The sequence below is a fragment of the Phoenix dactylifera genome, unplaced genomic scaffold (assembly GCF_009389715.1).
Source record: "Phoenix dactylifera cultivar Barhee BC4 unplaced genomic scaffold, palm_55x_up_171113_PBpolish2nd_filt_p 000566F, whole genome shotgun sequence".
Classification (NCBI taxonomy): domain Eukaryota; kingdom Viridiplantae; phylum Streptophyta; class Magnoliopsida; order Arecales; family Arecaceae; genus Phoenix; species Phoenix dactylifera.
Genome location: NW_024067971.1, coordinates 205142 through 276330, shown reverse-complemented (window position 1 = coordinate 276330; position 71189 = coordinate 205142). Strand labels below are relative to the sequence as shown.

The window sequence follows — 71189 nt, the reverse complement described above, 5'->3', positions numbered from 1 at the left end:
AATATATGGTAATATGGCCCATAGAGAAGTAAGGCCAAAGGCCCAAAATGTTGTAGAATATATATATATATATATATATATATATATATATATATATATATATATATATATATATATATATATATATATATATATATATATTCGGTCCCCCTCTATGTTGTAGAATATTATATGGGTCGGGTAGGGCACAATCGGCTGCCTGCGGCGCTCCCATTAGTTGTGCTCAGTTCATCAACCCAACTTCTCTATCCCCATTATCAGCGGAAACGAAACCCTTAGAGAGAGAGAGCGAGAAGCTAGATTGGTTGTTAATGGCGGGAGGCTTGGTGGCGTCGTCGGGGGGAGTGAGCCCTGGCTTGGTGAGGGTCGTCCTCTTGTTGATGGGGCTGGGAGCCTGGGACTCGCCGGATACATAGTCGGACCCCCTCTATATTGGCACCTCGTCGAAGCCCTCGGCCGCTCCTCCGCCTGCTCCCCTTGCATATGCGACTGCTCCTCCCAGCCTCTCCTCTCCATCCCCAAAGGTATTCTTCTTTTTATTCTTCTCCGATTCGCTGCTTTCCTTCATATTCTTACTCGGATCGGAGATCTGATCCCCTCTTGCTGCGGATCTCAAGCATGCTCGTGAATAAAGATCTTATCTCCGCTGTTGTCGATCTCGACCTCACCCTCTCCGCTGAGATCCAAGGATCCCGCCCCCGACCTCGTCGCTGGTACTTCAGAGGTGCCTTCTCAATCGATATGCTTCACTCCCTCTATCCTCCCCCCACCCCACAAACCTCACCACTAAACCCTCCTCCGGCGCCACCACCACCAGTCCATCCCCCTCAAGCCCTAAGCCCTGAGTTAGGCCTGATCTATCGAAGCTAGGGTTTCTCTTTCTCTCCCGGAGCTCGATTCCCCCCTCGAAACGATTCCAGTTCGATTCATCCAAATCTCGCTCTGATCTCTACTGCACATTTTTGTTGGAATATTGGAATAATCTTGTGCATTTATTCCTTAATCTTTTCAAATCTTTTAGGGTTTTTTTTTTGATGGGTTGGGCTAAACAGATTAAACGGGTCGGATTGGGCTGGGCAAACAGGTTAAATAGGTCAGATCAGATTGGGCAAACAAATTACTTGTTTATTAAACAGGTTAAACAGGTCGGGTCGGATTACCTGTTTATTAAACATGACAGGTTCAGGTTGTAATTCCTGACCTGTTTAATAAACAGGTCGGGTTCAAGCTTATAATTTACTGATCCGGTCTGTATTTGATCCGATCCGTTTATGTCTGACCCGATCCGATTGCCACCCCTAGGAGGTAGTGATAGGTTTTGGAGGATATGTCATTTGCTTTGACACACACCTTTCAATAGACAACTCATATATAATATATATAGCAATACACATATGCCTTTCTTTGCGTAAATCTTTTTGTTTCATCCGCCATCCATCTATCAATAAACTGATACACGTACCTGTTGCATTGTTTAAAGTTAGGAAGGGAAGGAGGGAAGGTGGACAAGATGGTGGGCAAGGACGAGGAGAGTAGATGTTATGATTGGCGAAGAGGGCATTGATGATGTTTTTGTGAGGGAGCACCATGAAGCATCGGATGGTTTTCTCATAGTCAGAATCTTCTTTCCAGCATCTTGCTTTTTGTCGGATATATTCGAAACTGATTCTTTTGTTGATGTTAGAGGAGGAGGATTTCAAGGACTCCTTATTGGTGCATCATCCTTAGCCTCGACATGGAAACCATACTTGGATTTTAGAGAGATTGCTAGTTTGGCCTTCACCATTGAACCTTGCCTAGGAATATGAGGTGATACTACACTAGCGGCGATAAATAATAATATTCCACATACAATAGCTGTATATCGTGATATATATCTGTAACTGTGTGCATTTTATTTAAAGTGTAATTGGAAGACTAGACAGTAAACATAATTATGTATCAAAAAAAATATAATACATGTATCCAGTAAAAATTAAGTGTGCACCAAGGATCAGACTTAGTGTGACCAAAAATGCAGGTCTTGGTCATGTAGTATTATATCGGATATCGAGTAAATGTGCATCAGAGTATCATATCTAATCTACGACAAATAAATTATATATTGACAAATATTATTAGCATGCCAAATTGGGTAATATATCTATTGCCCAAAAACTAAGCGACAGGTGCTTGCATTGGTTTCTTGATAGGGGGAGGATGAGTGAAACTTAATGACACACCCATAGAAAGACGGGTGCGCATCACTATATGTCATTTGCATGCTGTCTGTTAAAAGGTGTCTCGATTTAGATGATATTGGTATATCGGTTAACATATCTATACTAGTGAAAATGACGTATCCTCGAGAACTCACCGCCACCTCTATATTCTCTTAACCAAGACTGGCCAAATCTTTTTCTATTTGTTTGCGTTTATTCTTTATTATTTTGCTATTAGTGTTTATCCTGGATGGGGAGAGAGAGAGGAGGAGAGAGGGCATGAGCGAGGTGTGTCCCAAGAAATGGGCGTTGAGCCACCAAGGTGGTAGCCTGGTGGTAAGGGGACGATAATTCCGTCCAAGTTGCCCAGATTCGAAATGCGCGGGCGTCGATTAAATTAGGGAACCGATGCCCCACGTTCGGATAGTTTGTTGGCAGTTATGCTTTCCTTCCACTTATACTAAAGTGGCGCTGGGGTGACGTACCCATACGTGAGGCAGTGAGCCCAGTAGCATGAGCCCATGGGTTGGGGAAGGCATGTGAAACCTGCGACCTGATGGAAGGAGGCCAGTGGGGGCTGCTACGCGACTAGGCCCCCCTTGTATCGTTTCACCAAAAAAAAAAAAGAAAAGAATTGGGCATTGGCATATACGGCACGTTCCATCCCAGTAATTCATTCTTCTCTCTCCCCCCTTTTGATGTAATGGACTTGGCTTGGTTGTTAATGGCTATGGAGAATGCCTCAAGATGCACGCCGATCAAATTACGACAAAGGCAACTAGATCTAAGCTTGGCTACATATGAGTGTAGCCTAGTTCAACTCTCTCTCTCTCTCTCTCTCTCTTTATATATATATATATATATATTATGTAACATATTTTTTATTTCAAAATTTAAAAGAGGAAAAAAGAAAGGGGAATATTGGGATAATCCTAATCCTTACCCCTAGTTCGGAGGTGCAAACCCGCTCTTCGTTCCTCTCTCATGGGCTTGGGCACTATTTAGGATTGTCGTTGGTAGTAGAGCTTTTGCAAAAAGCTGTTTATTGTTTGGTAATTACAATTTTAAAGCGCGGTAGAACTTTAACTTGTGTTTGCATGGTATGACAAGATGGCAATAAAATATATTGCATGGTATTGTACAGTAAAATATAATACAATATAAAATTACATTATATTACATATTAAAATATAATTACATAGCATATAATATGATATAATATTTTAATATAATATTCTTATAATATAGTGTAATATGATATTGTATACTATAGCATAAAAATATAACAAAACATAATATAGTATAATATAATATATTAATGATTGTTACATAGTATAATATTGTTATAATAAAGCATAATGTAATATAATATTGTAATAAATGTAATATTATAATATGATATAATATAATAATGCATTATTACATATTAAAACATTATTAATTAGTATAATATTATTATAATGTAACATAATGTAATATATTATTGTAATATAATGTAGTATAATATAATATATTTTCTTTAAGTATAATAATATGATATGATAATAGATGTACTAACAATATTTTTCATTCGGAGGTATTTTGGTTGTTACGAAATTTTATTAAAGCCAAAATAACTTCTAGATTTTTTACCAAATACTATTACATTATTTAAAAGCGTTTTTAGAATGTCAAAAAATATTTTCTTGCCCCTCAAACACTTTGCCAAATGAGGCCTAACCGCTTGGGACTGGCTCGGGCCATCAGGTTGGGCCCGGGTCTATCGGGCCGGCCTGGGGCTTTGGATAAGAGTAGTCCTCTCTTTAGCCCAAAAGTTGGTAGGCGCTGGTCCGGTTTTTTAAATGAACCGATTCGGTTTGAACCACTGTGGACGACGACGAGGAGAAGCGGCCTAACCCTAAATATCAACAAAACCCTCAGATTATGATCCAACGGCTCTAAAAGTTATAACGCCATTTTATAAATCCGGCTCCCGTGCTACATTTAAGTAGGCAAATCCATCGCAGCGCTCCCGCCTCGCCCTGCCCTTTTGCTTCTTCCGATCTTCGTAGGTATCCGCCCTCCCAGATTTCTCTTCTGGCATTGCAATTCCGTAATGGTTTTTGTGGATCGACTGATCTTTTCTTGTATCATCTTAGCATGATCACATCTTTAAGGCTTTGGATCTCGGAGTGCTTTTAGTTATTGTTCTATCGAATACTTTTTCGATCTTCTTATTATGTATGCTTTAATGCCGATTAACTATTTGTCTTTTGGTTTTCAATTGCTCTCGGAATTAACAGCATGCGATATGTTGTTTTATGCGACCCCCGATTTGATATTCTGGCATTATAAGTCATCGAAACTTAAGAAGAGAATGATTTTTTTTAGGAGAAAACTTTGTCACTCATTTCCTTTAGATGAGACTTTGTTTCAAATCCATGGAGCATGATCAAAGATTTCTTGGTCTAAGACGGCTGAGATTTTAATAGATGGTTGGTTGTAATAAGACTTGGCTCTAACTCAAATAGTCCACTTTTTGTTTCTTGGGTTATTTGGATTCCTATCAGCATTGCTTATTAATGGCTACGCTTCTGTGACTGGGAAAGTTATGATTCTTGATTGTGGAATAATTTTACCCTAAGGTTTTGCTATATTATACTTTCAGGAGATTAGTAATTTGTTTATAAGCAATCATGATCTTACACTAAGATTTTGCCATATTATACTTTCAGGAGTTTAGTGATTTGTTTATAAGCAATGGCTGCAACTTTCTATAATCTCAACTTGGAGTCTGGCCTCAAAAAGCTTGATGATTACCTTCTTGCTCGTAGTTATATAACGGGGTAAATGTTATGTTGCTTCTTGAGCACTTGTGTGTATTCACTATAACCATGAAATTCTCAAGACCCTTGTATGCAAATTTGTTTCAGTTACCAAGCTTCCAAGGATGACCTTGCTGTTTATGCTGCACTTTCTGTGGCTCCGTCATTGGAGTATGTTAATGTAGCTAGGTGGTATAACCACATTGATGCTCTTCTGAAGATGTGGTATGTGCTTAAGCTTAAATTTTGTACATTTCAGTTTTTGCCAGCTTGGTAGTATAAATTATACTTAATTGACTGGTGTGCTTTGATGTTCAGTGGTGTCACTGAGGAAGGTGCTGGTGTGAACATTGGATCATCTGCTTCTGCGGCCGAGGAGGCCCCATCCTCTCCTCCTGTTTCTGACCAAAAGGTCTGCTTCTTTATGATTCCTTTTGAAGTGCTTTATGCATTTTTTCAATGAGTGGGCTCTTGAACACCATTTACTGTCTTGTTAGTTGTGTATTCTTGGTTGGAGTTGCAAAGGCCATTCTGTTCTTTTTGAAAACTATAAGCAATCATTGAAATTTGTAATCTTCTAAAAAAAATCATATAAGGAAAAACATATAGTATAGGTTGTTATTATAGAACATGGACTAATTTATGTTGCTTCATTTTCTGGTTTAAAGCTTAGTGTTTGTTGCTCAGTCACACACTTGTGCCAACTCCGCAACTGTTTGAGGCCTCATTTTATGGATCATTTATTTCTTTTTCATTTAGTTTCTATTTTGTTATGCAGCATGGGCGATCATTAGAGTTTCAGTTATTCTCATTATTACTTGTTTTTTTTTTCAGGCCCCTGCTGCTGATGACGACGATGATGATGTGGATCTATTTGGTGAAGAGACAGAAGAAGAAAAGAAGGCTGCTGAAGAACGTGCAGCAGCTGTTAAAGCATCTGGAAAAAAGAAAGAGTGTAAGTCTTATCTATGTGTTTTTTCTTCAGTTTGTCTACTTTTTCTTGTAGAATCAATGATTAATATGCAAACTGTTTTTATGTTATTAACTTTAAGGAAAATATATGTTCTTGTTATGGCAGTATTTCATACTTATCATTGTTAATTCTTGATTTGGATGTTGTTTAATGTCAGCTGGAAAGTCTTCAGTACTACTAGATGTAAAGCCGTGGGATGATGAAACAGACATGCAAAAGCTTGAAGAAACTGTAAGGAGCCTCCAGATGGAGGGTTTGTTCTGGGGAGCCTGTATGTAACACCTCTTTCTCTCTTATTATATAAGTACACCAATACTTGGATGCTTATGTCAGTCATTTCTGAATTTGATGAAATGCTATATACTGTTATGCAGCAAAACTTGTTCCAGTTGGGTATGGCATCAAAAAGTTGCAAATTATGATGACCATTGTAGATGACTTGGTTTCTGTTGATAACCTTATTGAAGATCATTTCTTGGTTGAACCAGCAAATGAGTACATTCAGAGCTGTGACATTGTGGCATTTAACAAAATCTGTGAGTATACTTGATTTAGATTTTTTTGGGGGGGAGAGTAATTATTTATGTTTACTCTGATCGTTACTTCAGTTGTTCATTGACATTCTATTAGTAAGCATACAATTTACAGTTCTTAAATGGGGTATTTAGTTCTAGAAACTTATGCAAAAAAAGGTGGTACCATATAGACCCTTATTCTTTCTATTAGATTTCTTAAGCTACCCCAAAAAATACCATATCAACTAGTCTAAGCAAGCAGGAGATGGCCCCAAAAAAATTAATAACAAAGAAACCAGTAGGCCTTGCTATTGGATCAGCATGAGACAAGCTGAACCTGCCAATGGCTTTTGCAAGTTCATGTTTGCATTCTCCTACAGTCAGGATCAACCGTTCTGAGTGTCCATTTAGAAAAATCAGATCATACATCATTTTGTCACCCATCTTTAGTGTACAGTTACAATGTTTAACAGGCTAGAAGTCAAATTTTCTCTCTTTTTTTTCTTTGCATTGACTTGTTACCTTAGGAACCTCAGCATTAATTTATCAATTCTTGCACGATATCTCATTTCCAGCTAAGGAGAACAAATCTCTCAAATTACTGGACATCTTGTGAATAAAGGCACACTTTTGTTTTCCTTTAGCAGAATTCTTGAATTCTTGTAGCTTAATGTTTACCTGGCGACCAATGTTTTCTCCTAGTTGAAAACAAGCGCACAAACATCTTGCACATATAGTTTTTTTTTCTTTTCATGTACGTTTGGTTATATTTCCTTAAGAAGGCAAAATGCAGAAAGACATCTTTGCCTCCATTTGCCCATTTTGTGATCATATATCACAATAGCCATTCTGCCATCATTGCTGGTAAATTCATTTTGTTTTTTATAAGTATTTTTCTTTTTCTATACTTATATTATTTCCTTCTATAAAAGTTTAAAGCCTAATATTGTTTTATTTGACTTCATTTTTCATGCTAGAGATTAGACATCTAAAGATCGATTCTTTTCCTCCAAGATCCTTTTCATCTTATATGCAAAGGAGCTCACAGTGGTCATTCACCATGTTATATCTTGCCATTTCAATCATCTCAACACATATCTCAAAAATACTCTTTTCTTTTCTTCAGGTTCTTAAACATAGATTAGTTTTAAACTTTTTAATCATGCATAGAAATTTTTATCCACCCACATAGATTATGGCCATATGTATGGCAGATGCTGCAGATCATATGCATGCAGAGTAACAACTGACTGCATGTCTTGAAGAGAATCTAGTGTTGATTAATACCACCCATCTTGTGGTTTGTGTTCACATAATGCCTACCAGCCTACAAACATGTGACCAGAATTTCTTGAATATTTTTCCCTTTTAATACTTCTTGAAGAGAATCTTACTTTTCCTTCAAGGGAAGTTAACATACATATTACCTATTTCTATCTCCAACTCTGTTCCCTTCTAAATTCTTTCTTCATTTTATCCCTTGTTCATCTATGTTTTACCATATCAAGCAAATTTCCTTATATCAGATTTAAATTTTCATGCATTGCATTTTCTGTTTTGATTTTCATATAACTTTTATGCATATGAAATCTACATTTTTTCCTGTTCTCTTCTTCTCTTTTTCATAAGAAAGACGCAGACAATAATTGCCAGCGCAAATACTGTTTGTTTTTTGCAGTCCACTCATCATTTCTAGTTTTGCAGTGCACGTGTCGTTCCCACCACTTTTCTGACACTTTTTGCATTATATTAGTAACACCTGCATGCATATTGAAGCTTATAGCTGTCAATAATGTCCTGGCTGTTTCTTTTTTTGGACTTTCCTTCTAAGTATTGCATCCATTCGGATGGCACGTAAATGTTGGTCTTTTTGGAACAAGTTCCTCTAGTAGTTCTACATTTATTCTGATGTGGAGATTTTGTTTTGTTTCTGGAATTGGATACTGTGAAGGGTATTCCTATCTACTGTTGCGACATTAATGTGGTTCGGTTTGGTTCAAAAGAAAAAAAGGGTTAGAGTTGGTTCTAGTGTAGTTTTGCTAGTTATTAGCAGAATTTGATGTTATTATGTACTTTGAGAACATCAATTATATGGTGATGTTCCTTTTTTTTGGAAATTGGCGTACGTGGAAGATGGTCCATGGCTACAGTTATTAATATGTAACTATAGATTATGCTACCTCTGAAGTTGACAACTTTAAGCTCAACCCAGAGCTTCCTATTCACACACACATAAGGTCCTGTTTACTGAAGCCGATCAACTTTGATTTGGTTTTTAAAAATCCACAATTCAATATAGTCAGGAATGACTTCTGCCTTTTTCATTGGACTTTATAATTTTTTGAACATTATTAATTTAAATAATTTTGGCTACTTTTAGCATTCAATTTTATCTATTACAAGCATGTAGTTTTCCCATGCCTGCATGTTAGTTAACTGACTTGCTTCTCATGGGTTTTCTGCAGAGGACAATTTTGTGGCTGGGAAATGACTGCAAACCGGATGTTCATCATCATGTTTGGTATATTTTAGTGTGTTTTAGTCATTCAGAGAGCTCTTCGAACTTGTTCCCTGGAGAGAACCTGCTTTATATGATATATTTTTAATTTGAGCTTGAAATTATCTGGTGATATTGCATGGCATTTTTCATGTGATTGCGTTGCTTGTGACATTTGGGTATGTTGGGATCTAATATTTATTCTAGAACGAGTCTATCAAAATTTGCATATACTAAAGAGGCCGCTTAACAGCATATGGTTTAGTGTCAACGTATCTTCAGCTTTATGTTCTGACAGTGAAAAAAAAAATCATCGAAGAGCATAATTTCTTTTCTATTCGTTTCCCTTGAGATATGATAAAATTAGCAATGACTGTCAACTAATAATTATTATACAATGATTTTATAAAATTTTTCATATACAAGAACTGGCCACCTGACAAGTTTACAAGGTTACAACAAACAAATTGTCACCGGTCATGGACCAACCTCATGCTGCATGCCTGACAATGTCATATCATATATGGTTTAGTGTCAAACCGATCTTAAGCTTTATGTTGTGACTTGAGAATTTTCAATTGCTCGTTACAACCACCCAAAAATGCGTCACCTCTTCTCATCTCTGCGATATTGTGGTGGTGTCACAGCAAATCTTTCAGCATGGGCTAATGCCCACTGATTGAATTCAGGAGAAGATATTAACTCTCTCAAAGCTTTGTTCGTGTGTTCTTTAGTAATTAGATCCCATTCTTCCTCTCAGGGGTGTTGTGAAAGGTCAGAATAATAACCATCCTTAAATGGCCTCTGTGGTTGTCGATTTGTTGAGCCTGTAAAAAGCAACAAAAATCAAGATTTGCTTCATCCTGATAATTGCAGGAAGCCAGTTTTGAGTTTTGGACTCTGAACCTGAGAGTATTCAACATAAGAGTTTTTGGAGGGTGGAGTTTGAACTCGAGTTCTATTGATGCTTTTGATCATCAGCCTGCAAATCATCAGAACATGTTAATTTCTCTCATCAACTAAAGATTGAATCCATTAGAATATAGAAAACATAATAAATGCAGAACAGGCCGTCAGAAAGTACAAAAAACTAAAATGAATTATTCTTTTATCAATTTATGCGACTAAAATAAATGAAAGTATGCATCATCTAGTTTTGGGAACTGATAGTATTTCTCTTACATTCAAAATAATCTCATTATCGATTTTTCCCTGCAAAAACATCTTATGAATGCAACTTTTTAGCGTAGAACCAAGTCCAAGTACAATTAATACATTTTAAATGGTCATATTTACATCTAACAGTCCATGACATGATGTACATGCATGTTAATCACCCTCACTATGACAGGGCTATAATCTCTATTCATGGGATCTCAACCCTCAGGGATGCATCTCCACCCTCGAGCATGACTCCATTGCCTCAGCTGCATATATGTAAAGCCATTCTCCTTTCTCCCGGTCTAAATCAGAGCACCCCATTGCCTCCTATCTCTATCATGAGCCCACCATCCTCTGCTGCCAAAACAGCAATATATGAACTTATTGCAAGAAAAGAATTTGATCGACAGCAGTAATTCCATCAACACCAAAGCCATCCATAAGTGATTAGAGGTTCTCTTTCTACCATTCATGTTAGCCACATGCTATAACAAACATATACATATATATATATGCATGCATCTATGTCCGTAGGTATTTATGTGTGCACATATGCAGAGTTATAATGGCTCCGGAGATGCACATAATAGGTCTTTAAATAAGGACCATTTTTAGATGGCATCCCAATCAAATCCTCAAAAATCAAGCCTAGGACTGGACTGGGCAATAACAGCAAGCTGGACTGTGCTGCGTTTGAATCTTGGTGGTGTTTTCTATCCAAGTATTTGATCCATGTAGTGTGCTCCCAACCTTTATTATAAAAAAAAAGGGAAAAGAAAAAGGAAACAGTGATCATGTAGGGATATGTTGTATGTGGATATCAGCATTGTCTAAACCATTGTGGCCATCATGCATTGGCAGCAAGATCATTTTATCGCAAGAAACCTTAAACATTTCAATTGTTGGACCCAGACCATACTAGCTCTAGTTTTCTTGCTAACCTAGGATTCTTTGCATGTGTTAACCAACCAAAAGGGTCAACAATGTATATCAAGCTTAACATCCACCGCATTATGTGCGGCCCAGACCACAGGGACACTAGAGTTGAGACACACCAGAATCAGAATCATAGATAACCAAGGATAATTAAATAACGAGACACACCAGAATCAGAATCATAGATAACCAAGGATATTAAATAACTGAACTTGAGGGGATTCTAACTCATGACCAGCACTAAACCTGAACTCTTATATATGTTAACTAACCAATCAACGCCAATAGCTCAAGGTAATAGGGAAAGGCTCAACAATGAATATCATGCTTAACCACAAGAAATGTATCTTCATTGTGTTTATTTCCATGTGCTTGCGAGATTAGCAAAAGACATTCATTGCTCAAGTTTACAGGTATCTTACAGGTTACTTGAGAGTATTTCACTGCCAATAAAACAAGTTTTGCTAGAAATAATGTCTGATTCAGTGATTTCTACAACCAAATTGAGCCCATGCCAACATGCCTTTGTTAATGATTATTGAAGGAAGAATTATACTACACTCCACACAACCACAGTACAAAAAGTTAACTACTAAACATCTCTGAAATGTTAAAGCATGGAGACCTTGCATGGTGAACCATATTAAGATGTATACAACATAGTAAGATGGATATGCAAACATAATTATTGTCAAAAAAGAATTATAGAACTAATAAACCTACAACACCAAGGAGGTAGATCTCAAGTTTGACGCTTGATCCTAGGGGAATTCATGATAAGAGAATGGAAAAACCAAGATACTAGCTCATAGACTAAAATTGTCATGTCATGACTATTTGTTTAATATCCACAAGTATAAGAACATTATTTTTCAGATCAACTGGAGAACTAATCGATGGTTTTGCAGAAAAGATATCGCATAATATTCTTAAAGTGCTTAGACTTGAAAAACTTGCAGCATCGTCACCTGAACAAACGGCATACGAATCTTGACTTCCCATATGTCCATGTTATTGCTGAAATTATGATAACCAAGCTCCAGCTAGTATTAGGCATACCAAAGGAAGTATAGCCAGCTGCAGCTGACAAAATTTAAAGAAGGGAGACATTTATCAGTAACTTGTAACACATTCAAGATAAGAAGGGGCATCAGCATGACAGTAAATAAAGTATTGGTTGTCAACAAATCAACATAGCTTATAGTACTGGGCGCCAAATACATATGCAACTTTTTCTTTTTCAATGATACTGGAGCTACAGATTAGGTTATATGCATCAAGTGAAGAAGATAAGATTTTGGTACATGTTGAACAAAGTTTAAACACCTGGTCCGAATGCAGGTACCGATTGGGGACCGGCCAATACAGCACTAAGATCCCTGTGCATCTAACACTGTACACTGCAGCATCATCCTGGACTATAATTTTTTTTTTTTCTATCTATATCCGTATTTTTTTTTTTTGATAGATATGGATACTGTTACGGGGGAACTAAGCCGCCATGCTCCACGTGACCGGCACGCGCGCCCATGAAGACTACGGCTGTCCTTTGATCCAGCAATCTGACCCCGAGTCGGACATCTTCGGCTCCACAGCCCGACCTCGAGTCGGCTGCCCTTCGATCCAGCAGTCCGGCCCCGAGTCGGACATCTTCGGCTTCGCAGCCCGACCCTGAGTCGGCTGCCCCTTAATCTAGCAATCCGACCCCAAGTCGGATATCCTCAGCAACGCAGCCCGACCCCGAGTCGGCTGCCCCTTAATCTAGCAATCCGACCCCAAGTCGGATATCCTCAGCAACGCAGCCCGACCCCGAGTCAGCTGCCCCCTGATCCAGCACTCCGACCCCGAGTCGGAGATCTCTTGATAACGACAGGCTGCTTCCCAGAGGCACGCCGAGGCCTCCTGCTCCACTACTCCCTGCAACGGCTGTATCCGATGCTGTTCCACGATCTCCTGTATCAGCCGTACAAAGCGGAACTCCACTACGCCCTGTCATGGCCGTACCCAGCGCTGCTCCACGACGCCCTGTAACGGCCATGTTAGTGGCCACTCCATCGCGCCCCACGATGACAAACCTCCCTGAGAGACCCCCCAGCCAGGTATATATGCGGCTGGGGGGAGAAGGGGGGGTAAGCAATATCTTCCAGAGCACTCTCTTGCTTGCTATTATCATCTCTCCTCCTCCTCCAATCTCCTCTGACTTGATCGTCGGAGGGCCCCCACTACCCCAGTGGTGGTACGAGGCTTGCTTGCAGGTTTCCCGGTGGAAGGTGGAGCACAATCAACATCAACCAAGGCAGCTCAGACGGAATCCCGTTCACACCGCTGTGCCAATCGTTCTCGGTTTGGACCACCAGCAACAGTTGACGCTAGAGGAAGGGCCCGAATCTTAGAGCGATCGTAATGGCACGGCGAGGTGGTCGTGGAGCTTCCAATGCCTCCGGTCGCGGGGCCTCTCGCGCCTCCGGCCGGGAGGCCGCTGCGTCTCCAACACATTCTCAGCAACACTCTACCGTTCCACCCCCGATTCAGATGGTCGAAGCCGCTCAGTTCGACCAGTTAGCCCAGCAGGTCCGCACCCTCGCGGAGGCGGTGCAGAACCTGCAGGGTGTGATGTCTCGGGCGCCGCAGCGGGCCCAGGAGCCGCTGCTCCCTGAGCGCTCACCTGTCCTCCTTAACCCGCGCTCCTTCCTCTTCCATGGGGAGGAGCGCCGGCGCGAGGAAGATTCTCGAGCACGGTCCATTCTGCCGGGACCGTCCCATCGAAGCTGCGCGGGGTACAAGAGGCGGGCCCGGGCGCATTCCCAGACCCCCCAGTCCTCAAGGAACCCGCGCTCCAGTCGGTCCCCCTCTCGGTGCTCCTTGTCTCCCACCCATCGGTCGCGCTCCCTGGACCGGCGGGTGGACGATCTCCACCGACAACTCCAGGTCCTGAAGGGCCACTCTAAAGATCCCTTCGCCGACTTAGAGATCTCCTCCCAACCGGCGCTCGCCTCGAGGATCCTGCGGACCCCGAATCCGCCGGGGTTTAAAATGCCGGCGATCGAGCCCTATGACGGGGCGGCGGACCCGCGGGATCACGTGGAGAGCTTCAGAACTCTTATGCTCCTCCATGGAGCATCAGATCCCCTTCTCTGCAAGGCCTTCCCGACGACCCTCCGTGGCCCAGCCAGGGCGTGGTTCGCCGGCCTGGAGGCTGACTCTATCCAGTCCTTTGACCAGTTCACTCGCCTCTTCATCAGCCATTTCGCCGTCAGTAGCCGGCGGCGATTGGTTTCCGACTCCCTCTTTGATGTCCGGCAAAACGAGGGAGAAAGCCTGCGGGATTACCTTACCTGCTTCAACAAGGCTACATTGGAGGTCCGGAACCTGAGCCAGGAGGTGGCTCTCTCAGCCCTGAAGCGTGGCTTCCGGAAGGGCAGACTCACCTTCTCCCTGGACAAACGCCTGCCGCAGAGCTTCCAGAAGTTGTTGTCTCGGGCGAACCAGTATGCAGACGCCGAGGAGGCAGCCGCCCACTGGAACAAGGAGGCCGCCGAGGCCCCTCTAAAGCTCGGGAAGAAAAGGCGAAAAGAGGCACCCCAGAGGAGGAGCCCGACGCCTCAACATCGGCGCAGAAGCCCGTCACCGGCGAGGAACCACGGCGCCCCACGCCCTCGTTCTCCGCACCGACGCTTCAACCGGTACACCCCACTCCTGGCCCCCCGGGCCCAGATCCTTATGGAGGTCAAGGGGCGGGAGAACCTCCCGGTCCCGAGGCAGATGAAGAAAATCCCTGGGAGGAGGCCCTCTCGGGCGTACTGTGAGTACCACCGAGACCACGGCCACGACACCGAAGACTGCTTCCAGCTTCGGGACGAGATCGAGGCTCTCATCCGCCGAGGGCGTCTCGGTCGATATGTAAACGACCGACGTCCCCCCGCAGACCCGCGTCCGGCCGACCCGGCCCCTCAGGAGCCTCGGGAGCAGAATCGACCCGTCGCGGGCGTAATCCACACCGTCACTGGGGGCTGCTCTCGGCCCGTGAGAAACGCAGGGGGCTCGGTGGAAGCATCAAGGGCAGCCGTCGCAAAGAGGCAGAGGATCGGTAATGTAATCACTTTTTGTGATGAAGATGTAAAGGGGGTTCAGACCCCCCATGATGATGCCATGGTGATCTCCCTCACTATGGCGAACTATGATGTAAGGCGTGTTCTTGTGGATAGTGGAAGCTCAGCTGATATTTTGTTTTACGAGGCCTTCCAAAAGATGAGCTTGTCCCGACAAGTGTTGCACAAAACATCCACCCCCTCATAGGATTCACTGGAGACGCTATCTCGGCCGAAGGTGTCATTGAGCTGCCTGTGACTGCGGGCGTTGCACCCGCAGAAGCCACGGTGCGGCTCGGGTTCTTGGTCGTCCGTGTTCCCTCGGCCTACAACGCTATCCTCGGACGACCCGGACTGAACGCCCTTCGCGCGGTAGTCTCTACATACCATTTGCTAATGCGGTTCCCCACGGCGGCCGGGATTGGAGAGGTCCGAGGTGACCAACCGACCACACGGCAATGTTTCCTAGCAACTCTCAAAGGGAAGAAGCCCGTGGAGGCCCTAAGCGTCGAGTCTCTTGACGCCAGAGACGAGGTGGCTTTGCGGCACGGGGAGCCGGCCGAGGGTGTGATCGAAGTTCCCCTTGAAGAGGGTCGCCCGGACCGTACGGTCCGGGTCGGTGCCAACCTCGACTCGGAAGCTCGGCTCAGGTTAGTGGAATTCCTCCGAGCCAATGCTGATGTATTTGCCTGGTCGACGGCCGATGTACCTGGGATCGACCCGGAGGTCATTTCTCACGCCCTCAACGTCGACCCGACCCACCGACCAGTAAAGCAGAAGAAGAGACACTGTGCCCCGGATCGGATCCGAGTGGTCGACCAGGAGGTAGACAAGCTCTTGGAGGCAGGATTCATAAGGGAGGTCAGCTACCCCGAATGGCTGGCAAATGTCGTACTTGTCCGGAAGGCGAGCGGAAAGTGGAGGATGTGCGTCGACTATACCGACCTGAACAAGGCATGCCCCAAGGATAGCTTTCCGCTTCCGCGGATAGACCAACTGGTCGACGCGACTTCCGGATATCAGCTGCTGTCTTTCATGGACGCCTTCTCCGGCTACAACCAGGTAATGATGGCTCCACAGGACGAGGAGAAAACTGCCTTTATAACAGACCGGGGGCTGTACTGTTACAAGGTAATGCCCTTTGGTCTGAAGAATGCTGGCGCCACTTACCAGCGCCTCGTCAATAAAATTTTCAAGGAGCAGATTGGCCGGAACATGGAGGTGTACGTGGACGATATGCTGGTGAAGAGTCGCCATGCAGACTAGCACATTGCGGATCTGGAGGAGACTTTCGCCACCTTGCGGAAGTTTCGCGTGAAGCTGAACCCAGCGAAGTGCGCCTTTGGTGCTTCGGCCGGGAGGTTCCTCGGTTTCATTGTCAACCAGCGGGGGATCGAGGCCAACCCGGACAAAATCAAGGCCATCCAAGATATGTCCCCTCCGACCAAAGTGAAGGAGGTTCAGGAACTCGCTGGAAGGGTCGCCGCGCTCGGACGATTTGTGGCAAAATCGGCCGAACGCTGCCAACCGTTCTTCAAGGTGTTGAAGCGCCCGAAAGACTTCCTTTGGACGGCCGAATGTCAAGTGGCATTCGACCAACTCAAGGAGTACTTGGCGTCTCCTCCCCTGCTGTCCAAGCCGCAAGAGGGGGAGATGCTCTACCTCTATCTGGCGGTCTCCCCAACCGCAGTCAGCGCAGTACTGGTTCGGGAAGAGGCAAAGCTCCAGAAGCCTGTGTACTACATCAGCCGGGTCCTACGGGATGCCGAGACGCGGTATACGAAGGCGGAAAAGATCGCCTTCGCGCTGCTCACCGCGGCCAGGAGGCTTCGCCCCTATTTCCAGGCTCATCCTGTCACCCTCTTGACCGATCAACCACTGCGGCAGATCCTCAGCAATCCTGAGAATGCGGGACGGCTGGTGAAGTGGGCAGTAGAACTTGGTGAGTTCGACATCCGCTACCAGCCCCGACCCGCCATCAAGGCCCAGGTGCTCGCGGACTTCCTCGCTGAGTGCACTGTGCAGGAGGCGGAACCTAGGCTGCCGGAAACACCCAGCCTCGACCTCCCAATCTGGACGCTTCACATTGATGGGTCGTCGAACCCCGAAGGTGGAGGGGCCGGGCTGGTCCTTACCAGTCCCGATGGAGTGATAGCCGAGTATGCCTTGAGGTTCGGATTTCCAGTGACCAACAACGAGGCGGAATACGAGGCCCTAGTCACAGGACTCAAACTCACCAAGGAGCTCGGCATCCGGCGTTTGAAGGTCTTCACCGACTCCCAGCTGGTGGTCGGGCAGGTCCGAGGGGAGTTCGAGGCTCGGAGCCCGACCATGCAGAGCTATGTCTGGAAGGTGCAAGCACTCATTCCCGACCTCGGCAGTGTTGACATTCAGCAGGTCCCAAGAAGCGAAAATGCCAGGGCCGACAGGCTGTCCCGCTTGGTGGGCGCAGACGCGCACAACTTATCGAGGGCGATCTACCTGGAGACCCTGGATGCCCCGAGCATCGGCGAGGCCGGAGCGGTGATGGCGATTGATCCGGAGCCATCTTGGATGGACCCGCTCGTCGCCTACCTCGCCGAAGGGATCCTCCCAGAGGACGAAGATCAAGCTCGGCGACTCGTCATGAAGTCCGCCCACTACGTACTCTATGAAGGGAGGCTGTATCGGACTTCGTTCACCGCCCCCCTCTTAAGGTGCCTCCGCCCCTCGGAAGCGGCCTACGCCCTCAGCGAAGTCCACGAAGGCATCTGCGGATCGCACCTGGGGGCTAGGTCCTTGGCGCATAAGATCATGAGGCAAGGCTATTATTGGCCTACCTTGTTGGAGGACTCAAAGGATCATGTGCGGAAATGCGACGCCTGCCAGCGCCACGCCAACGTCCAGAGAGTCCCTTCTGTCCCCTTGGCACCAATCACTGCGCCCTGGCCCTTCGCCCAGTGGGGAATGGATATCCTCGGACCATTCCCCGTCGCTTCAGCTCAGCGGAAATTTTTGATTGTTGCAATCGACTACTTCACCAAGTGGGTGGAGGCAGAGCCGCTGGCCACTATCACGGAGGTGCAAGTCCGGAAGTTCGTGAAGAAGAACATCATTGTCCGATTTGGGGTACCTCGGGTCCTCATCTCGGATAATGGGCGACAGTTCGACAACAAGCATTTCCGTGACTTCTGCGAGGAGTTCGGGATCGAGCATCGGTTCACATCTGTGTCGCATCCCCAAACCAACGGCGAGGCCGAGGTCACAAATCGGACAATCCTCCAAGGAATCAAAGCGCGAATCGGTCGGACGGGGCAAGCTTGGGTCGAAGAACTCGAGAATGTCCTTTGGGCGTATCGGACCACCTATCGGACCCCTACCGGGGAGACGCCTTTCAGCCTAACCTATGGCACGGAAGCCGTTGTCCCCGTGGAGCTCGGACTCCCCTCACCTCGGGTGGCCGCGCACCGACCCGAGGCCAATTCGGAACAACTCCGAGGGAACCTGGATCTCTTGGAAGAAGCGAGGGAAATGGCGCAGGTTCGTATGGCGATGTATCAGCGGAGGGTGGCCCGATATTACAACTCCAAGGTCCGACCGAAGCTTTTCAGAATCGGAGATCTGGTGCTAAGGCGAGCTAAAGCATCTCGACCTGCGGAAGGTGGGAAGCTAGCGCCAAATTGGGAAGGCCCATATAAGGTTCGCTGGGTAAACCGACCTGGCTCCTACCAGTTGGAGGCCCTAGATGGTCGAGAAATTCTAAGGAGCTGGAATTCCGCTAACCTGCGGATGTATTACCAGTAGAATGACGATGCCAGAAAGACAGTTCAAAAATGTATAACATTTTGCATTTCAATAATTTCTGGTTACAACGGCGTGCTCGTGTGATTACAAGGAATTCCCAGAGGGGAATTAGGGTGTAAAGAAAGTAAAGAAGGGGTGGAGACTCCGAGGAGCTGAAGATCTGGGATCCCGAAACCTCCATCTGAAGCGGTTGCAATCCCGTCGGAAGTGGGTGCTTCCAACCGGAGGCGCCATCGGCGTCTCACGAAAGAGACGAAGAGCCGGCGCGGATGAAGAAGAAATGGACGAAGGGGAAGTCCACACTGCCTCCAACCGGAGGCGCCATCCACGCCCCACGAAGAGGATGAGGAGCCGCCGCCGACGAAGCTCCCGCTGCCTCCAGGGGAACGCCGCCTCCAAGGGATATTCCGGTCCTCCCCAGTGTTAGGGGAGAGAAGGAATACACGGGGGAAGAGCATATGGAGGCGCGGTCCCGGATCAGGCACCTGGTGCGGAGCTCAATCGGGAGGCTGAACTTCAAGGAGGGGAGATGTGATCCCGGATGAAACGCCTAGAGCGGAGTTCCGCCGGAGAGACCCTCCTTGCTGATCCCAGATGAAACGGCTAGTTGGCTGAAGTCGCGAGGGGCGCGCCTCCCGTTCCTTCGGCAGGAGTCTCTCAGCCATGCGCCAGAGAGAAGGTCCACGATCCATGGCAACTTGAACAGCTCCGGCTTGGCAAACTCCATCGCACCTGCACCTGTATTTATAGCCAAACTGCAGCCCCCCGGTCGTTCCGATGCGGGTGGCTCCCATAAATGCGGACGCATTGAATCCGAAGCCGTTCTGGCTCTCGAGGCGTATCTTCCCGCGATTTCCTAAGCGTCATTCTCCTTAATCGCATTCTTTGTGCAGGACACTCCGGGTTGCACGTACCCCTAGGTCCACATATCTCCGCTCGCGCCCAGGCCGCATCCGCCTCGAAGAACGCGCGCATCGCGGCCGCTTAACTGACACTCCTCGCAAGCAGCAACTGGCGATCCGATTTCCCAGGTAACCCCTTAATTAGCACTTAATGCCCATCTGGTGTTCCCCAGGCGACGCTTGGAGAGGAGGAGAAATACAATCGCAGCTGGCCATGAAAAATCCCGTGGGGCGGCGAGCGACAGGCGCACGACCAGCGGGCGGAATTTTCCGAGGCTCGGCCCTTGGATGCCAGGCTAACCCGATGATCATCCCGGGAGCAGACTAGCCTGAAGCCCCGACCGGTCGCCTCGGCTTGCGCCAGCCTTGGCCGACCAACGAGCGGAATTTTCCGAGGCTCGGCCCTTGGATGCCAGGCTAACCCGATGATCATCCCGGGAGCAGACTAGCCTGAAGCCCCGACCGGTCGCCTCGGCTTGCGCCAGCCTTGGCCGACCAACGAGCGGAATTTCCCGAGGCTCGGCCCTTGGATGCCAGGCTAACCCGATGATTATCCCGGGAGCAGACTAGCCTGAAGCCCCGACCGGTCGCCTTGGCTTGCACCAGCCTTGGCCGACCAACGAGCGGAATCTCCCGAGGCCCGGCCCTCGGATGCCAGGCTAACCCGATGATCATCCCGGGAGCAGACTAGCCTGAAGCCCCGACCGGTCGCCTTGGCTTGCGCCAGCCTTGGCCGACCAACGAGCGGAATCTCCCGAGGCCCGGCCCTCGGATGCCAGGCTAACCCGATGACCATCCCGGGACCAGACTAGCCTGAAGCCCCGACCGGTCGCCTCGGCTTGCGCCAGCCTTGGCCGACCAACGAGCGGAATTTTCTGAGGCCTAACCCTCGGATGCCTGGCTTAGCACCGGAAGAATTTCCTGAGGCCTAACCCTCGGATGCCTGGCTTAGTGCCGGAAGAATTTCCTGAGGCCTAACCCTCGGATGCCTGGCTTAGTGCCGGAAGAATTTCCTGAGGCCTAACCCTCGGATGCCTGGCTTAGCGCCGGAAGAATTTCCTGAGGCCTAACCCTCGGACGCCTGGCTTAGTGCCGGAAGAATTTTCTGAGGCCTAACCCTCGGATGCCTGGCTTAGTGCCGGAAGAATTTCCTGAGGCCTAACCCTCGGATGCCTGGCTTAGCGCCGGAAAAATTTCCTGAGGCCTAACCCTCGGACGCCTGGCTTAGTGCCGGAAGAATTTCCTGAGGCCTAACCCTCGGATGCCTGGCTTAGGGCCGGAAGAACTTCGAGAGTCAGGAGTCGGCAAGACGCTGCCAAGAGTTAAAAAGAAAAAAAAGAGGACGCCTGGCCGCCGAAGGGTCGCTCGCGCCCCAAAGGCGAATCGACACCATTAAGGAAGGATGTCCGCCGAAATCCTCAGACTGCCAGGTCAGCAACAACCGCCATACGCCATAAAGAAGGCGGGGAGCTCGAAGCACGCGCGCCTCTCCGAGGGATGGCGGCAATCTCGAAGCATCACTCCCTTCACCCGTTCCCCTTCTGGTTCCAGGCTCGGAAGTGGGGGGCTACTGTTACGGGGGAACTAAGCCGCCATGCTCCACGTGACCGGCACGCGCGCCCATGAAGACTACGGCTGTCCTTTGATCCAGCAATCCGACCCCGAGTCGGACATCTTCGGCTCCACAGCCCGACCTCGAGTCGGCTGCCCTTCGATCCAGCAGTCCGGCCCCGAGTCGGACATCTTCGGCTTCGCAGCCCGACCCTGAGTCGGCTGCCCCTTAATCTAGCAATCCGACCCCAAGTCGGATATCCTCAGCAACGCAGCCCGACCCCGAGTCGGCTGCCCCTTAATCTAGCAATCCGACCCCAAGTCGGATATCCTCAGCAACGCAGCCCGACCCCGAGTCAGCTGCCCCCTGATCCAGCACTCCGACCCCGAGTCGGAGATCTCTTGATAACGACAGGCTGCTTCCCAGAGGCACGCCGAGGCCTCCTGCTCCACTACTCCCTGCAACGGCTGTATCCGATGCTGTTCCACGATCTCCTGTATCAGCCGTACAAAGCGGAACTCCACTACGCCCTGTCATGGCCGTACCCAGCGCTGCTCCACGACGCCCTGTAACGGCCATGTCAGTGGCCACTCCATCGCGCCCCACGATGACAAACCCCCCTGAGAGACCCTCCAGCCAGGTATATATGCGGCTGGGGGGAGAAGGGGGGGTAAGCAATATCTTCCAGAGCACTCTCTTGCTTGCTATTATCATCTCTCCTCCTCCTCCAATCTCCTCTGACTTGATCGTCGGAGGGCCCCCACTACCCCAGTGGTGGTGCGAGGCTTGCTTGCAGGTTTTCCGGTGGAAGGTGGAGCACAATCAACATCAACCAAGGCAGCTCAGACGGAATCCCGTTCACACCGCTGTGCCAATCGTTCTCGGTTTGGACCACCAGCAACAGATACGAATATGAATATTAGTTGTATGCTCAAATTTCTATTTATATTCGAATATATTCGGATATGAAAATAGATCCGAACAGGTATTATCTATTCTACTTTTACGTCTACTTTAGTTAGAAATAACTGAGAGTCAAATGATCTCACTAAGTGGCTGGGTCTAGACTGGATCTAGATCATAAGATCAAACCGCTTTGGGACAGATATGGGTCAAGCTGGACTCGGAACCGAGCCGACCCATTCGTGCTCTCATCGCCAATGCTAATTTTCGAATAAAAATTCTCTGGGAGATCCCCTAAAGTGCGTGATATTGAGGCTTTTCATCTGTACCTCACGTCAGGGAATACTGTGAATCTCAAAGCAGTGGCCAAGCAAACTAGATCGGACTCAGGGAACACCCGTAAATTTCCTCAACGCCTCGTCATTTATTCCCATCCTTTGATCCCCTTCCCATCGCTTCTCTTCTTTCTTCTGCATAGTTATTTCTTTTCTCGTTCTAGTACGCCGTAGGCCGCTATGAACCGGGTGGTGAGGCAGTTGTCGTCGTCCCTGCCGTTTCTCCGGCGGGCGGAGCCGGCGGTCGGTGTGGGGTCGGCGGCGGGGGCAGCGGCGCACGAGAAGCAGTGGAGCAGGGGCATAAGGGTGAGGGTGAAGGACGGGAATCTGGAGCAAGCGTTGGCCATCATGCAGCGGAAGATGGCGGCCAGCGGGATGGAGCGGCTTATCCGGCGGCAGGTTGATTACCACCTCAAGGACTCGGAGAAGCGCGTCCTCGCCCGCAAGAACCTCCAGTACCGCGTCCGCTCCCAGGAGCTCGCCCGCAAGCTCCGCACCATTCTCATAAAAAAGATCAGGTCTGCCCTTCCCTAACCTTTTAAACCCTAAGAAAAACCCTAATCTCCGGGATTTTTTTTACTTTTTATTTATTTTTGAAATATTTTTGTTGAGTTACTTGGAGTTTTACTTTAATATTGCAGTATCTGTCTTTTTTGAGGAACAATATTTCAATTTGTCATTTTGCATGGCATAAGCGCAAATTTAGGTTCAGTGAGAAAGGGAAAACAAGATAAAAAAGTTGAAAAGGAATTTTTTATCCTTTCTCTCCATAAAAGAATAATTGCGTATTTATTTTCTTACAACAAAGCCTATTAGAACAACATGCGAACAGTTTGCATATATGTTCCATTAGAGGACAGGGTTAGTGTCATATTTGATGTTTGGCACACTTAGATCGTTAGAATAATTATAGCTTTGACAACACTTGGATCTTTAAAATCAAACCAACGAGCACATAGATTAAAAAAAAAATGACAACCAACAAATTCATCAAACTGTAAAGAAGCATGGATTTTCTCCAGACAACAAAAGATTGATATCTAATCATGAATCAAAGGTCATGTTACAATATGAACATATTTCTACTAGACAAAAGCATGGACTTACGTCCTAGAAAGGACTGCTTTATTTGTAGCCTTATGAAATAAGAGTCAGCCTCAATGTAGCCATAAAGACAGGGAGGATGTGGGTATCTTTGGCACAATAACATTGAATAGGATAACACCATGTCCTTTCTATGTTTTAGACTTCATTTTAACGTGGATATGAAGTTGATCCAGTTAAAATTTGCAGTCTGTCATGACCAGTAAAAATTACAATGCTTTGAAACATATCACATGCGCGTATGCCAACACTTAAAACTTGCATAATTCTACTTCTTTTTGGCTGCACAATGAGGGGTAACCCTCCCCCTTAAGTTAAGCATTTTTGTTCAAGTCACTACTCAACTAGAAAGAAAACCAAGAGAGGATTTCAGGGACCATTTCTTAAAACCCCAATGTTCCAACAGCCTGCTTAAGTTTAAAGTGAAGCCATATGATTTATAAGATCAGGCCTAGAATCCTGAATAGTTGAAGCAACCAGCTTAAGTTTGGATTGATGGCTCATGAATTGAGAAGAAAGCCACTTGAGTACAAATGGACTTTCATTAGACAACCTTGAATGCTTGAGTGACGATGGGGCCTTACAGGTTGGTGAAAGCTTGGCCTTTTTCTGAATGATTTCTTGGGCCATTTTTGGATAGGGATTGACTGACTGTCCAACAAATTTTTGGATAAGCATAATAAGATTGAAGTAGGGGTAATTGGTGGGCTACTCATGAACTCATCAAGGTTGGTTGCCGTTCGGACAAGCTCTTAACATGTAGAGAACAACGTTGGACGCAGTTGATAATATGTCGTAGTAAGTAGGACAAAGGAAATCATGTGCCATAGATTGTCAAGCAAAAGGAACAGAAGCAGATATTGTTGAGGATGAAGGACCAAACACTTCTAGGGTGAGCTAGACTTGCTTGATCCCGTATGTAGCCATGTGCTCTTGGTACAAAGAGTGTGGCACTCATCCTAAAGTGGGAGGTTTTAACCTTTTTTCTTCTTACTTTAAGTCTGGTTTATTCTTTGCTATTTACAAAACTAAACAAGGAAAAAACTTAAAAATAGGAGAATACTTGTAGCGAGGAGAGCGAGGGGTTACCACTGCCTTTATCCTAGCTGTGTGCCATCATCAAATCACTTCAACAACATTCAATGAGCATATCCAAAGATGAGGAGTCAGAAAAAAGAGTTGATGGTGATGGAGTCCAATCTTCCGCTAAAACCTTGCTTTGGTGTTTTCTTAGGAAATTTTTGAAATTGATTGATTGCCCACCCGAGCCTTGGCATGCCTGAGAACTACAAGGAAATCAATAGAGGAGTTGTTGCTTCACAATTGTAGTAAGAGGTAGGCGGTAGAGTAGATCTCTCATTCAGGTGGGATGGTGGGGGAAATGGATTTATATGATCTTTGTTGAATAACCATCAACAAAGATGGGGAGTTAAGAGTGTTGAATTTGGTCAAAAATAATAGTCAATGAGGAGAAAGGAGGTTCCCCATTCTTCTCCAACTCCAGGCATTTTTTGCTATTTATTATTTAATCTTGTTTAAAAAAAAGTTGCAGCACTGCACCCTAGATGTGTATGTCCAAAAGAAGAAGCGCATGGACATGGATACTGGGAGAGAGTGAACTGCAGGTTATGTTTTATCAAATAGACTAGACTTAAACACCACAACTAGTTATGACTAAATCAACACATTTTGAACTGCTAAGATGATTTAAGTTAAACTTAATGGCCATGATGGCTTGTGGAAGAAATACTATTCGTGCTTTATTTATGTATATATATTTGATTACAACTGAAGAAAATCTTGGTAGGGTCTTCCAAAATTTTAATGTAAGGGTTTTAAATATATGGAAGAGACCAAAGGAAGACCTATGTAAAATTGATTGGAATACATCTGTGAAGCAGTCCGCATTTGAAGATGGGAAGTCTGATTTGGATAGCTAGCAAGACATGGTTGAGAGTTGACTTGTATGCCATGGCAATGCTGATCCACTATTAGTTTAGGTCTTATACTCCCTTCTTATGGTGATTTGATTAGTTATTTAAATATATATAATTGCATTTTCTGTAAACAAGTATGTTTATTGTGTTTGTTTGAAGCTCTGGAAGAGGAAGATGTTACCAATGTCCTAGAAATATTTTCTTCAAATAATCTATCTATTGTTGTGAAAGACTTAACTTCGTGAAGGTTACATTTTCAAAATTATAGTGAATATTGTTATTGCCTGGATTACTATCTGATCCGGGACGATCTCTAGTACTTACGAGCGTCTTGGTTGTCTCAGCCCCACGCCAGAGGAACCACACGATGCGCGGGAGGAAGCGCGTTCCGAGTTCCATGCGAGGAGAACCATACCCGACGTGTGTTTTGAGTTCCATGCGAGGAGGAGAACCATCCCGACGTGAAGATGATGGTGAGTCCCATGCATTCGCCAAGCAGGAGGAAGCTCGAGCCGAGCCATCCCGCATCATGCACGGTAACCATTGCATGGACGTGGGAGTGAGGAGCGTGGGATGCGTGTTCCAAGCCTACTCCCGAGCCATCACGCATCCGCGCCTGGGTCCCACCTCAAGAACTATGCACAACGGATGGGGGAAGTTTTCCGAACTAACCCGCGTGACGCACGAGTTTTGTTGCATGGCATAATCTCATGCAACGTGGGACCCGGGAGGCTTTGAAGTACCTCTAAGCCATGCATGGCTATTGGGGAGAACGTGGGATGTGGGGGAGTAGCATGGGAAGCCAGTTCTTTGTTCCATGCAGTTGCACCACATAACCACTCCACATCTTGCTCACTCCAGAGGAAGTGGTCCACGTCGGGTTCGTGGGATTATGGGAGAAAGAAGGAGCTTTTGTAACAGGGAGAGAAAGAGAGAGCTGGAGAGAGAAGCTTGGGAGTTCAAAGGAAGAGATAGCCTCTGTAGTAGGGAGTAGACCTTGTAACAGAGAGAGTCACATCAGTGTATGAGAGCTCTTCCCAATATAACCCCTTGGTCCCAAAACATTTCTCTCTCCTATTTTGACGATCAGAACGAAGGCTTTGCGATTCTATCTCCCTCGTTCGGATCAAGTTTTGGTATCAGAGCACTAGATTCTTGCCTGTGCATGGTTCTAACCAAATCTGGCTACCAGGCCACCGGCGAACCCTTCTCCGTCTTGGAAGTTCATCGTCGGCCAATAAAGAAGACTGAACCTTCATCAGCGATGTCCGCCGACAATGAGCAGGAACCGGACCAGCTCGACCTTACTGCAAAGGTTGATCGGCTGTCCAGTCAGCTGGAATCCGTCATCGCGTGGATCCACACCCGGACATCTTCTTTACCACCAGCAAGGGCCAAAGAGGATGACGGTGATTTTCCTTCCCCAAGGGTGCGCGTAATGGCTGCCAAAAACAAGACTGAGGGCACCTCGGTTTTGAAGGAGGATGACGACTACGATCCTGATGGTGCAAGCATCGCGACGCTGGTAGAAGAGAGGTCTCGGCCTTTTAAAGTCGAGGCTAGAATTGACATCCCGACGTTCGATGGCACCGTCGACGCGGAGAAGTTAGATTCCTGGATCGATCAACTGGAGACTTACTTCACCCTTTACGGGTTTAGTAGCCACGAGAAAGTCGCATTTGCACGACTTAAACTATCAAGCCATGCATTGGCTTGGTGGAACTCGTACCTGAAGGACAACAGTGACAAGGAGGTGACATGGGGAGAATTCTCTCGTCTCCTTCGCCAGGAATTCTACCCAATGGGATACTCACAAGATCGATGGTTCCGCTGGCACAACCTTAAACAGCGCCACAACCAGACCGTGCAAGAATACACCACCGAGTTCCGGCGTCTAGCGGTGACGCTGGGCATCTCCCTCGACAATGAAGATGTCTTCACCAAATATGTGGCTGGTCTGCATCGACAAATTCAGAACGAGATACGACTGTACAATGCGACCGGCGTCTCGAGTGCTAGTGGTATTGCCATGGCTATCGAGTTAAAAAACAAACCCGGCGAACAGAAGGCCTCCGAAGGCGTCCAGAAAGGAACTTCTAACCATTTCCGTGACAAGAAGCACACTCGGAAAGGTAAACCTTCCTCTTCGTCGAATGTTGACAAGTTCTGTGAACATTGCAAAATTTCAGGACATGAGAAGGGGAAGTGCTGGAAACTCCATCCGGAACTATTCCCAAAAAAGTGGAAGAAGGATGACAAGAGCAAGCGCGCAGTGGTAACGACGGTTTTCACCGAAGCTGTCGAACTCGGGCGGGTCGAAGGTGTGGATAAGAGTCTGTCTCTGATGGTCGGGCCGAAGGAGACAGTCTCGAATCCGCCGACCGTACCCGATGAGAAGGAAGAGCTGTTCACCCTACGGATCCAAGTGAAACAAGAGGTGATAGAAGCCATTGTCGACACCGGCAGCCAGAAGAACCTGATCTCGGCCAGCTTAGTTCAAAAACTGGGATTGGAAACAACACCACATCCACGATCGTATCCACTTGGATGGATACAAAAGGATGTGGAACTTCGGATCAACCGCCAGTGCAAGTTCCGTTTCGCCATTACCAACCAGTACATCGATGAGGTAACATGTGAAGTAGTTCCTCTCGACATATGCCAGGTGATTTTTGGTAGCCCATATCTTTGGGAGCGTGATGCCATCTACTTCCGGCGAGCACAGAAATACCAGTTTGAAAAGGATGGGAAGAAGTACATCATTAACAAGGATAATGCCAGCCATGCTATTGATCTGGTGTCTGCCTGTCAGGCAAGAAGGATGGTGAATGCTTGCCAAAAGTTTGTGCTAGTAATGATCCGCCCGATAGAGTTTGAAAACAAGGTATCAGCACTAACCATGTCTTGTAGGGAATTGGAGAGCCAGATGGGGAAGCTACTCGGCGAGCATGCGGGCCTTTTTAAAGAGGCTTGCGGATTACCACCAAAGAGAGCAGTGGAACATGAAATCCAGCTTATTTCTGACTCAACGCTTCCTAACCTTGGCATGTACCGCAACTCGGTGTTGGAAAATGAGGAGATCAAGCGGCAGGTGAATGAACTGCTCGAAGGTGGTGTCATCAAACCGAGCAGCTCCCCCTGCGGCTCGCCGGTAGTGCTTGTGCCGAAGAAAGATGGAGGGTGGAGAATGTGTATTGACTACCGCGCTCTCAACAAGATTACTATTAAGAATCGGTACCCTCTTCCACGCATTGATGACTTGCTGGACCAGTTGAAGCACGCCACTGTCTTCACCAAGCTGGGCCTGAAATCCGGATATTATCAAGTCCGGATCCGCGACGACGATACCTGGAAGACCGCATTCAAAACGCGGCAGGGGCTATTCGAATGGCTAGTAATGCCATTCGGACTCTGTAATGCTCCCGCCACCTTCATGCGGCTGATGAACGACGCTCTCCGGCCGTACATCGACGACTTCGTCATTGTATACCTTGACGACATCCTGATCTACAGCCGGTCATGGGAGGAGCACTTGACGCATGTGCGTAAGGTGTTCGAATTGCTGGAGAAATATCAGTTGCGCCTGAACCAAAAAAAATGCGAGTTCGGGAAGCGGACCTTGGTGTATCTTGGGTTCGTGGTGGGCGAAGGGGAGTTACGAGTCGACCCGGACAAAGTGAAGGCAATCAGAGATTGGCCCAGGCCCCGGTCTATAACTGAGGTCCGGAGCTTCATGGGTGCTTGTCAATACCTAAGAAAATTCATCCGGAACTTCTCTATTCTGGCCTCCTCGCTGCATGCGTTAACGAAAGCCAATCAAAAGTTTGAATGGACTTCGAAACATGAGGATACCTTCCTTCTATTAAAGAGGAAGATCAGTGAAGCGCCTGTTCTCGCTTTGCCCAATCTTCAGAGACCATTCGAGCTTGAAGCAGATGCGTCAGGGTACGCCATGGGAGCTGTGCTACTGCAAGAAGGGCGGCCCGTGGCATACCATTCTGAGATGTTCCAAGGGGCTCAGAAAAACTACCCAACGTACGACAAGGAGTTGCTTGCCCTACATCAAGCGGTAAAACACTGGCGAGTCTATCTCTTGGGCAAGGAAACAGTGGTGCACACCGACCACCGGCCGCTCCAATATCTGCAAACTCAGTCCAGGTTGCAGCAGGCGCGTCATATGAAATGGATGACGTACCTCCAACAGTTCAACCTGGTGATCAAATACAAGAAACGCATACACAACAAAATGGCTGACATGCTCTCGAGACCGCCAGCCGCAACCCTTTGCTTATCAGCGGTTATGCAAGTGCAGCCAACCACCCATGAGGAGTACGCCGGCTGGTATTCAGAAGACCTTGATTTTCAAGGCGCACTAGCAGATGTTGAAGCAAGGAGGCCAACCGAGTTTGTCCTACGGGATAAACTCCTCTACAAAGGAGAGCTGCTATGCGTACCACGAGCGGCCGAACGTGTGTGCTGGATACGGGAGGCGCACACCTCAAAAGTAGCAGGTCACTTTGGAGTTACAAAGACTCTGCAGAATCTCCATCGATATGTCTTCTGGCCGCGGATACAGCAGGACGTGGTCCGATTTGTGAAGGGCTGCGTGTTGTGCAGCACATCCAAACCCGCCAATCGGAAGGTCGGGTTATACACTCCACTGCCTGTTCCGACACGCCCATGGGAAAGTGTCTCAATGGACTTCTTGGGTGGCCTTCCAAAGACACGGCGGGGACATGACTACCTATTTGTTGTAGTCGATAGGTTCTCAAAAATGGTGGTGCTCATGCCTTGCAAGAAGAGTATCACAGGTGAAGAGGCGGCACGGCTTTTTTTTGAGAATGTGTGGAAAATCTTCGGGCTTCCCAGCTCAATTGTTTCCGACCGTGACAGTCGTTTCCTAAGCAAATTCTGGTGTTCTCTGTGGGCCAAGATGGACACAAAGCTTAAACGGAGCACGGCCTTCCATCCACAAACGGATGGCCAGACCGAGGTTGTCAACCGGACCATTGTCCATCTTCTCCGGGGCTACAATGCTCGGCATCCTAAAACTTGGGACGATAGCATTGCTTTCCTACAATTTGCCATCAATCACACGGTGCACAGCTCGACGAACAAAGCTCTAGCCGAAGTTTGCTTGGGTTTTCTACCACAAAGCCCTTTTGACTTGGAGTTCACGATCGGGCCTAGAGATGGGCACTGGGCCGGGCCGCCCACGGCCCGGCACGGCACGGCACGAAGCGGGCCGTGCCTGGCACGGCCCGCCAGCTACAGTGCCGGGCCGTGCCTGGCACGGCCCCTTTGATAGGGCCGTGCTGGGCTAGAGGTTTCTGGCCAGCGGGCCGTGCCAGGCACGGCCCGCTTCGGGCCTGGGCCGGCACGGCCCGGTCTAGGTCCGCGGGCCAAGCACGGCACGGCCCGCGGGCCAAGCACGGCACGGCCCGCGGGCCAGCACGGCACGGCCCATAAGGGCCTGGGCCGGGCTGGCACGCGAGCCTGGCACGGTCCGGGCCTGGGCCCGGCTCGGCCCGATAAATTTTTTTTAATAAATTAATAAATATTGAACACTAAGAAATCTTGATTTATGAATATAAAGCCACCTTAATGGTGGGGGGTTTGGCATAGACCCCTACCAGTTTATTAATTTAAATCAAAATGGTACATGAAGGGAGGTTTGGACCTTGGTCTGACCTCTAGATTCTAGAATACAATAAGAAACTAAGAAAGGGCCGAGGTTTGGACCTTGGTCTGACCTCCAGAATACAATAAAAATGTACAATTATAAAAAATTAAGAAATCTTACTAATCATCAGTGATTCAGTGAATCAGTATTCACTCTTCAGTCTTCAGTCTTCAGTCTTCAGTCTTCAGTCTTCAGTCTTCAGTCTTCAGTAGTGTTTGTATCATCATCATCAGAGGATGTTGTATTATGTCCACCTTTATCTTGAAGTCTTGCCTCAGCATCCAGCCAATCCTTGAAGCAGAGAAGCATCTCCACTGTTTCGCCCGTCATCCTACTTCTCTTTTCGTCAAGAACACGCCGACCTGCACTAAAAGCGGATTCCGATGCTACCGTGGACATCGGCACAGCTAAAATATCGCGTGCAATTGCAGACATAACAGGATATTGATTTCTAACACTCTTCCACCAAGATAATACATCTAGATTCTCTATTTGATTTTCATCATATGCAGACTGAAGATCATTTCGTAAATAAAATTCTAGTTCACTACTTAAAGATGAAGAAGATGAAGAGGAACTTGAAGCATGTGTGTGTCTTCTCTGTGCAATGAATGAAAAAATAGATGACGAACGAGAACTACTAGGAGGAATAGAGGTTTGTATTTGTGTTCTAGATCCACGAATTTTTTCATCATATATAGCATAAATATCATAAAGAAGTTGTCTTACCTCATCTTTAGCAGATTCAGCATCTTGATTCATATTTTCAGCGTATGCATCAAGTAAAATTAGCACGCCATTTAATTTAACTCTAGGATCAAATACAGCAGCTAAGTTATGCATAGGACATATTCTGTCCCAATATTCATTCCATTTAGATTCCATTAGGTGAATAATAGGCATTAAAACATCATCATATCTATGTTCTGCAAATTTTTGACTAATTATATATGCTTGTTGTAAAAATGAACATGAAGTAGGGTAATAAATACCAGAAAGAATATTGGTAGCATTATAAAAACTAAGCAAAAAATCTTCCAAAATTTTTTCTTTATTCCAATCAGTTTCAGTCAATGTAAATCCTAATCCACGATCATTAATATATGCACTTAATAAATTTTTATATGGGTATGCATCATGTATCATGCTATATGTGGAGTTCCAACGAGTAATTACATCAAGTTTAAATTTTTTAAAACGTTTACCATGATTTATGCATAATTTCTTAAATTCTTGAAGTCTTGATCTAGAAGCATGAATAAAAGAAACTGCATTTCTAATTTTTGAAATCACATCTTGAATCATGCCCATGCCAGCTTGAACAGAAAGATTTAAGATATGACATGCACATCTAATATGCAGTAAATTTCCATCTAATATGGGATGCAATGAGTCTTTTAATAATACAACAGCAAAATTATTATTAGATGCATTATCAAAAGTAATAGACATAATTTTATCATTAATATTATATGAACATGCAGTTTGATAAATTATATTTGAAATTTGTTGTCCAGAATGTAGAAAATCAAAAGCACGAAAAGCAAGAATACGTTTATTTAATTGCCAATCATTATCAATATAATGAGCAGTAATGGCAATAAAACAATTACTACCTACAGATGCTGACCAAATATCAGAAGTTAATGAAATTTTTACATTTAAAGTAGAAAGTGTTTCAATTAAATTTTGTTTCATTGCTAAAAAATTGGTCATAGCTACTCTTCTAAATGTACGCCTACTAGTTCTTTTGTAAGCAGGTTGTAGGTTTAATTGAACATATTCTTCAAAATTAAAAGATTTACATAAACTAAAAGGTAATTCATCCTTAACTATCCATTTTACAAGTGCTTTTCTTTGATTTTCATGATTATATGCAAAATTACCTACAAGTAATCCCCCTTGTATATTAAGGCTACTTTGAGTTTGAGCATGAGAATCATGCATCCTATGACTCTCTTGATGTCTTTTTAAATGCCCTGTTCCCCCACTACTACTACAACTATAAAGTTTGGCACATTTTTTACATTTAGCTTTCCAGACTCCCTCAACCATAACTCTATCAAATTCATTCCATACAGTACTAGTCCTCTTACGAGAAGAGGTTTGACCTTCACTCGGTTCACCAGTTCTAGAGGAACTAGGAACAGGGGGTTGGGGATTAGTTTCTTCTCCCTCAGAAACAGGAATGCCAAACTGACTTTCCTCAAAAGATGACATATCTATGATTAATTCAAAAAATAAAAACTAACCGCAAGGAGGAATTGAGTAGAGGGTCGGAGGGCAGAGGCAGAGCCGAGATTCCGAGCTTCCTCTTGTGCTCTCAACAGAAGCGACCTTCTCTTCTCAACAGGAACCTCCTCTTGTGTAGCACTTGAACAAACTAAAAATTAAATTGCTAGAAGAGCACTTTAGAGGAGAGAAATAATAGCAGTAGAGAAGGAGAGAATGAGAGGTTTGGTGTGGTGAGAATGAGGGAGGAATGGGCTATTTATAGAAGCCCCAAAATTTTTTTCCCCAAAATACCCCTCCATTCAGCCGTTATTGGACTGTTGGGAGGGGTAAAATCGACTTTTTCCCGAAAATAGCCGTTGGAAACGGCTATTTTCCCTCCCCCTCTCCAGACGGGCCGTGCCAGGCACGGCCCGTCTGGAGCCGTTACGGGCCGTGCCAGGCACGGCCCGTTTAGAGACGTTGCGGGCCGTGCCTGGCACGGCCCGTTTGCGCCCGTTACGGGCCGTGCCTGGCACGGCCCGTGCCGTGCCTGGCACGGCCCGTGCCGTGCCGTGCCCGTCCCGGCCCACCAATAGAGGGGCCGGGGGCCGGGCCGGGCTGGCCTTCCGTGCCTCACGGGCCGTGCTAGGCACGGCCAGCTTAGAATTTGGGCCCGGGGGGCCTGGGCCGGGCCGGCCCGGCACGGCCCGTTGCCCAACTCTAATCGGGCCTACACCACGAACAACCAGAGAAGGAAGTGATATGACAAGGGCACAAAAGTTCTTGGAAAACATCAGAAAGGTACACCAAGAGGTAGAACAACAGTTACAAAGGGCCCAGCGGAAATACAAAGAACGTCATGATCGGCACCGAGTCAGTGGTAATTTTCAGGTGGGTGATCTTGTTTGGTTACATCTGGGAAAGCAACAACTGAAAGGTGAAGGGAAAAAGCTTAAACCCATCCGTTATGGACCTTTTAAGATTCTTCGAAAGATCGACGACAATGCCTACCAACTAGAGCTGCCAGTATATATGGAAATGTACTCGGTTGTTAACATTGAAAAATTGAAGCCCTTTGAGCCGTCAATGCTGGACGACGAGCCGGGTGAGACATTACCGACTGTAGAGGACTTGGTTACCGCACAAGAAACTGTGTTGGCAGAAGATGCTATCTTGGAACGGAAGACAACCACAACCCGGCGCGGCACTAGGGAGTCCTTCCGAGTTGGACGAAAGGGCCAACGACCCAGTGCGGCAAAATGGTTCTCAAAGGAGACTGGGCAATCCCAGTTTCCCCACCTTCGGTTCTAGAACCAGCAGGAGCTGGCTCCTCCTAAGGAAGGGGAGCCGAAAACTTGATCCGAACGAGGGAGATAGAATCGCAAAGCCTTCGTTCTGATCGTCAAAATAGGAGAGAGAAATGTTTTGGGACCAAGGGGTTATATTGGGAAGAGCTCTCATACACTGATGTGACTCTCTCTGTTACAAGGTCTACTCCCTACTACAGAGGCTATCTCTTCCTTTGAACTCCCAAGCTTCTCTCTCCAGCTCTCTCTTTCTCTCCCTGTTACAAAAGCTCCTTCTTTCTCCCATAATCCCACGAACCCGACGTGGACCACTTCCTCTGGAGTGAGCAAGATGTGGAGTGGTTATGTGGTGCAACTGCATGGAACAAAGAACTGGCTTCCCATGCTACTCCCCCACATCCCACGTTCTCCCCAATAGCCATGCATGGCTTAGAGGTACTTCAAAGCCTCCCGGGTCCCACGTTGCATGAGATTATGCCATGCAACAAAACTCGTGCGTCACGCGGGTTAGTTCGGAAAACTTTCCCCATCCGTTGTGCATAGTTCTTGAGGTGGGACCCAGGCGCGGATGCGTGATGGCTCGGGAGTAGGCTTGGAACACGCATCCCACGCTCCTCACTCCCACGTCCATGCAATGGTTACCGTGCATGATGCGGGATGGCTCGGCTCGAGCTTCCTCCTGCTTGGCGAATGCATGGGACTCACCATCATCTTCACGTCGGGATGGTTCTCCTCCTCGCATGGAACTCAAAACACACGTCGGGTATGGTTCTCCTCGCATGGAACTCGGAACGCGCTTCCTCCCGCGCATCGTGTGGTTCCTCTGGCGTGGGGCTGAGACAACCAAGACGCTCGTAAGTGCTAGAGATCGTCCCGGATCACTATCCTATCAATATTTAAGAAATAATTAGTGCCAAGAGGTGAAAGTTGACTCAAGGAAAGAACCATGCCATTAGTTGTCACTTTTAGTGTCAAATGTTAGCCTGGTTATAAGAATCTGGCACAAGAAGATTGAAGTGCAACACAACTATGTAAATTTGTATGTATATCTTACTGCACCTAAAGAACCTCAAAATGGAACTTACACACTCTGCTGTCAAGTTGGAGCTAGATTTTAGGCATTGGCTTTTGCTTATTTTTAAGTGTTTTTAATGTGCACAATGCTTCAAATATAGTTTTAGAAAGACTTAGGAAAGTTCTCTAAGATTTCAGAGTCCATGCTTCAGATGTCTTTCTTCAAGATCTTTTAAATGCAAGATTCTAAATCCTGTGGGTGAGGGCATCCCAGATTCTTCATGAAATGGGACACCCTGCTTTCCTGCCCTATCCCGAGTTATCTCGTCAAGCTCAGTAGGTACCCTCTGTCTCTCACCCCTTCTTCTTTTCTTTATTTCTTTTTGTCTTTGCTTCTTTTCTTCATTTTTTCCCTTTCTTCCTTCTTTCCTCTATTCCATTCTTTCTTTTTCTTATTCTTTCCTTTATTTCTTTTCTTTTCTTTGTCTTTCTTTCCTTTCTTCCTTCTTCCTTCATTCTATCCTTTCCTTTTCTTCTTCCGCCCTTTATTTCTTTCCATTTCTTTGTCTTTCTTTTCCTTCTTCATTCTTTCCTTCCTTTCTTTTTCTTCTCCCTTCTTTCTTTTCCTTCTTTCCTTTTTCCTCTTCTTTCCTTTCTTCATTCTTTCCTTCCTTTTTTATTTTTCTTCTCCTTTCATTCCTTTCTTTCTTTTTCTTCTTGTTTCCATTCTTTCTTTTTTCCTTTTCTTTTTCTTCCTTCCTTTTCCTTTCCTCTTTGTTCTTTCCCCACATGGATGGGTTTCAGAGTCTTGCCATCATCCTAGTTCCCATTTTCTCACAAGAATGGACGGGATGGCCTGGACACTCGTTGTCCCTCCAGGATTTAGAACCGTGTTTGAATGTCCTTAATGAAGAAAAACAAAAAAAAACTTAAAAAAGGTCTTATTAGACTTACCTCATTCTTTTTCTTAGAAAAGTTCCGATTGTGTTCAGCCCAAGTGGTTGACACCCACCTTTTCTTTGGAACTCATTGATTATAATCCTATCTTGTTAAGGTTCTTTGAGATGTTTATGTAATGCAAGGTGCAAACTTTGAAATAATGATTAAATTTGGGTTTTAGCCTATTTCAGAATCAGATATTCTATTTGGACAACCTTAGATAAACTCGGATAAGACATTTTAGTTGTTATTTGTTGAGGAAATTTCATCAGCAAGATTTAAGGTGTCTTTAATTGTTAAGTCACTTGCTAAATTCGATGACACTTAGACATTCTTTAGCAGCCTATATCACAAACCATAGTGGCATCAAGTGTTTCATTTATAGTTGAGCAGCTATAACAGTAATGGTTGTTAAAATTGATTCCAACTAGGCATTCGTTCATTAAAAAAGGTATGTTGCTCTTTTTCTATTTTCTATTTCTTGTGACTAAAATGAATGTACTTAAAAGAAGTGGGAGTGAAATAACATATTTAATCATTTCTTAATCTCACCGCCCTCCCTCTCAACCCTAGAGATGCCTCCTTCCCTAGAAGCTAGAGCAAGGAGCAACCATCCCCAGCCAGCTACCTGCCCATCCACCTGTCCATCTCCAGTCAAAGGTCTTCCAGCAATTGTCCAACACTAGCAGCCCTCTAACCTGCTGGCAACCGTCTAATTATCCAAAAGCCTAGAAAGATCTTTTTTTTTATATTTTTGTTTCATTTTCTAACATTACCACATCTTCCCTTCCTTTTTGCCTCATTTACATCTTCTCTTTTATCATTTCATTGGGAAAATATTCCCCTTTTGCTCTCCTTTTCCTCCTATTCTTCCTCTTCATTTCATCTACATCTTCTTTCCCCTGTTTCATTGGGAAATTTTGTATTTTTTATGAATAGTTTTTTAAAATTTCTTTTGTTATCATTTATCACTTTTACATTTGATTTTGGATTATTGGCAAGTAATGAGACCAAGCCTTGTCTTTGACTAATCTATGCTCCTATTATGCTATAACAGTTTATTTGGTTGTATTATGTATAATTTGGAAAAAATGCTATTTTTGATATTTTATCTATTTTCTGCCTTTTCTTAACTGGACTGCTTATGACACTAGGCAGTCCACCTAGAAGCCCAGGCAATGCCTAGGCAGTTAGGGGTCCCTCCCAGCTAAGACCGCATAAATGCTTTGGCGACCTTGATAGAAAAGGAGTCAACTATCAAGCCAACATTGCTCAAAGCAAATATCTTTTTGATAAGAGATGTGCAAGGGCTGATTACTGTTTATGTCCATACGTACCTATTCATAGTACCAAAAATGTAATCTTTTCATGGATTTTAAAAATTACCATATCAATTTTCTTTTGATACACTTGTATCTAACATTGCTCATCACCAATATTGCCTTCTCTTCTCCTTGTTGGTTTAAGTTCCATCCTGTTTTCCCCTCTTCCATTTTTCTTCTTTTCAATTTCTTTATGCGAACATTCTGAAACTCACTATTTCTGTTACTTTTTAAATGCGATACTCATTTTTTTTGTTACTTAAGTTGTGCTAAATTATATATGATCTTCTTCATAGTATGGGATTTCATGCACATTTGGGTAACTTATATTGATGTAAATATAATTAAGATATGGGATGAATACACTTTAACCTTTCCTATGTGGCTATGGCACCTCTTTCCACAAACATGTTAGTTTCATGTTGATAAGTCCATATTCAGCCTCTCTAACTCATTTACTTGAGTCTTATTACTGCTGTTTCCTCTTAATTATCTAATTCACACTAACAAAACATTTTAGACTGTGGTTCCAATCTTATCAAGCATGGTGTTCCTTGTGTAAGTCCCTTGTTATCTGTAAATTAAGGTGTATTCTCCATGTCCATAATGAAACTGTGTAATGATTTTACATATTATGATTGTTGATGACACTATGTTTGTCTTTGTAAGGTTCCATCGACTAATTGAATGTTCTTGCTTTCTTAACAGGTTGATGTAGTGCTTACTTTAAAATTTTTATTGTTTGGTGGGCTAAGGCCCTAAAACAATAGGCTTATGTCAAGGATCAGCGCAAAGTCTATCTTTTTCTATTAACTATCGATGAGCTCACAGCTAATAAGATGATATGCCATGTTGTATGGACAAAATACTATTGATTGCTGAAAAGAAAATTAGATTACATATTAAATTAGACTTATGGAGGAAAAATTATAGGGCTTAAAGTTATTAGAACAAAGTCAGAGTATGCAGAATGCAAATTTAATGAGAATGAAAATAAAACATAATATCAATTAAGATTGATGGACAAGAGGTACCATAGAGTGATCAATTTCATTATTTAGGATCTATTATATGAAATAATAGGGAGATAGATGATGATGTATGTAATAGAATGAGAGCTGATTGGGCACATACCTTGAATACTTGAGGGAAAATTTTATAGAATTTTTTTAGTTTGTTTTGAAGGTTATGAGAAAAGAAGAGGAATACCTAAAGTAACATGGATAGATATTGTGAGGAAGAATATGAAGAAACTCGTAATGACATCAGGTGGTCCTAGATTGGAATACTTGGTGAATGAGGATCTTCATAAAAATCATCTTGTAATGCATATGCAAATGGTACATGCCTAGTACTTATTTGATTTTCCAAAGAACAAAGTTTTTTTTTTTCTTTTCGGGGTTGGGGGGTGGGTGGGGGTGGCTACATCTCATTTACTCGAACTTTGTCAAATGATTTCATGACTTACCACTTATAAATGTCGCTCTGATTTCTAACGTAAGAGGACATATGTATGCTTTCAGCCTGTTGATGCTTGCAATTATTCAAAGTTCTATGCTTGAATTGAGTAATGTATTGTTTTCAGTTATTAGAATGTGGGTTATAATACGATTTCAAATTAACCTGGGTTATAGTAGGATTTCTACAAAGTAGCTATTTTTTGGCCTTGATCAAATTTTTTTTTCTTTTGTTCTGATGCAGAGGTCACTGAGACCAGCTCTGGTGGTGGGAGAGCAAGCGTTAGGGGAACTACTTGTGAGATCGCCATAAAGGATCTGTTCTTTTTCCTAGTTTCATGTGCTTGTGCATGTAGATGCTGAACATGCAGTAAGTGTATGCTTTCCTCTTTAGACCTCTGTGAAGGATCTAATCATTTTATTTGGAATATGTTCTCTTTTCATCCTTGTGAATTGTCTGAAGATAGACATCAGGAATATAACTATGAAATATAGCTATTACTAGGCCCTTGTTTCTTCTGAGGGCTGATATGGTGGTAACACATTGATGAGCTGCGACGAACCGCAATCAAGGCTGTGTGGTTTAAAACCCTTGAGTAGTGTGGATTTGCATAGGATGACTCTGCAACAAGGATAAATACTGGTTTTGGCCGTGTTTGCTGCTTGGTCAGACATTAGTTAATTTGCTGGAAGATACTGTGGGAGTAGTAACTAACATCAACCTACCTGCCAGCCTAATGTTCTATTTTTTTCTTTTTTTGAAAAAAACTTTGTTGTATTTTATTTATCAATAGAATGCAAGCTTTCGATTTCTTCTAAAAGTCAACTTTGATGGGTCTGTTTCGGACGGAGGCACGAGGGGGGTGCGGGTTTTGTCAACAGGGACTTGAACTTTAGGATGGTGACAGCGGGTGACTGTCAGTTATTCGACATTTTAGTTCTCGGTGCGGAGTTGAAGGTCGTCTGGGCGAATTTTTGACATTCGCGGTGGCATGTGCTACAGGCTAGCTTAATCATTCTGAAGGTGACTCGGCCACGGTGATCAGATGGATTCAGAGAGGTTTGAGGGGTGCTGGCTTGGATCATCTTTTGCTTCGAGACATCTGGATTATGGTAAGAGATGGAGGGCCTTCTAGGCCAAGCATATATTTAGAGGCTAATGGGTCTGCGGATTGGGTGGTTGTCTATACGGCCAGTCATTTCAGAAATATCATGTGGGTCGGAAAGGAAGAGTTGCCTCAGATATTCCGTGATCTTTTAACTTTATTGGACTACTTCCTTTAGCAATAAATAAATAAATAATAATAACAATAATAATAACCTCCCGGTTCTTCGATCACGACTGTCCATGGTTCGAACCGAGCACCTCCCAGTAAATAATACTTCCCTCGAGCCACGTTGCTCTGAAGCAACTCCACCTGAGAAGCAGGAAAAGGAAGAAGAGAGGCTCTCTTATATGAATGAGTAGCCGCTTTTACCAAAAAAAAAAAGAAAAAAAAAAAGAAGAAGAGAAGCTCCAAAAGCTCGAGTGGCGGCGGTGGCGGGGGATCGAGGGAAAAGCGACGCACAGAAACCCCTGGAGAAACCCTAGACCGAATGCCCCCATCCGCTGGAGATGGCGGAGGAACGGCTCCGGACGGCCGGAATATCGAGGCGGGTGGGGCGAAGGAGGCAGTCGGAGGGTCTAATCGGAGCCCTTCGACCACCGGCCGTTGGAGGGAGAAGCGGGCAGCGGCGGACCGAACGAAGACGAATGAAGGAGCGTACGATGAGAAGAACGATGGGGGCGGCGAAGGATACCGGGGAGGTTAGCGGATCCCGGAAGTCCGCGTCGGATACGTCGCCAGAACCCCTATGGGCAGCGGGGTAAGGAGAAGGCGCCCGGTGGGCTTATCGACCAAAGCGCAAGTTCCGGTCGTCGAGGGTTGTCGGAGGCGAAGCGGCGAGGATGGCGGAGATCGGGAGGCGGTTTGGAGATCTGAGAATCAACGGCTGGGATGAGAAGCCGGCGGTGTGGACGAGAGGCAGGGTATGGTGTGGGTCAGGAAGGCAACAAACTCGTAACTGGTTCCAGCGTGGGAAGAGGTATATTTTTACCCCCTTTTCTCTCTAGTTTTTTTTTTCTCCCTCGAGTTATTTCTTTTCGACCTGTTTGTATTTTTTTAAGGGGTGGTGTTAGCTTTTTGTGTATAAAAAGAAAAAAAAAAAAAAGGGTGGATGACTGTTTTACTGACCGTTAATAGCCAAAAATTATTGCGTGTACTGGGCATGCTGGTGCACATCACCAATCTCCACGGTGTACATTGATGGCGAGTGCACCATGATTGAAATCCATGCTCGTGCGTCTCCATGATTGGTGGCATGCGCCAATATGGCCTTACAATAATTTCTCATTGATAGCAAACAATGTTTCACGGGAAACAGCTTAATTAGAAAATACTTTTTTTAGAATTTTGATGTTATAATGATAGTTGCTCTTTAGCTTCATTTTTATTATAATTATTAGTACTACTGCTCTGCTGCTGTTAATAGTTGTTAATTTTTTATGACATGCAATATAAATAGAATATATATATATATATATTGCTATAATAGAAAACAATAAATTCTGAAGTGTTCTAGACAACTCTCTCACTCCAACCTATAGGGCACCATCAAAGTCACTAGTCACATATGACTAGTGACTTGTTCTAGTTCACGGACTCATTAGCCTTTCTGAACATATATTTGGCATGAAAAACCACACCACGACTGATTATAGTCCGGATGTTCCGAAGCAAGGAGTGACATTCTCCCATGCCACTAGTGCCACTCTGACTCCAGCCAATTATCACAGCCAAATCGCCCTTAAGCATAATTGCACTAGCTAGCAACACGTGTCAAGCATGGCTTAGGCCGGCCCATGCCACTCTCAACTTGGCTTTTGAAGTTGAGGTGTCGAAAAATATTTCTAGAAAATATTTTTATAAGATCACTCTTGACTGTTTGATATAAAAAAAAACTGTCCTTGACTTGCAGATGCTTTTATAATGGTGCTATCCTAGGCAGGCATGGTTCTGGGCTGGATAAAGGACATTCTTGGTGCCTTGAGATGGAGCACGGTTGGCTCAATATTAAGCGTATTTGAATGCCCTGCCAGTCCAGTAACTCAAATGGCCATCAAATCGTTACATAGCCATAAGCAAAATATACATATCTTTACCATCGTGACAGAGAATGAGATGGACCAATATCTCAGGTTATCTTAGATAAAATAAAAGCTAAAGCAAAATATGAATTTACATATTTAATAAGAAATATTTTAAAGAAGCAAATAAACGACTAGAAATTGTTATTTTAATATTATAACAGCTGATTTTTTCATAATGCATTAGTATTCATTCACCAAACTAATATGGCTGAGATGTAAATATATTATATTGATGAGTGTCTAACAAAATTACAAAACGCTATATCTTGACCAAGGTGAGTGCCTGGTGTACCAGCGAAGTCACAAATTTGACCTTTGGGAATATTTTGTGCTGGGACAATAATATATAACTCACAAACTCCAAAATGGAGTTGAAAATATAAAAGAAATTTTTAGGATAAATCTTACAAATCTAAAAGGGATATTTTTATTACTTAAGTAAACAACAATACCAAGTGATGGAAACCCCATATTAAACAAGTGTTAGATATCCATGAACCAAATCTTTAACTGATTTTTTTCTCTTTTCTGAAAATCTTAAGAATATATGAATCATTCAAAGATATTAGAGTCTGTCAGGCTGCACACGTACGTGCTCCAAGGAACCCACACGTGTGCATTATTTCAAGAATTCAAAAGCCCGTTAAGATAGTATCTCATCGGTTCAACACCCTCGCCCAAAAATAGAATATAATAAAATAAAGTAACTAAAAAGGCCAAGTCAGTGCCAGTGATGTTCCATCAATGAACGTACGATTAGCCATTGACCTCACAGCCAAAAGAATCAGAAGTCTTTCACCAAAAAAAAAAAAACAAAAACAAAAAAAAAAGTCTCCCCTCGTAAGACTCTACGAGTCATCATCCATTAAACCATCAAACCACAAGGCGGTCAGACATTGACATCTCCCATCTTTTCTCAGCAGCTTTAACCATTCCTACTCATAAAAGATTGGTAGCCCCCAGTGGGTATACTGACTCATTTCCCTCTCAAGTCTCAACTAGTGTAATCACTGAAGAAAACGACACCCTAAAGCTCTGCTGAACTGAACGCAAGACAGGTCTAGCCACTAAGAAACTCATCTGTCATCATAATATTTAATACACAATAAAGTTTAAGTACGGATCTCAAACCTAAAACATAGCAGAAAGGAAAGGAGAAAAAGGCATCTGTTCCATATTATTAATTTGGACCTGGAGAGAAAACCAGAAAAAGGCAGTAAGTGAGTGAGATTTTTTTAACTTCCAGTCTCTGCGATGCTTTGCAAGGCTGGCCTCCACTGCCCGTGGCGTGCTGCCGCCCCACTGCCGCTCCTGTTGCTCGCCAGCCTCTGCACCATCTCCTCGAACTCCACCTCCACCGTCTCCGGCGACTCCACCACCTGAGGCTGTAGCAAAAACAAATACGGCCCATCCCACGTCATCACCACCTCCAGCTCATGGACAAACGACGTCTATTTATTTTACTTATGATTTCAGCCAAATTATTTCATTTAAAACCTGAAGTTTTATTTTATTTTTTTTTATTTCTTCAAGCAAGTTTTAGTTAAATCAATCATTTTGATCGAATGTTTCTACGTAGATGATAAGTAAAAAAAAATACAAACTAGAATCAATACTACAGATGCGCGAGTATTGACTTTAATAGTTTTATTGCTTTTATACGTACAGAGTAATTAGTAGAGTGAGTAGTAACGCTTATATTTATTACACTGGTCTTGTTTTTAGATGGTGACGGAAAACGGCGAGATTTCTTAGGCTTACCAGTGGTGAGTGCTGACTGACCCTACCCCACCTTGCTCTCTCTCTCTCTCTCTAAAAGGGAAGCAACCTTTTTTCGTCTCTTTTACTGCTCTTCCTCTTTTCTGAAAAGATTCTGCCTTGTTCGAGTTTCTTCTTGGAATTTATAAGGGAGGGAAAAGTTTATTAAAACTATATAAAAAGAAGAAAGATTCTCTGGACAAGAAGGAAAAGAGAAAAAGTCGTCCTTTCGCCCTGAAATCAGCAGTGCTCCGGGGGCGTGCAACTTCCCAATATTTCCTTGCTTTAACATTTTCTTCTAAATTGATTAAGTTTAAACAAGAAATTAAAGTATATTTAATTAATGGTAGATTGCCATACCATCGCCGGCGAGCTCTCGGTCTCCGCCGCCGGACCACCACCACCACCACCTCGCCGTCGTTCTCGTCCACCTCCTCCTCCGCCGCTGCCGCCAGGGGCGGCTCTTCTCGAGCTGGGCTTGTCCTTTTGCTTGACGAGCAACCGGCTCAGCTTGACGTGCCTCTTGGACGCGAACTCTCTCAGCACCTCTGCCATCGTTAATCTCAACCATCCATTAAAAAATTCAAAACAAAAACAAAATGGAAAAAAAAAAAAATTGGCTACAACCTTCGAAGCTAACGAGGCGGTAGACGTGGCCAATGTGGAGTGTGTCGTCGGGGCGGAGCAGCTTAAGATGCTTCACCGGGGCGTTGCTTCTGCCATCGGAGGAGGTGGCGGGGGTGGCGATGATAACGGCGACGTAGTGGCCGGGGTTGGCGGCCATGACTTGGCTAGCGCTTAGAGACCAGTACACCCTCTCCACCCTCCCGCTCGGGTGTTGGATCACCACCGTCGCCGCCTCCGCCGCCTGGCAATTCCCCATACTTTCTTCTCTTGTTTCTCCCGAGATATCTCTTTCCCTCTCTCTCTCTCTCTCTCTCTCTCTCTGTGCGCTTGCAACAAACGAACACACCACGAAGAATATCTGGTTTTAATGCCTTGTTTGCTCTGAAACGAGAGAGAGAGGTGAACTAAGAACAGGGCAGGGGAAAGGAGGAGAGTGAGAGGGTGAGAAGCGTTAATACCCGGGTTTGAGAAAGGGTTGGGCTTCCACTTGTGCTCGTGTTATCGTGTTATGGTATCATATTTATATGGTTGTTCGCTGGGCTTTTGCCACGCTTGCGCCTCGGAAATCGAGATACTTGGAGGGATGCGACCGGTTGATTCGGTGGACTCTCGGGGGAGTGGGGAGGAGATGGGGTGGTCGTGACCGGCTAGTGTCGGTGCAGGAGGGGGGAAGGTCCGGAAGAGAGTAACAACTAACAACCAGAGGTCTGAGGAGGGGCAAAGCTTTGCGTGCTTGGAGGAAAAAAAAAAAGGCCAAGCATAAGTTGTGGGAGTAGGGGAGCTTTCTCAGTCATTCCATTGTTTGGTATTTTTGATGAGAGGGGTCAGGTCAGAGGATAATGTGCTGCTAACTAAAGGGCTTATTTAAAAGGAGATTGGGTTAAAAGGCTCTTGGATCACGACCTAAGAGTGAGAGATGGAAGCAACCAGTAAAAGAGAGAAAACAGAGTAACGACAATAGCTAAGAGGATTCCAGTTTCTCAGTCATTCCATTGTTTGGTATTTTTGATGAGAGGGGTCAGCTCAGAGGATAATGTGCTGCTAACTAAAGGGCTTATTTAAAAGGAGATTGGGTTAAAAGGCTCTTGGATCACGACCTAAGAGTGAGAGATGGAAGCAACCAGTAAAAGAGAGGAAACAGAGTAACGACAATAGCTAAGAGGATTCCAGTTTCTGTAGTTATTATTTATTTATTTGAAGAGTCGGATTCTATAAGTTTGGTGTTAATAATAATGTTATTATAGTGGACAACTCCCTTGAGCAAGTTTTGGTTGAGCCATGAAATTGGAATAGGGTTTAGAATAAGTTCTGTGCCTGCTGCCAAATGAGATCCAGAAAACAAATGTGATAGGAATAGTTGTATGCTGGCCAACTATGTTAATGAAGAGAAGGAGAAGCTTTCATTCAAAAGTTACATAAAAAATGTACTTAAACAAAAATTAAAATAACTCATGGCATAACTATGTTTTCTTATTTTCGAACAAAATGTAATTAGAGATGAAACCACGTCTAGATGCTAGAGTCCAGTAAAATTTTTTTTTTATAACTGAATTAACTTTATTTCACAAGGGCCGTTCATGTGAGTTGTTCAATGTGTTAGCATTGCTATACTATTTTTATGTTATGATACTCTCTCTCTCTCTCTCTCTCTCTCTCTCTCTCTCTCTCTCTCTCTCTGCGCGCGCATGTGTGGATGCACACATGCTAACTTTATTAAATCAAGTGTACTAAACATTACTTAGAATCAATGAATCAATCAAAAAAAAAAACATTTCTTGGAAAAGGATTTGGCAAGGTAGAAATATTGATCTTTGACCACATATACAAATAATTTTTCCAAGGATATGCATTTCACAAGATGCATTAGGAAAGCAAAACTTGTGTGAAATATTAGATCTAACGTTTCTGAAATCAAAGCATGTGTTGCTTGCTAATTTGCAATATTTGGTGTGCATGTGGAGTGCAAATTACACCACCTTGCAATGTGGTCACTTCTCCAACTAATCACTGGCTCCTTTGTAGTCGGTAGATATAATAAATTTTCTAATTTGTCATTATGTACAATAACAAGTGATGTAAGTTGGAGACCCTTTAATACACACAGGAGCAACAACACACGTGTAAAAGAAAAAGAAATATATTACATCACACTCCATCTTTAATGATCGTTGAAGAAAACGAAATATATCAGAAACTTTGTTTACATCTCAAGCACCATAATTAATTATGGGCAACATAATTATTATGGATTAAAATGGAAACACTATGAATCAGTTAATGGCCAAGAAACAATCCTTGAGTCGACTCAAGAAGAGTTCGAGTCGACTCTGGCATGACCGTTGTCTATTGGCACAGTGAATGAGTCAACCCCCGCAAGACTTGAGTCAACTCCAGTGTAGTTCAAAATTCACAGAGAGCTTTTACTGCCTGAGACATTTCTTCATGAGTCGACCCTTGTGTTTAAAGAGTCGACCCCTAATCTCAATGAGTCGACTCTTATATTTCAACAGTCGACCCAAGCTCAGTCTCAGCGTTGCACAGAAAGTCAACTTTTGGATTTCTCAATGAGTCGATCCTTGTGTTTAAAGAGTCGACCCCCGATCTCAATGAGTCGACCCGTTTAATTGGTGATCTCGTAAAACCAATTGTAAGATATGGATTGTGAATAAGAAAATTCAAAAAAAGCAATCGAAAGCTTGAGCAAAAAAGAAAGCTTATTTTTCTGCTCACAATCCAAACCTTACAATTGGTTTTATGGGATCATTAATTAAACCTACCCGTTGGTTTTGTGGGCTCACCAAAAAACAAATTAGATCATTGAATTATACAAGATATACCCACCTATTATTTATTAGCTTGTCAGAACTGTATGAGACAACATCTTTTTCATCTAATCACCATGTCTCGTATTAATCTAGATTGGCTCTCATCAAGGACAAGTGGGCAAGAACAAACTGACGAACACATTGGGTCCATATTCACAAGGAGGATTCAAATCTTATTCTGTGCATGAAATCCTTGTGTATCGTCGTGTATAACACGCAATTCTATGTGTACATGACAAGGTCGAGATGTTTGTCTAGCTTCTGAATCCAAAGTAGTTTGGGTGTTGCTCATCAAAGTATCATTAATATGAATAATTTCAATGCCTAAATTCTTTCCTAGTCTCTATCACAATGGGCCATTCAAATAGGACCTAATACCAACTATGGGGACAGGTCACTGTTGAAACCCCTGCCTAAATTAAAGCATTCTAAACTATGAAAGAGAATGTGGGCACTGCAGTTCCCACTCTCCTACGTAGCCTTAAATGAAAACCTGCCGTCTTTATTCCTTAGACGATGGTCAAGGTGGGTAATTGATACCTTTCGTTGATTAAAACGGCTGGATTATAAATGTTTAAAAGGATCATTAGACACTGCTTTAAGGTAACCCAAATTGGTGAATCAACATTGGATCAGGACAGCATATCTGGAGGTATGTTGGAATGGCAAGTCATTATAGCCTTGGCTCTTGTTTTTGTTGTCATGGAATGGATTGCTACCTAAGAAATTGCCTAACAATATTTCTTTATGATGATACATCTATGAATAAGATAAATCAAAAAAGTTGTGGCTCATGAATTTGATGTTTGTGTGACGCGATCAATCTACTGCTCTTGGATCAATTGATCCTGTTATCCCAATTATTGTTAGACGCGCTTGCTTCTAGATTAGGTGTTGCTTAAAAATGGCCCGTGGGTCTTCTTTTAAATTATATATGCTTTGGTGTTTCCTATTAGATGTGTGATTTGAAAAACATATGAAGGAGAGGTGATTTATTGGAAAAAAAAGTGATGATAAAACATATTTTATGCTTGACACTCTAACAACCCAGGACCTCATCCAAAATAGGTGAATAACTGATGTGGAACTAGACACACGCCCGTACGAGTCCTCACATACTTCTCCCGTTTAAGCCCTGACGTTCTCATCAGGGTTCAAATCTATTCAAATCTAATTACAAGCATCACGATCGGCCCGTGGTTAGCCCCAATAGATCCGTGCTCCCGTGTCCTCTAGTCCACATAAGTCGTGGGCCGAGTCCGCTCTGATACCATTTGTAACAACTCAGAACCTCATCTAAAATAACTAGCTGAAAGATATTATTTGGTTCCTTGATCCTATATAAGTATCCAAAATTTATCCAGTGAATAACTGATGTGAAACTAAATACATATCTGCATGAATCCTCAGAGACACATATCTAAATTTTTTTTTCTTTATTTTTTTTCTTTAAATTAAAAACTAAAGGCCACTTGAACTCAATATTTATATATGTGAGGGCAGCATGCATCCCCTTATTACCTAATGGTACAGTTTGAGCAGACGTGGGCTTTCAAAACCATACTTGGACATGCATTTAATGTGATTCCAAAACCCTATCCAAAATATTTATGTGGAAAAATTTTAGTGGCTCAAAATAATTTAGCAATTTAGTGTTACTTGATGATGTCGATGCTCAATTTTTTTTATCAACTCAAGTTGCTCTTGATATGATTTAAACGAAGCAAATGTGTTAGGTTTGTGTCAAGAGAAAACTTCTCATAGGTTTCTAGAAGGGCATTCTTTATCTATATCTATATATCTATTCCTGTGAGTCATCTATCGAATTGTTGCAATTAATGTTGGATCCCGAAGGAAAAGAAGGGACCTTCAAAAAATAAATTTTTACAATTCAATAAAGAATTGAACTTATTTAAATATTCCCACTATTCTATATCTCCTTTGAAAGGTGCTCATGTTACGGAAACTATTTGTGATATTAAGGAAAGCAAAATTATTTCAAGAAAGAACTTCAATTCCAGTAAGGAGAAAACAAAATTAACATATAATTAATAAATAAAAGTCTTTTTCTTGTTGTATTTGTCCTTGATTTACTTTTTATCGTATTTTGTTTGTTGCGGGAATCCATCTATAACCAAGGGGTTAATCTTGCTTGCTATACTCTATAGATTCCATAAATTCGTGATTTTTTCTTATTTTGCTTACCGCATATGAACCATGTTGAACCTCAGTGAGGTGCATGGAACCGGATAGACTTCTGCAAACTGCACTAGTACAGTAGTACTCCATGTCCTTTGAACTATACTAACTTATATACTCCTTGAATTGAACTATACTATGCTTGTCTACCTGCAAGCAGTGCATGCAGAAAGAAACGGTCAAATTAACCAAACCTTCTATCATGGATCATCAAATACAAGAAAATCTTGAAATTGATGGAAGAATTAAATCATGATCAAAATTCCATATACAAGAACTTAATGTGACTTTTTCTTGGTGACCTTTTCACCAAGTTCTCACAAAAAAAATTAAAGAAGTGTTTACACATCTTTTCCAAAGATGATACTATAAAATGAGAATATGGGAATTATCAGCATTCTAGGCTACCTACCCAATCGTGGCACTACCTTCATGAACGAGGAATAAGCTTCCTTGCTTTGCTCAATTTCCTTGCTTTCATTTAGCAGGTGGTTAGCTTTAAGGGACATGGCTCATGGTTGCTCACTCGTCATCCACAACTTATGGAAAATAATATCTCCCTGTGCTTTTAAACGTAAAGCTGGTAATAATGGAGATGTCACATACGAGGAGTGGGAGAGAGAGAGAGCACTAGCAGTAGCAAATAAGATAAACGAACTTTATTTGGTGCCCAGGACTCTAGTGAAAGTGGGCCAACTCGTGCGTGGGTCATGGAGTTCTCATGACTCATCTTGACTTCTCACGCATGATTGGGTGCAAGCAATCATTTTTGCTTTGCCGTTTCAATTAGGGCAATGCCCTGACAGCACTTGTCATGATACCACTGTATGATAGTATAATCAAGGAACAAAATTCCTCTGCTGCGTGCACCAAAGAAAATTATTTAGAGTTGTTTTATTTTTTAGCCATGTACCAATATACACAGTTATTGAGGTGAAAATTCAAACAGGCCGGGAGAGAGAGGGGACTCCTGCTACTATCAGAGTCTCATCTCCATTATTTCCAAAAAAAAAAAAAAAAAAAAAGGTTTCCAGGGACATCCACCCAAAGCTCCTGCTCTATCTCCTTCTTTCTGTCTCATCTTTAGGTGATCAGCATGGCACGGATGATGTGCTCGTGAACACTATATTTTAGAAATTGTAAATGTATACTATTAGAAGTGTATATTGGATAGTTGGATGACTAATTTACTATATGTGAATCAACTAGCAATGAACTGTGTACTGGTAAATACTATATTATGCAAATTGTCTATCAATACTACTGGAGGTATGTATTGGACCATTGGATAGCTAATTTGCTAAGTATGTATTAGCTAGCCATAGATTGTGCACTGATGAACACTGTATTTTAAAAACTGTGTATCAATACTACTGGAGGTGTGTATTGGATCTGGTGAATGTGTATAAAAAAATGCTATCAAAAGGTTTTACATAAATAATGCATCATAGAACTCTTAAGTAGTTATGCTTTTGAAAAAGAAATGCAAAAGTGAGAGAGAGAGACTCGACTTTGTCCTTGACAATTGGTGAGCCCTAGATGGAGAAAGAAGAGGGATATAGTAGGAGGGACCTCAAGGTGAACATGGTGACTACAGACAAGCGCTTCGAGGACTTTCATAGTAGAAGAGGCGATATATTATGACAGATGATGGGAACTACGATGGTTATGGATGGACGCATGAAAAGGAAAGATACCGAAACCTTTCGCGTATTTTTTTTTCTTCTTTGGGAAATAAAAAGATGGGATAGTTTCCATTATTAGTAGGAGTCCTCTCCATCTCTGTCTCTTTAATTTTTGCTTCAACATCTGTGCAGATTGGCATGTGGGAAAAAAAATAAAGGAGCTTTATATTATCTCTTTTGGTGCATGCACGAGAATTTTCGTTCATAATTGGGCACTCAGCACATGCGAAGGCAGCAAAGTTGAACTTATTTGTATCGATGGGACACACAAGTAGTGCCTTGTTATGCGATCTTATTTGTTAAAAAGGTAAAGAAGAAATTGAGGACTGGTACAGGAAATGGGGTAAGCTCTGCCATTCCAAGGACTGTTGCCTCGCGCGTATGTGACCACCTGGTCATGTACGAGTCCCTTAAAGTATGTGATCGTTGCATGATCCCCTTACTCAAGTAGAGTTTTCCATCAATTGCAAGTGCATGAAGGACTGGTAGTCTTTCATGTGAAGAACCAAACCACCCTCTCCGTGCAATTTACAAGAAGTCTAGTTTTTCATGTATGAAGCAGGTTTGAAGGGACTGGTAGGTTTGATATTAGTTTAATGGAAATAGGCCAAGCCAGCTTTAAACCAAGTTGACTTAGGTCAAATCAGTATATACAAAAGGATATTAGCGCAAACAAAGAGCATGGTTTGTGAGGACCTGTGCAGACTTGTGTTTAGTCCCACATCAATTATTCATTGGATAGATTTTTTTGCATACTTATAAAAGATCAAGAAATTCAAATAATATCTTCCGGCTAGCCATTTTGGGTGAGATTCTGAGTTGTTACAAATGGTATCAGAGCGGGCCCGGCCTATAACCTATATAAACTAGAGGACACTGCAGCATGGAACCACTGGGCTGATCATGGATCGATCGTGGTGTTTGTCATTAAATTTGAATGGATTTGAACCCTTAACCTGACGAGGACATCAAGGCTTAAACGGAGGAAGTATGTGGGGACCCGTGCGGGCGTGTGTTTAATCTCACATTGGTTATTCGTTGGGTAGATCTTGGATACTTATGTAAGATCAAGGAATCCAAATAATATATTCCGACTAGCCATTTTGGATGAGATTCTGGGTTGTTATACTGTCAGTGCACATACATGCAATTGAAAAGGATAAGATGGGTGCATCCACATACTTGATGTATATCATGAGCTATCCGCTTTAGCGAAAAAAAAAAAGAGAAGAGAATTGAATTGGTTCTGAGATTTCGAACAATAAAGAGTTTAAGAAGATCTTTAAGGAGTTTTTCAAAAATATTTTTGACTCCCCATCCACCACATCTGCTGATATGGATTGGTAGAGGTTATATCCCTCCTGCTAGCATTGATCTTGACCCCTTGGTGTACCAGACGTGGCATCAATCGCGAGTGAAGATGGCCGGATGGGAAACTAGGGGAGTGCTGGACTGACTTCAGATTCGAGACTCGGTCAATCGGGACGGAATAGCCGGTAGCCACTCGAGAGGTTCGGTCGTTCCCATGGATCCAACTTCCGCCAGACTGAAACCGAGAGGCGAGAGACCTTGAGAGGGGACAGGCAAGATCACAATATTAAGAGTTAAATAGATTTAATGGTAAATAGGTAAACGAGTTATCCGATCCAACCCGATTTGGATATTAAATGAGTTAACTGGGTTAGCGGTACTTCTGAAATCTGAACCTGACTTAAATATTAAATAGATTAAATAGGTTTATCTGTTTACGACCCGAACTTGTTTAGCCCGAATTCAAACCTGCATATGATGGGTCTAATACGGGTCGGGTCATAGTTTACCAGCCCTACCCTTGCCAGCGGAGTTCTTGACATGACCCATTCAATAGGAGCAGTTTGGGCCGGTTCACCGATTTTAACTACTTTGCCGTGCTCAAACCATTAAGCCCAACTTTTTAGATGAACAGTGTATTCGGAAACTCCATTACTTTAGGGCTCGTTCTTTTGGGTGGTAAAAAACTTACCTAGAAATTTGTATTTTGTTGAGTAAGTATTTTTTAGACAATATTTAGAAAAATAATTTACCTATATACTTTTATATTACTACATTTTTGGAGGAGTTGCTAAGATCTATCCATATTTTCTATATATATATATATATAAAAGCTTGATACTCCAGACCAGCTCGGCTCAAAATTTATAAAATATGACTATATGACTAAAACTTGCTTGCTATATAAATATAGTTTATTAGCTGCTTTCGAAAGTATTTTTTCAATTGAGTTTTGCACATAAATTAGGAATTATGTGGAAATATAAATGCAAATGAATACAGGAAACGAAAGCATTCTTTGTTTCGAATTTTGATTTGTTACTAAAAAAGATAATCAAAAATTTGATATAAATTTGGACTGGTCCGATGAAATAGCTCAAGAAGCCTGGCTCACCCAAGCTATCTTGGTCTAGCCTATTTTCGACACTAGCTTATTGGAGCCCGGATCAACATGCGTTTGCCGTTTGGTTAAGTTCTACCGAGCTGTGTTTGGACCATATGTTTTGTAGCCCAGTTGAGCCCAAGATCACGCATAGCTCGGCCCAACCTGTGCTGCCCAGACAATAGTTATTTTAACTTGATCCTTGATTCTATTTGAATTTTTGTGCCACCATCTACTAGACTTTATTGTGATTTCTAATTGCATAATTGGCTTTAAGTTCTATATCTAGAAACCATTATTGAACTTTGTTAAATTGTCTAGCAAAAAAAAAAAAAAAAAAACTTGCTACTTGCCCAACAAGACACTGTTTGGGCCTTGCAAAGGTAGAGCAGACCAATTATAACTGGACACTATGTAATTCCATCAATCAATTTATTTATTTATTTGATCTACAGAACAATTAGAATTCAAGTTTTTATTGATTTGGATGCTATCTAGCTGAGATGCATGAACCAAATCTTTGGATTTTAATTGGGTGTAGCATATATTTGAAGGTTTAAGCATGTGTCTCACCATGTTTTTGATGGCATCTGATCCTAATATAATAAAACTCCTACGCCAACATGGCTAGCAAATTTTGTTGCACCCAACTAGACTAGATATCATTTTGTTATAGGAAAAGAAATTTTGCATTTGTTGCCTTACCCTTTTTACAAGCTTAGCCAGCTTCTCACCTTTTGCCAATAAAAATGGTGATGCTTCTGCTCATGAGCATAGTAGGATAATATTAAGCTATATATGTATCCAGTACTTAAAAATACGTGCGTCCGATGACACATACGTTTAGCACCCGATAAATAAATGCTTTCAATATCAAAATTCTATTAATCTAATATTAGAAATATTATTAAATTGATGTGGATATACTGAGTATTGCATACGCATATGGTGACTATAGTGTATCCACTATCCAATTGGTTTGGTTAGGAAAAAAATTATTTGAAAGTTTAATTTTGCAAAAAAATCCAAAAAAAAGTATAGTTAGGTCCAAGCCCATAAAAATTTGTATTTGGCTCCAAATACTGGACCTGAAAGATGGCACAGCTCACCCAAACCTAGCACACTTGCAGCTTCTTTTTCTTTTCTTCTTTTTTGTAATTAGGCCCCTTGCATCCTTGATGTGTAAATATATCTTGACCTTGAGAATTATCTCAGTTGTTATATCCTCCGCTCACAAGTTAGAGATGTCGGGTTTCGAATCTTGAGTGGTTTATCATCAAAAATTTGATCCATTGAGTCTTGCACAGGTTGGATCTTCTCTGAGTGAAATTTCAATAATTTAATATATGGGTGGGTCTTCCTATGTTTGCTCCTTGTCAGTGTCTACCATTGATTCATCCAACCCCATGTTCTTGCAGCTGATTCATGAACAAATATTTCATGTTTGCCTTATTCAAGTATTATTCCATAATTTGTAGCCACAATGCATGCTAAATAATGAATTATTTGGAGGATTCTTCATAAAAATCAAAACATATTCCTCGCCAACTGATTACAAGAGCCAAATAAATCTTTCATATGAATCTACATTAGACGGATTGCCACTTCAAGAGATATAACAATTATTTCGATAATAAAGGAAAAAAAAAACTGGCAACTTTGTGCGTAGATTGTAAGAGAAAAAACTGAGTCTTCGAATATTTGATATAATCAACTTGAGTTATTTCTAGAATTAAAATACTGTTGGAATATGATAATTTGGAGATTCGATGACGTAGCTGAGTAATTTTTTCATGTTTGTTGATGACTTTTTTAATAGAATTGTGCATTAAAATACTAGATAACTACATTAGAGGGAGTATGGTGAAGTGGAAAGTGATGATTAAGACAAAGAACATGCTTCGAGAATAGGATACTCCTAATAATTCTGATCAATATCTTAGTCATAGAGTAGTGGGAAGCTTTGGTGGCTCATTAATTGTTGTGCTTAGTTCTATTGTTTGTGCTTACTTCAAGGAAGAAGTTTGATGACAAAAGCACCAAAGTGCATCAGATTGGCCATTACGAGTATGTTATGGTGTAAATGCTCTAGAATTTTCACCCTCAAGAAGGTAGTTCTTATAGGGTCACAAGGTTCGAAAAATCAAGGACCAATACTGTATTGACTAAGGGTGGGTACCAATGTTGCCCAACACTTATGAATACTTGGACATAGAAGGATATGGTTGGGCATTCAACTTTAAAATGTCCTTCGAACATCATCAAAAAGTGTCTGATGCTTGACTCTCTTTTTAGAGTATCATGATGGAACTCCAAGGTTGAAGTGTGTCCTTAAGTTTTTTTGGATCGACGATTCAAACAAAATATCCTTATACATTTAATATAAGGTTATCAAGATCATATAGAGACTCAAGCAAAATATCACTATATTTTAAATATAAATATATCATAATTAGTTATTAGTATAAGTATTTCAAAACATCTTAATGTTAGAAGTATGTCCTATAAGTCAATCTGGCAGACACATTATTTATTCTGGGACATAGTTTTGTACTTGACTTTGTTATTATTTAATAATATTGGGCATCTTTTTCTATTCATGTTATGTATGTGTTCATGAATCGTCCAAGAAATTAATAAGATGATACATATTCTCAAGAGTTGAGAATTTGAGCTATGTATCATTGATGATTAATTCCTAAATGCCTCTGATCAATAGATCATCATGGGGACGGTAATTGATCCGATGAGATTAGTGCACAAATTGTTTTTTTTTGTGGGGATGGACGAGTCTTGAGTCCATAGTGTAGGGACACTGGAGTGATAGTGCAGGCAGGTGCTTGTTAGAGAACAAGGGTACCGAACGTGACCAATGCAAGAAGTCACTAGGATATCTATCCACTCGTCAGTGACTTGCTTAATGCTGCAGTGGTATGACTGGTCCTTTGACCTATGGTGCCTTGGCTATTTTTTTTTGCTAGACGTGCCTTGGATATTCAAAGTGAGGTTGCTGTAGTTTGACTGCACATATACATGGTCTTTAGCCATGTAGGTTCTTGTAGTGCAGATTGGCTGCATTAGATTCGCTATAGAAGTAGGGTGTGCACCTACATGAAATCTATCGACCGTGGTAGATAAGGAGTGGTCCTATGTGATTTATAAGACTGAGTTCAAAAGACTTCGGCCGGAGTAGTATGTACAGTGGAAAAGAAGTTTTCTGCTCTCGAACTAAAGTCGAATAAATCTTGATATATGACAGACGGTGGGGTTTGACGAGTTATCCATGACCTTCGTCTTGTAGGAATCTACGATCAAAGGTGATATCTGAAAGGGAGCTAGCACTAGAGGTGGCAATCGGGTCGGGTCGGATCATAAATGGATCGGGTCACATGCAGGTCGGGTCAGAAAATTATAAACCTGAACCCGACCTGTTTATTAAACAGGTCAGAAATTACAACCTGAATCTGACCTGTTTATTAAACAGGTAACCCGACCTGACCCGTTTAACCTGTTTAATAAACAGGTAACCTGTTTACCCAACCCGACCTGTTTAACCTGTTTGCCCAACCTGACCCGTTTAATCTGTTTAGACCTGTTTAACTTGCCCAATCCAACCTGTTTAACCTGCCCAACCTGACTTGTTTAGACCTGTTTAGACATGTTTAGACCCGTTTAACCTGTTTAACCTGCCCAACAGTGAAACGGGTTAAACGGTTTAAACGGGTCAGACATCTAAAACCTGTGGTCGGGTCATATTTTGCCACCCCTAGCTAGCACCCTGGTGAGATCTAGGCACTTGGATCCGACTACTTTCTCGTGTGGATACCCATAGAGGCCGGATGCATGTGCGGCTTCAAGCGAATGTTTTAAGTTTTCCACGATCATCAGATTGCGGTGACAATCTACCCGCACAAGGTGAAGATATGATCTTTCTCTTTCGTTTTAATCTTAATCTATCTACGAACGATTTTATTTGTTCATGAGATGAATAACCGTGCATGCATCTTCCGCTGTGATTTTCAAAATGCATGGTTTCCCGACGCTTAACCTAGCAAATAGATTACACAACTTGTGAACTCATGATTATTCCATTAAATCATTTGTAAAATATCTTCTGTAATTCTAGCAAGCAAAAACAATTCATGCTTTGAGAAGTTTATCAATGAAACATCCAAAAAATGCTATAGAAATTAAATTATGAAGAACAAGCACCTTTTTTGATTATTTTTTGTAGTTTTGTTCTTGGAAATTTAGAAGTACTCTGTTTGATGCCAAAAAGAGTGATATGCAACTCTATCATCAATTTGGTATCATCAAATATTTTTCCAGTGAATAAATGACAGCTTATTTGCTGAAGAAAGACAAAAAGAGATTCTCTGTCTTGCAAAGCATTCATTTTCCACTAAACAAAAAAAAAAAAAAAAATGAAAGAAAATTTAGATGCCTCTTCCAAGCTTACTACATATATCATGGTTATTAGCTTGAGGACTTCATATATTTATTGCACCAATACAGAATGTTGGGTTTTCAATGTTCTTAAACATTGTTTTGACTGCATTAGGTGGTGCCCAACATATCTGCATTCAGCGGTAAAATCATTAGGTTGTGGTATCAAATGACCTTAAATCTTACAACTTTCTTTAGCTCATTCATAATCAGAGAAACTGGAGGGAAGTTTCCTGCTCAAAGAAAGAATGCCTGTTTAGATTTATTATCCGAAAAACTTTTTGTTCTGCGGCGATAGAAAGATATATTTCCTTCTATTATGCCCTGTTTGAGAACATGTTCATTGATTGTGAACAATCCAAAATATAGGCAGTTGGGGTTCAGGTCTCACATGTTTGAGTCCTGATAGGACTAAAGTATCTGTTCAACGAGGTCAGACCTACTCTGTGTCTGAAGACCACTGCATGAACTTTCATATTCATTTAATTTACTGCGATTGGTGACATTATCATCTATTGTCTTATTGTGAACTAATTCTGTAGCAGCACTATGAACACCAAGTGCCGCATTCATGAAACAAAATGTCAGTTGATACACATGCATTTGCAGATTCCAGCTCTTCTGGTTTATCATTTTCTGTGATGATCGCCGAGTCTTTCTGACATCGATATTTATTTGTGTCGAAAGATTTTGTATTGAATGGTCTGATGCAAACATCTTTAATTTGATGAGCCAAGTCTAAGAGGAAAGCTAACAACTGTTCTACTTTCGATCGCAGGCGAGATGCTGAATGTGTAATGAAAGATTAAGTGCCATCCGGATCAACATTGAATAGAGAATCTAGGCTGAAGAGTAAAGAAACCATCTCTAGTTAGACCCTATGCAGATGGAAGTGATCGCCCAAATAGCAAGAGACTAGAGGGCCTTTTTGTTTGGTGTATTAATATTTTTTAAAATTTTGGTTTGTAAAACTGAAAATAGCTGCGACCACTAATTCCAACCATATACATTCACCTTGATCAGCAAGTAAAGAAAAATAAGTGAGTTATTATTATACTGTCGTTTTGCAGTCAGTTGCTACTGAGCATCCTGTTGATGCGCTGTTCTTTCTATATGAATCGTAGAAGTAATGTGTACTGCCTGTAAGTATGTATGTTGTCGATTGCTGTATCTGTAATTAAGGATGTTTTGTGAATTGGAAGTAGGAGGTGTTGGCTGAAGGTTACTTATATTTAAGTTTCATTGATTGTTCAGTCCTGGAATCCAAGACAGCGGAGAACGATCTGAAACAAGATAATTAGATAAAAAACAAGCAAAAAATAACAGAATGATTGGTAATCCAAGATCATACCATGAAAAAAAATAAAGGTGTTGTTGGTGTTTTAAGTGATTATGGGGCACGAGATGCTAAAGCAGCAGGCTCTAAGAATATTGGATATTATCCCATGCAACTTGTTGGCTGCTAATAATGATGTGGGAGTTTGAGGTAGGAAGCAGTAGAAATTGTTTCTGACGTGTTAACAAGAAGAAAAGGGGCATTATTCTGTGCACATAAATGCCACGGTCCTGATGAAAGTTTATATAAAAACAAAGAATGCATCTGCTGGGAGATGTATGTTAAGATATAAGGTATCAACTTCGCAGTGGTTTTGTCCTTCCTCAATCATGTCGTCTGAGTATAATCCTGTTTAGAAACTCGGGCAAATCTCTCCACCTCTCAAGTTTTTTCTTCAACAAAGGAAGGAGACGCCCGCATTATAATTACCCAAGTTCAGATTTTTAGAAGACTTGAATCCAAAATCTCTGGTTGCCGAACAAAACAGTGTAACCAGCAGGGAAGGACAGGGTCCCGATTTACCACCACCAACTTTGTAGTTCGCATGGAAGTGGGGATGATTCCAATTGTGGCGTATTAGCTGGTTGACAAACTGGTGGGTCCACCCTTGCTTCGTTTGAGGAGGAGGTTCACGGTTTGAACATTGGAGGTGCTTTCAAATGGTTAGCTCTAGTAATTCTGGGTGGTACTTCTACTGTTATTCTTAGAAAGCGGAAACAAATAAAGAGCCATAACAGAACAACTAACAAATATAATCACATAGAATGTATAGATTAATGGTTAGAGATTAAAAATGTACTTTTTTTCCTGATTTTAATTATATACTTTGCATCAATTATTATTATTATTTTGTCACATAAACTCAATTCTCCATCAGATATTTACGTAGTAAGTGCTTCACTATGTTTGCTGCCGAGTGAAGTGAGATTCCTTCTATAAGTGGCGACAAACTGTTTTTTTTTTTTTTTTTGGTCCACTATCCCATGAAGCTGCCATCTAACCCTGTCTGGAATTCGCCCTAAAAGACTACGAGCCAGCTCACAAGATCAGAGCTGCCTTTACGTCCCCACAGGAATGGATCTCTTAAGTGTAGTATAAGTCAAATCCCAACAATTTTTTGTTAGTAGAACTCTTGTTACATATAGAATCGTATATAGCCAAGTCATCCATTTTCTATCTCTGTCATGGTCTCCAATTCTCTGTTTTAAAGGTAGAATGCTTTCTAGAGACTAGAAGTATAAACGGAGTATTATAAATGGAGTAGGTTAATCTTAATCTCTACGAAAATGCTCTCTTATAATTTGGAAATAAATTGATGGGATCCACATGACCCAATCTAATAATTGGGTGGATGTCCTACGGAACAAATGAAGCCCGTGGAGCAGATCTCAGAAAGGATCATGGCATGGGGTTCACGAGATAGGTGATATGCCGTGGGCCTTCAAGAGTACCATGCCCCTTGTCCATTTTTAATGGGAGCTGCAGTTAAGCTTCCCCGATAGACACAGTGAGTTGCAGTAGTAGGTAATGTTCACAAAGTCATTCTATTATCACTGTTAGAATCAGTTCCAAACAGCAATTGCCAACAGCCGCTGTACTACTCCGTGCTCCAACTCCATCGATGTTGTTGGGGCAGGACTAGGAGTCCCTCCTGTCCTCCACAACAAGATCTGATTGATCATGTGGCCCATATCGAACGCAGAACATGTTCACGTGACAATCCCACTGTTGATACATAGTCGACATAGATCGCGACCACTCAAATAATGACAACCCTTGATAATATTCGATGGTCAATCCTCTTGCACTTAATTCAGATCCAAATCTAACTAATTATAACTCGATTCTGTTTTCTTGTATAGTAAAATTTCCTTGACAAACGAAAGAAAAATGTTTTAATTTTTGAATGTTCCCTTCTTTTATGTCGTGCCAAGAAAAGTTCTAATCTCATCCTTAAGTTTTTAATAATTCTGTTTATTCTTACAACTTCATCATTAGATCTTATCATAAGAATATGGTCCAATACCATAGAAACTCTGGGTATATCTCCGGTATTGAGTTGTATTGGTACGAAAGGATCATTGTTCTAGCTAGTACTATTTTCTCTTGAACATTCATCGATTGAGGATCCGCTCTTACGATCATGCATGATGCATCATAATGCAAGAACACGTCATGTGTCGCGCCTGCTCCGTCGGCAGGAAAACAGCACTTGCCATGCGATAAGGCACATTGTGGGGCATGATACATCAGCTTAGAATGCTGGTTGCCCTAGAAGAAGACATGCTCCATTTACAGCCGCCAACTAATACAACAGGAAGACCTGCATCAAGGATCACCCACAAGCACCTCAAAACGTGGATCCCAGCAGAATGTCATTGGGCCCAAGGCCCAGGATTGGACCAGGATGAGCTGGATGGGGTCCTGAGGAGGCCCAGGGGCAGTGATACCCACGGTAAGAGGGAGGAGGTCTTGGTGAATGCATGGAACGCTAGTTTCCACCACCCGGCAACAGGAGATTAGTATATAGTTAATGAGAGGGCAAGAAAGAGCAAGGGAGAGTACGACTACAAAAGTTTGTTAATATTGTTTTTGTCTCTTGCCTTCGGTTCTTTCAAAGCCTCCCCCATTGCCTTCCTCTCTTTGCAGGCGAGTTTTACGGTGGTTTTACTACTGTCGTAAGCTCTTTGAGTGGGGCCATCGGCCAGGCCTCACATGCCCTCTTAACAAATGCCCGTGTCTCTCCTTCCAGCCTGGACCCTGGCTCCCTCTTGTCAATTTTCCTGCTCTGCCGAGGCCTTCACTGCGATCCTCTTGGACCCAAACGATTGGGTTTCTAAGGGAAAGGGGTGCTCTTCTTGACCTTTCTTTAATCCTTCTCTCCTGCCTTGGACTCTCTGGGGAGTAGGTTTCTGAAGGACCATACGGGAGAAAGGGACGTAAAGCTAAGCTTTTGCTTTTATGCGATGACAAAGGTGGCAAGGAGTTACCGCTGCGGCACGTAGAGTAATTGTATATTGGTGGAAGGCATGGCTATCTCGACCGTTTTCTCTCTAGGGTTGGAACCTGGAAACAAGGAGATCTGGTCTTCTGTCTTCTGGGAAGCATGTGTGAAGGGGCGACCACAGTGTCAGCGGATTGGGGCCCATGGAAATCCCCATCATGTTTGACAAGAATCCTGAGGATTACGTGGTCCTTGATTAGGATATATCATTTTTCTCGGTAAAACCAGATGTGTGACACGATGTATCATGTTTGCACTCATTAGATACTTGTTGATGGTTGATCCATTCGGACACGTACAGCGTTTTATTCTATTTTGATGTCCAAGATGTAGCTTCATGTCATGCTTCCAGATACGTTGGCATCCATGACATTATTTTCCTTGTTCCTATCACATGAATAAATTGATTCCGTGTCCAAGCATGCCCTCAATAAACTTGATATTTGCCGAACTAAGTTTTCCATGGGATTTGTTTGGTAATTAAGATGGCATGCCTCCAATCAAGTTTTGGTATCTTTTTGTATGTCTCCCAAATGTTTACCGGCGTTTTTTCTCGTATCTTACCTTGGGGACAATCGGCATCATTGCATATCACCGTTTGAATATATGTATTTTCCTAAAGTTGGCATCATGCCAGCTACAGCAGCCTTAGGGTGTAATAATTGATAAAATAAATCATCATTCTATTAATTGAACCACTTCTGCTTCTCACTCTAAAAAAAGTACTTAGAATTTATTTATTTTTTAGAATTTTTTGCATAAATATCCTCCTAAATATCAAATTTTACATGAATACACTCCGAAAATTGATATTTGCATCTACACCCTCATAAAACACTTATTTTGTTATTTTATTTTTTTTATTCTTATTTTTGCAAATGTACCACTCCATCTAGTGCTGTTAAAAAAATTAACAGTTTCAAATTAAAATAACTAAAATACTCTTAATAGGTACATATGCGGAAATTTTTTTTATAAAACCATCATGATAGAAGATAAAAATAATTTCAAAATTTTATTTTATTTTTAATTAAAATAAATATGGTTTTTATTAACGATGTTAAATAATCTTTATATTAGGAACATTTGTCAAAAATAGATTTTTTTGAAGTACAGTAATAAATATAAATTTTAAAAGAATATTCACGCAAATTTAAATTTTTTAAAAAATATTCATGCAAAAAAAAAACTCTTTTTTATATACCTCAGAAAGGATACTGCAATTATAATATACTAAGCATGCTATCATATTACTACTATACAGAACTCTCAAAAATTAATCATCATAAGCCATTAGAAAGTAATCATATGCAGACACTTGGAATATGAATCGTGTGCAATCACGCATATCCAATAACATGTATTAAGCTTTTCACAATATTACTCCCACAATACAAGAATTGCAATGATGGCCAGCAATTGTTTGCAGCAAACTTTTTGCAACATATTTGCTTCTCATCAGGCATTATTTACCTTACCACATTCCAGCAGCTATCTACTAGGTCAAACTTCAGATCCCAAATAAGTTTTCACTTTCTATTAAATCCTGACATAATGAGCATTTCACATTAAGCATGCACCATTAAACTCAATTAAGCTTGTGGACAAACAGAGCATTAAAGATTGGCTATAAGTCTGGACCCTAGCTGGCTACCCTAAATCAGTGGGCTAAATCACTGAGGCTCTCTTTATCACATCTGCCATGTCACCCATTAAGAGCACAAAAATGGCAAAAGCTACAGTGACATCAGAGAAGAACAGGAGGAAATAAAAAAATCATGCAGCCTGGGGTGCTTAAAAGTCAAGCCCTCCATGACCTCCAAAGTTGGCAACCACACAGTTCCATGATGTTTGCGATGCAGTTCCATCACTCATTTCCATTATAAGAATATAATATACCAGCATCAAAGCATGCAACGAGGGATACATGTAAAAAATCTATTGGACAGGGAGACTCTAATTATTAACCGAGCCTATTGTACTCCAGCACGGCATAGCTTTCGGTCTGATTTGATTGGACCCGAAAAGAGGGGCATTCTCGTAATTATATTAGAAAGTTATGGGTCATTAGGTAAGGCCTCCGTTACGTAGGAGGGTGGCGGGAAACGACGAATGGAGTCTTTTACGTTCAACGCCACACCGTCAGCCGACAAAACGTACTCCCCCTTGTGATCGCCCTCCAGCCGTTCGATCCCATTTGCTCTTTCCACGTTGACGGCTTTGATCTTCCACCCTTAGCTGGCTCGCAATCTTTGTTTTCTATAATAACGTGAGAGGAATACGATATATGTATATATTGCGTCACGCTGACGTCATCCCGCCGTCAGCTCGATCGAAATCACGAACCGTCCATCGCTGCCTCAATCAGCCGCCGGATGTCAAGAGGAATACGGTCGATTGCTTACCGAAACGGGCGGCCGTGATGCGACTGATACAGCCGAGGGCCAACGGACCGTCCCACGGACACCGGTACACGACAGGAGGAAAATTAAAGCTCGTTGCGCGGGACCGCTAACACCACGCCGTTATTGTCCTCGACAACCGGTGGCCACACGAAAGGGGGGAAAGAGTGGCGAGAAAACGGGTGTGAGAATATCGGTACGGGGACAATAAAAGTTCGAACATCACGAGGTCCTTCGCGACGCTGCGACAGCGCGCGCGCAGAGACGGCTGGACCACAGTACTTCCCTGGCAGAGGAGCCACGTGTCAAACCCCCACTGGCCCGAGCTCAAAGCTCATCATCGTCCTTGGAGCATTACCGGGAATTAGGAAACAAAAGATTTGGCGCGACCATTCCCGTTTTATCCCCAAGCCTTTTCAATCAAAAAAAAAAAGAAAACGAAAACGAAGACTCCGTTTGTAATCGTAGCCGTCGGTGCTACTCCACACCTGCCATCCCGGCCTCGGGAACACCGGAAATTTAATCGAGCGCATGGGGGAAATCTTGGGAACACAAAGATTACGCTGGGCAACAGAACGACGAGCCCAATTAAGCCAGCACATGATTGGAATATTTTGGGAATTATTGGTAATATCATGAGATTTTGAGAGCCGATTAATTAACGAGATTGCTCTTAATCTCTTTTCAAAAGAATTATTTTATAAATAGATATACGAACAAAAAGAGCAGCACAACAGTCTCCGGTTGCGAGGGCCCTAAGCTACTAATCTCGCATCCAAAACTATTCTATATATAATATATATCATAAAAAGAGCTGCCAGTTTTTCTCTCCTAAAGCGACAAAAAAGGAAGGGGGAAGGGGGGGTTGGTGGGGAGGGAGGGATAATAATCTCTGTTTTCAGAGATTTTTACCATCATCGCCGGTATCTATACTCTCTGTACAACGGCCCTCGCCGAGGCGCCGGCGCTTGGGGGGCGGCTCGGCGCGGGCCAACTCGGGAAGAGGCGCGGCGGAGGACTTCTGGGTGTCGCAGCTGCCGCACGCCGCGGCGTCCAAAACGCCGACCGGGCTCTGCGGCATCGGAGGCTCTCGCCGCGGCTTCGCCCCCCTAGCCGATGGGCACGTGTCGATCAGGTACTCCTCCATTAGCTGGCGACACCCACTCACCGTCTCCTGAACCTCCAAAAAAAATATATATATAACGTAAAAAAATAGAAGAGTTTAGCGTCCGGTCACCACCACCAAGAAAAAATTTACTGTAGGGATCGACGGACGAGAAGTTTGCGACAAAAAAAAATAAAAAAAAACGCACCCAGACATTAGGTGTCCGGTCGCCAAACAATAAGTTACCACTTTTCCAGCTAAACCTAATCAAGCTATTCTTTTTTCTATTGTCCCCTTAGAATTAATAAAAATCTGTTAAATTCTCTTTCTGGACACAGAGGGAAGCGTGCCATGATGGAGCCACAGCATGCAGAAAAGGGAAAAGGCGGGAGTGGAAATGGGGTAATTTGACTGGAGGTAATCAGAATCCGGTAATTAAAAGACAGGAAATTACCTTGCTGACCCACTCATCAAAGCGGCTCGACCGATCGCCGTCGTCGTCGGCTGGGAAGTCGGCGATCTCGTCAGCCGCGCAGAGGATGGCCGCCGCGGCTATCGCCGATGGCCGGTAGCCCAAGAAATCCACCACTACCAAATAATTAAAACAATCATTTCATTTATTAAACCCAAACACAAATTAACCCGCATTTTAATAGCTAATAACAGATGGATAAAAATGAGATTTTGTTTGGTAATAAAAGGATTTGGTTAATACCACGGTGGGTGCTGAGGATGAGATCGGCGGCGCGGGAGAGAAGGGAGGCGGAGGCGGAGGGGAGCAGGGCGGAGGCGAGGTGGGGTAGGAAGTCGAATGGCGTGACGGAGCGCATCCGCCAGCGGAGGGCGGCCATGAGGAGGAGCTCCATCCGGCGAACGGTGCGGGGCTCGAACACGAAACGCGGGTCCAGGATCTGGAGGTCCAGCAGCAGCGGCACGTGCGTCTCCTCCATCTTCGCCGCCACCGACACGCACGCCACCGACAGCAGCTGCATCGGCCACCCGCTCCTCTGCCCGTTCTGCCCCTGCGTCGCCTTCCATATTTACCCCCAAAACCAATCAAAGAAAAAGACAAAAAAAAAAAGAGAAAAAAATCACACCACCACCACCACGACGTTAGATCTTGATGACGGAATAAAAACATACCGGAAGGCTGTTCGAGGAGAGAAATCGGTCGAGATAGTTGACGGAGAGGTACGCCGTCACCGGGCGAAAGCGGTAGAACTCGTTCACCTGATCACATTGTTATAAAAGAAAATAAAAAATAGATTAATAATAGAAGAAAGAAAGAGGGAAGAAAGGTGGGTGTTTTGGGAAGAGAAGACCTTGAGGATCCAGTTAATGGCGTCCTGGCGAGCGGTGGCGTCGAGGGAGCGGGCGTGCAAGCGGGAGAGATAGTCAGGGCGGGGCATGTGATCGGGCTCAGCTGCGAGAAGGGCGGCGACGGGGCGGTCGCCGGAGAGGACCGGGAGGGCCCACTCGCCATCGTCAGCGGCACCGCCGTCGTCTTCCCAGGAGGCCACGTCGTCGGCGTCCTCGGCGCAGTAGAGATTAGAGGACGCCGAGAGGAGCTCCGGCGAGAGCGCCATCGGAAGGAGGGGAAGAGAGAAGAGGAACAGTTGATGAATGGTATGGGGCGGTCAGGGGGCTGGCATTCGCGTTTCCCGGGCTGGGGGAACGGCAGCCAGGCTGGAGGCGGGTGGTCGGGTGGGAGGCGGAGCAGCCGGCGGCGGCGGCAGCGATGGGTTTGGGCATGGAAGAGAGGGAAGGAGGAGAGAGAGAGAGAGAGAAAGGCCCCTCTCTATCTCCGTCTCTCGCTTGGCCTCTGTCGCTGAGACGCACTCGCTCGCTTTCTCCAGAGCAGCGCTGCTGGCTTTTGGCGGCCGGTTTCAGGAACAAGAAGATGTTTTGCGTGGACCGAATGGGGGAAGAGACGTTTCTCTTCCTGGTTATTATATAATCCTTATATTTGGTGTTCTTATTTAGATTTTTTTCTTTCTATTTTAAGGTGGGAAATTGGAAATAATTTTTTTGGCAATGTGTTTTAATTGAGGATTTGGAGTTTGTTATCTATTAAGCTGTCGTCCCCGTTTGGTAGTTTTGATGGCACGCCATTTGCTTCTCTCTTTGCCTCGAGAGAGGTCCCCCCCTTGTCTCTCTTCCTTTTTGGATTTTCAACACTTTTTTAATAAATTACACCACTCTTTTTAATAAATGACATCAATAAAAGATATTTTCAGAAGAGGTCAAGGGTAATGTATGATGGACCCAGAGGGGGAGGAGTGTGTAAAACTGTAAATAGAGTGGCCTCCCTTACTTTTGCTACTTGTTCTTTGTTAAAGCATTGAAGTGGAATGCCAAAGGTTTAGAGCATGAGTGAAGGTTTAATATATATAAAGAAAAAAGGCATAGCTAGAAAAGAAGCATGCTTGGTATGAACATGTGATGTTTCCTCCTAGTCTCTGTAATTGGTATACTAGCTGTTCTTTATGAACCAAAAAAATAGAATGCTAGCTTTGGAGAAAGATTGTACAATTCATGGATTTGAGAAAGAGCTATAAAAGAGCCATGCCTGGTCCAAGCATGTGGTGCTTCATCTGAGAATAGGAAAGTAAAGAGCTTCATAGGTTCTGATCTTGAATCTGGTTTTATTACTAATTTGACAAATTTTAGCCATATTAATTGCTACTGCCACTCAGGCAATACTGATGCAGACCAATATCTAATATTTTTTTGGAGGAAAAATCAATGCTAATGTTAACAGAGCTCCTTTTGATACTTGGAAAGGAAAATATTTGTTGGACATGGACTAATGTACATGTTTGTTAGTGTTTGTCTACTAGTTAGTTTGTGATATAAGCTCGCCTTAATGCTCATAATGGGTGAATCAAATAGCTGTCAAGAGTCATAGTGCAAAACAATAACTAATGTGAAAAAAGCTGCATTTGATATGTGGAAGGGAAAATATTTGTTGGGCATGAAGTAAAGGAAGTAGTTTGTTAGTGTTTTTCTGCTAGTTAGGGAATGATCGAAGCTGGCCAATAATCTTTTTAATACTTATAATAGGTGAACCCAAGTGGCCGTCAATTAAGAGCTCTATGATGCAAATCAACAGCTAGTATAGAAAAGCTCCATTTAATTATAATTGAAAAACAATTTTTTTTTGGGCATGATCAGGTCCTAATTGTTATGCCAGAAGCTGGCTCATCAAAAAGAAGATGCAAAACCACAGTCTATGTAGCAACTCTTGTCTAGAATATGCAAAGTTAGACCTTTTTTAGATTTTGTCCCATGTTCATGTTTGGTTGATAAGTCAAAAGGGCAATAGGACTTGCAAAATTCTAGGTAAGTATCCCTTGGTTTACCATGTTCAGCTCTAAATATGAAAACTAGTTAGGTAAATTGCCTCATCGACGATTGATTGGCATTATAATACTTTATCAAATGAGCAATAGAGCTCAAATTCCATGACGGTGTGACCGTAGAAACCAAGTCATGCATGAATCCAACTAAGGTCCATACCAAGTAATTATTCTAGGCCCCTTTCATCCTTTTTTGTGTTTGTGGTAAGACTATGTAATCCTGCTACATGCCTGATATGGAAGCTTCTCCACATAGCATAAATGATTTATAAATTAAATAACCATTTGGTTATAATCATCTTTGTTCCATAAACAAATTTAACTAAACTTCCAAAATGATTTATTAAATACAAGTTCATTCTTCAAACACTCTTTTGTGGTCTCGCTCATAATGTATTTAAAAATATCACTTCTCTACCCCCACAGCTGAGCACACTCCTAGTTGAACTCACAACACGTTCAAAGCAGATCCGATCAGAGCCCAAGGGATCAAGAACTTGAAGTGCCCATAACTCCACGAGAAATTATTTTATAGGGCTATTTCATATGCTCTTTAACCATTGCCTTGCCAAGGAACACTAAGGAGGACAGGAGGAGCAGCTGCAGTGATACGGAGGGGGAGGATAACGTTGTAACGAGACTGAAGAGAGTGGGGCCTGGAGGTGGTATTTGTGGTGAGTTGTGGACCATTAGGTGTAAGCATAGTGGATTCACCAAAAGGCTGTCCCAAGAGCACCTCCTCCTGCAGTCAATGGAGTACTTCATTTATTTAGTTTGCTCGCCTATTATTAATGGCTTTGTGGTGGGAGCTAAAATTACGTGCACCACCTCCTGGCTGTTGTAGCCTTCCGAGTCCCGTTAGTGTCCGTCCGCTGGAAGGGTTCGACTGCATGGTCGGCTGCGCGTTGACTGGGACTGACTACCCTTGCATACGTACACCCATTAGCATAATTATTCACAACTGGCATTTGGCTTTTTTTTTTTTTTTGTTCATGGTTCATTTAAGATAGATATGATAAAAAAAAATCAATCCGTTATATCCGATTTGCAATAAACAGATTTAGATTCAAATCAAACATGTTAGAATTTTAAGAAACTCGAACAAGCTTGACCTATTTGTTAAATAGGTTGGGTTCGGATTTCAGGCCCTTAATCTATTTCATCTGTTAAATAATTAGATTAGATTGGGTTAATCCATTCATACAGTATCATT

At 43.1% G+C, this 71189-nt stretch overlaps 4 protein-coding genes across 7 annotated transcripts; 2 read left to right on the top strand and 2 right to left on the bottom strand.

Annotated features, from left to right (window-relative positions):
- The first annotated feature begins 4177 nt into the window (after positions 1–4177).
- On the top strand, positions 4178–9221 carry LOC120106570 (elongation factor 1-delta 1-like). Of its 2 annotated transcripts, none has more exons than XM_039119539.1 (8): positions 4178–4252; positions 4916–5026; positions 5114–5230; positions 5324–5417; positions 5840–5960; positions 6136–6249; positions 6353–6514; positions 8959–9221. In XM_039119539.1, coding segments are annotated over exons 2-8 (696 nt in total). In that variant the 5' UTR covers positions 4178–4252; positions 4916–4940; the 3' UTR covers positions 8961–9221. The 2 variants fall into 2 exon arrangements, with proteins under 2 accessions (XP_038975467.1, XP_038975468.1); XM_039119540.1 differs by having other exon boundaries at positions 4204–4248.
- A 13488-nt stretch (positions 9222–22709) lies between these two features.
- LOC103711319 lies at positions 22710–40156 on the top strand. Its single transcript, XM_008797419.3, has 2 exons — positions 22710–23168; positions 39872–40156. The coding sequence occupies exons 1-2, from the start codon at positions 22831–22833 to the stop codon at positions 39879–39881; spliced, it is 348 nt and encodes a 115-aa protein (XP_008795641.1). The 5' UTR covers positions 22710–22830; the 3' UTR covers positions 39882–40156.
- A 3755-nt stretch (positions 40157–43911) lies between these two features.
- LOC120106569 lies at positions 43912–45739 on the bottom strand. The gene is made up of 4 exons (XM_039119538.1): positions 45661–45739; positions 45203–45583; positions 44936–45123; positions 43912–44202 (listed from the first exon to the last, which is right to left on the bottom strand). The coding sequence occupies exons 2-4, from the start codon at positions 45456–45458 to the stop codon at positions 44053–44055; spliced, it is 594 nt and encodes a 197-aa protein (XP_038975466.1). The 5' UTR covers positions 45459–45583; positions 45661–45739; the 3' UTR covers positions 43912–44052.
- A 20453-nt stretch (positions 45740–66192) lies between these two features.
- On the bottom strand, positions 66193–68617 carry LOC120106568 (cyclin-D2-1-like). 3 transcript variants are annotated; one of them, XM_039119537.1, is made up of 5 exons: positions 67940–68617; positions 67761–67847; positions 67333–67639; positions 67072–67205; positions 66193–66692 (listed from the first exon to the last, which is right to left on the bottom strand). In XM_039119537.1, exons 1-5 carry the CDS (start codon positions 68201–68203, stop codon positions 66411–66413), a joined length of 1074 nt encoding a protein of 357 aa, XP_038975465.1. In that variant the 5' UTR covers positions 68204–68617; the 3' UTR covers positions 66193–66410. The 3 variants fall into 3 exon arrangements, with proteins under 3 accessions (XP_038975465.1, XP_038975463.1, XP_038975464.1); XM_039119535.1 differs by having other exon boundaries at positions 67333–67648; positions 67940–68606; XM_039119536.1 differs by having other exon boundaries at positions 66193–66686; positions 67333–67648; positions 67940–68604.
- Between the last annotated feature and the right edge of the window lie 2572 nt (positions 68618–71189).

Bases quoted from the DNA above. Each gene is read 5' to 3' on its own strand.
- LOC120106568 (XM_039119535.1), bottom strand. From the start codon at position 68,203: ATGGCGCTCTCGCCGGAGCTCCTCTCGGCGTCCTCTAATCTCTACTGC. The intron at 67,206-67,332 runs GTATTAACCAAA...ATTATTTGGTAG, and splicing joins CATCCTCAGCACCCACCGTG to TGGTGGATTTCTTGGGCTAC. The intron at 66,693-67,071 runs GTAATTTCCTGT...TTTTTTTTGGAG, and splicing joins TTGATGAGTGGGTCAGCAAG to GTTCAGGAGACGGTGAGTGG.
- LOC120106570 (XM_039119539.1), top strand. From the start codon at position 4,941: ATGGCTGCAACTTTCTATAATCTCAACTTGGAGTCTGGCCTCAAAAAG. The intron at 5,418-5,839 runs GTCTGCTTCTTT...TTTTTTTTTCAG, and splicing joins CTCCTGTTTCTGACCAAAAG to GCCCCTGCTGCTGATGACGA. The intron at 5,961-6,135 runs GTAAGTCTTATC...GTTTAATGTCAG, and splicing joins ATCTGGAAAAAAGAAAGAGT to CTGGAAAGTCTTCAGTACTA.
- LOC103711319 (XM_008797419.3), top strand. From the start codon at position 22,831: ATGAACCGGGTGGTGAGGCAGTTGTCGTCGTCCCTGCCGTTTCTCCGG.
- LOC120106569 (XM_039119538.1), bottom strand. From the start codon at position 45,458: ATGGGGAATTGCCAGGCGGCGGAGGCGGCGACGGTGGTGATCCAACAC. The intron at 45,124-45,202 runs GTTGTAGCCAAT...TAACGATGGCAG, and splicing joins CCGCCTCGTTAGCTTCGAAG to AGGTGCTGAGAGAGTTCGCG. The intron at 44,203-44,935 runs GTATGGCAATCT...TTTTTGCTACAG, and splicing joins CCGAGAGCTCGCCGGCGATG to CCTCAGGTGGTGGAGTCGCC.